The following is a 69499-nucleotide window of genomic DNA, read 5'->3' as shown; positions in this document are numbered from 1 at the left end:
AAGTTGATTAGTCTTTAGCCGAGGAATGACAACAGAGAGCACGGGCATAGTTGGCCTGTACTTTGCTATCAATCTGCATATACAGGAAGATGTTTAAGATGATGCTAAAATCATTAACTTGAGATGCATCTTACGAGTCGAACAATACCTTGCAGCTCTTCCAGATGATGTAAAGCATATGATGACAGAGGCCTTCACTTTAAGGGCCGCACGGACCTAAGATGAAGCACAGAGTAGAGTGACTTAATATCACGATCTAAGCAAAAACTAAAATACAGATACAGGCAACTGAAGTTTCGATCAAAATTCTTTTGCACTTTAAATTTTGGTCCTGCTATTCTTCTTCAGTTGTTTAGCAACATACCGCAGAGGAAGCAATAGATTCCAAGTGGCTCATTGGTTCACCAACAAACTTCACAGTCCTCTTGAAGTACTGATCTTGATTGAAGACCTTCTCTGCCTGTGATGGAAAGGGGAAACTGGAGTTAGATATAAGAATTTGCCGGTGTTTTTGTCAATAACGATATTTAGGCTAGCAAGAATTCTTCATATTAGGTAATCAAATTAGGCAATGGTATATATTGATATTAATGGCAATTTAAGCATCAAATCTGTAGTGCTTTGCACAGTGAAAATAAAACGTATTGTGATTAACATATTGCACGAAAACTGAAGCTTCAAATCAAGAAATCTCAACAGTAGAAATAGTTTCTACAAGGGGTAAAAGACGATTTACCTCAGAACAGATTTTCCCAACGGTAGAAATAGTTTCTACGGGATACAACCCACGCAAGGTCTCAGCACCAAGAAGAATTGCATCACATCCTGAAAAAAATACATTATCAGCATCGTTCAGCCAGCTGATATTTGACCAACAATTAAAGACGACCAAATGATAAACTCAGATAGTAACCAGATGCAAAGAAATCCCTTGAAGTATTAACAGAGAAGAAACGCAAATGAGAAAAAGAGCTTTAAGAAAATTTATCCAAGCATTTGATCTTATCCAAAAACGATTTTAGCCAGTCGCTTACCATCCAAAACAGCATTAGCAACATCAGTTGCCTCAGCACGAGTAGGCCTCAAATTGTCAGTCATGCTATCAACAACACGGGTTACCACTGCAGGCTTCCCAGCCATGTTACATTTATAAACAGCAGACTTCTGAAACAAGAACACCTGCAGATACAGAGAAAAGAAATTATTCCAAAAATTATAGAGCAGATGAAAGAAATTACATTATATGCAAGTAATATGCAAGAAACAGACCATAAATATCATACTATCATCTTTGCAAGGTTTAAAAGTGAAATCAGCCTGGTATATAAAGACTAAAGGGGACACTTGAAATTGCAAATGAAAAAGATAACAACTATAGAAGCAGAGCCTTGAAATTTGAGACACCGACTAGATAAAAACAAACAGGTGGGGAATACAAATATAACGAACTGCTAACCTTCTCAGGTGGGAGGTCAATGCCAAGATTTCCACGAGAGAGGATGATGCCATCAGCCTCCTGTAGGATCTCGTCAAAATGGGTTAAACCCTGCAGACATCAATAGGCCAAAGTAGTCAGTTAAAGTTTGTTGTAAAAGTGTAATTCAAACCCGCAATTATAGAGTGAAGCCTCAGCTTACCTCTACATTTTCAATTTTAGCAAATATTTGAGTCTGACTCAGATCACCATGCTTTTTCAGAAATTCACGGGCCTGCAAAGCAAAACTATGAGATTCCAGGCATCCAGATAGTTGAAAAGGATTATACGTGGAATTCACATTAATAAGAAATCAAAATCAGTTTTTCCTCAGCCACTATACCTCACGGACATCCGATGCATGGCGCGTGTATGATAGCGAAAGAAAATCTATTTTATTCTTAACACCCCAAGTACTGATAACCTGAAACAAAAGCAATGTCTTGAATATTAAAACCCTAGCAGAACAAATAGGATAAGACAGAAATACAGGAATGTAAGGAAACAGCATAAAGTTTAGGTTTCAAGGTGGTCACTTTTTCAGCTTTCTTTGTAATCTTAACAAGTATTATTGCTATAATCAAAGTTTAAAAACCTTGAGAAAGTGCGGAAGTGGTAAAGTTCATCAATATGTCTTTCAGAATATCCTCCTTTTATGATGAGAGAGAAACAGATAAGTTAAAAGAGTTATTGCACGGCACCACTCACCTCCTTATCCTTTTCAGATAGAGTAGGCAGATCAATTCGAATTTGTGAAGCATGCAATGTAAATAGCGATCCTGCCAAGGTTGCAGAATTCTTGATAACACAAACCACATCATCACCCTTTACTTCATCAACCTGCCAGCCAAACCACAAATTTCAGGAAACAAATCTCACTGAAATAGTTGATTATATATCCGGCATTAAGGCAAATAGATTCAGGGGAAGATGAACAAGCTCATGAGCTAAGTATGCATAGGTAATATAGGAGTGAACTAGGTATGTGAGAGTTATTGACAATACAACTAGGAGAACTGATTTTTTTTTTAAAAAAGATATAAATAACTACACATCTTACCTCAAGCCAAACAGAAGTAGTCTCACTTCCCGTGAATAGGTACTGACCGACAAAAATGGTGTCTCCCTTGTTCATCGCCTGCAAACAACGACCTTGATAAGGAATTGCAACAAGGAAAAGGCCTAAAGCAAATTAACAATGTCAAAAGAATGTAGCAGTACTCTAAGAAGCAATATCAACAGTGATAGTGATAGCTAGAAACATATTAGTAGCAGCTAAGGCAACAATAACAGTTGCAAATAATGCTGATCATACATATAGAAATTTTCAACTAAAATCGCAAATCGACAACAACAGATTGGAAAAACACCAAACAAATTTCACAAGGTGATTAGTTAGTGAACCTTGGCCAATCCAGCGAAGTTGATCGGCAGAACATCAGATGTTGCTTCTTGACCTTGATCAGGAGTCAAAATAACCTTGTCTTCGGCTTTGAGCGTTATAGACGTCTCGCGTTTGTTAACAACTTGCATTTCAGCACCCACCGTGTCTAACATAACCTGAAAAATTTTTACAAACCAACACCATTTACATTGATACAACCTACTAATTGTTTCCTGTTCAAACTAATTCCATTAAACATAACTCGAAATCAAATAAAAAAACAAACCCAATAGCTCAAGACACTTACAGCACAGAGCTTCTTAGTGCTCTTGATAGCAGTCTTCAGATTCTCCAAAGTCTCCTGGTGAGAATCCGCGTCGCCCCATGAAAAATCAAATCTTGCAACTGCAAATAAACCAAAAAAACAATAACGAATAGTAAAATTAGATCAAAACCCGGAAAAAAAATACAAAAACAAAATACTCCCATATCCTAATTGAATCAGTTACCGGACATTCCAGTCTTGAGGCAAGAGGAAATAACTTGGACGGATTTAGAGCGCGGGCCCAGCGTCCCGACGATCTTCGTCATAGCAGGGAAGAAACTCTGCACACACACACGCACATGAGATGAGTCGCAAAAATCCAAATCGACTAAAATTGGATCCGTGAGAGATGAAAATAGGAGAAATTCAGACCGCTTTGGATGGCTCGAGGATGGTGGCCATCCGGATTGGCTCCTCGAGCAGCAAGTGAGTTGAATGCATCTTGCTCCTTGGGTTCGAATTCGTGCGAGTAAACAGGAATTCGAGCAGGAAAAAAAAAATTGAAATTGAGTAGTGTTTATTTACTCTATATATTCCTGGTTGTAGCTCTACGCTTTTGAATGGGAGAGAGAAGCTAAATACGAGGCAGTGGAGTTTTAGGTTTGTGTAGATTTCTTTTTCCCAAAGAAACCTCTGAATTTTTCAATGGTTTTTCAACCCTTTCTCCGGTTCGGCGCAGCCCCCGGTTTTAGCTCTCCACTTTTCAGAGGACTCGTTTGGTTTGCATGATTTCATAAGATCAAATTAGATATTCTTTAGATTATATACTACACTTGAAATTATAAACAAAAAAAAAAAAATTTAAAACAAAGCTAAAAAACCAAACAAGCCCTAACATATTTTTTCCAATTTAATTTACTGATATTTCCCGTAATATCCTTGGACAGAGACTCAATTATGGTGATTTTTTTTATTACTATATTTTAGATTTACCTATTTTATTCAGTAGATAGCAATTCGTACTTAAAGTAAAATAATAATAATATTAGTAATAAAAATAATAATATCGCAAAGATGAAACAACAGCGTTATGCACTCATACAATGAACCTTTATTTAAATAGGAAATTAATAGTAATTGTGAAGGACGACGTAACGAAACTAAAAATAAAAAAATCACACAAAAAAAGTAAATAAAAATATAAAATAAATTAAAATAGAAATAGTGAAGGTAAAGAGTCAAAATTGGATTTAGTTCTAAGGTAATACGAGAAAAAAAGTTAATTACTATATTAACTGAAATTAGTTTAGACAGAAAATTATGTAAATGGATGTAAGGGAGAGTGAGGAGTAACAAAAGGGACATTAATTAAAACATCAATAATTGATGATGATTTGCTGGGTTAAGCATCAATAAAGGTTGCAATGGCTTGTTGGAAAATCTGCGAGATTTTTATCAGTTAATTATATTTTCTTCATATCATTGTTCGGTCATCAGCATTTATTCCTCTTTCTACTCATATTATTTATGAAAAAAATTCCACGCTTTGGTAAATTTACTTTTCGTTTGCAACACAACTTAGTGAACAAGGTATATCAAAGTACTATGGGTCAATGACAAAAAAAAAATAAAGACATGTCCCTTGCGTACCTAAAAGAACTGTTAAATACAGTAGTTTTTCTAAAATCAAAACCAACTAGGATTTGTTTACTAGTGCTTTTATGACAAATAGTATATATCATTGATAGATTTACCTTCTCTCTATTTTATTACTCTTTGCTCTGTATTAATAGATTTATTCTATTTTTTTCCAGTTATATTTTAGTTTTATTATAAATGATAAGTAGATATCTTTCACTAGTTTATTTTATTCACATTTTATTATAAAACTAATATATTAAATGAGACTCACATTCCACTAATTTATTCAAAGGCTGAGATCCTCTGCTGTGAAGGGGTGCAAGCTGGGGGTGTTGTCCCCCACAATCATTATTTTATTATTTTAAAATAAAATTATGTTAAATGAATAAAATATTGAGGGACAACACCCCCTATTGTACACTCCTCCACAGTAAGGGATTCCATCCCCTAATTAATAAGACTCTTATTGTGGAATGGGGGGAGTGGTTTTTTTTAAATGTTTCAACATACTAACAAAGTACTCTCACTGTCTCACAAAAGATGTCACACTTTCCTTTTGTCCCATAAAAGATGTCACATATCCATTTTTGGAAAAAAGTTCTCTTTCACCTGAATATAAAAATAATATTTTCTCTCTTCATTTAACACACAAAATAAAATCTTCTAAAATCTCGTGTCATCGCTGACATCTTTTATGAGACGGGGGGAGTATATTTTTGTTGGTTTTCCTATCTTATCATCACTTTATTTCGCTTATTTTAGTATTTCTTATACTTTATCATCTCTTTACTGAAAACACTTCATTTTCGTTTCTTAATTTATGTGAAAAAAAAATATCTCCATTTTTTGGTACACGGTTTAAGAAAATTGTAGTTAGTAGTGAGTGAAGAGAAGATATATAAAAAGAATGAGAACAAGAGCAGCCTCTCCCTAGGCCAAGACTGGAGGCATTATATCATTCTCTTATTTTTCTGTCTCAGGCCACAATCCCCTCAATGGCACATTTTCCCACATTAGAATATTAATTTGCTCTATAGACAATATAAAAACTGAAACGAGTTCATAGATAATAATAAAACTGAACTATGACACCATATATAATTTAATAAAATCAAACAAAATTTTCAATTGCACTTGGCACTCTGCCCGACGTATGTCCAACTTCTTGAGTAATCCCACACATGTGCCCAATTTATGGAGTAACCTGAGTCATGCGTCCAACTTCTTGAGCGGTTCATGTTAATGGCCTGACAGAGAAGAGAATCTTTGTTTAGCGCCAGATTCATATTTTGTGGAGAGGGAAACAAAAGATAAATGCGTGAAATGAGGAGTGAACTTCGATGTATGCGAGGGAAGTATTTATAGAATTTGAAATTTATAAAAAATCAAAAATTCTAACACACCACCCCGTTCTGGCGCGCAAGCCACAACGGTCATCGCGAGCGGACGCGCCTCTCCTGCGGCCTCACGCCCCTCCCCACGCTCGGCCTTGCCCCTATTTTCTCCATTGTATGTGCACTAAAGGAGAGAGATAAATCCCTTAGTCCATAAAAAATATGACACATTTATCATTTTTTGTTGTCCACAAAAATAGAGCACGTTCATTTATGGAAAGTTTTTAACGAATAATAACCCTATATATCATTCCACTAATACTACTTCTCACTTTTCTTACTTTCTTTTTCTTCTTCTCTCTTACTTTACCTATTTTACCTTAAAACCCGTGTCATACACCAATTACTCTATTTTTATTGGACAGAGGTGTATATTGTTTTGCATTAAAAAGTAAATTAATTGTGATAGGCATTACATAACTAAAACAAAATACGGCTCAACTAAACATGAGGGAGAAAATCATGTGTACATTACATATTTTTCTAAAGTACTCCTATATTTTTATGAACTGAAGAAGAGGCAAAGATGGCCCGAAAATAAGAGCTATATGTACGGTTTCAATCACAATAGAGCCGCATTTTAGAATGTTACTCCCTCCATTCTGTCTTATAATAAATGTCATACTTTCTTTTTTATTGTGTTTCGTAAAAAATGTTATATATTATTTTTTCAAAAAATTTCTCACATTAATATGAATATGTTATTTTCTCTTTCCCCTTAACATAATACTACCTCCGTCCACGAAAATTCGTCCCGGTTTGACCGGGCACGGGTGATAAGGCTTGTTTCATGCATTGGTTTAGGGTTAAAATTCTGTGCATTTGGGGCGCTAATGTGCGTTTATGAGTTCAGGTGCGTAGTAAATCTGTTGGGCCTAGGAGTTGCTGTTACCTGACCTGACAGATGCAAAAGAGATGATATTGAAGCAAAAATCAGAAGTCGTCGTTCGGACCTGGGAGAATCAAAAGTTGGCGACAGGAGCAGAATGGAGCGAGAGCAGATTATTTTAAAGAGTCTTACTCAAGGGCAAGAGCGTAAAATCACCAGAGGGATACCATAGGGATCAAAGCCTCACATATATAAAGAGCTCAACCTTGAAGAACAAGACAGACACTTACACACTTTCTTAGCTCTAGCTTTCGTTCCATGCTTTAGTTCCACACTTCAAATTTCTCATTTCGACTGCTGCGCACTTGGACATGGAGGATTCTGGCCACCGTGGTTCTCATCGTTATCGTTATTTTGCTGCTGTGTAACACCGCCTTGTGAAGGCGAAGAAACAATCTTTACTTGCTTTCATTTAGAACTTGTTGGTTTTTAGTTTCTGGCTTTGATCTACTGGATTCAGACCTATTTCTAGTTATTATGGAAGTTTATGTTGGCTTTTGTTAGATATCGCTGAGTTGACCCTTATTTCTTGCTTTTACTTTCGTTCTTTGTTTGTTGTTGGAGGTTGGGGATGTGCATATGGAGATGTCTGGAATTGTTGAATCATGGTGTATCTGAGTTGGAGTTTCGAGTATTTGGTGTTTACTGTTTACGTTGTGCATGATTATGGCTGTTCATTCTCTGTTTCTGCATTCTTTAGGTCCAGTAGCGTGGATCTGTTAGTTTAGGCTTTAATTTCTCGTTTTAAGTTTAGATCTGAAGTTTGCTCTGTTTACATAGTGTTCAATACTCTGTTTTATCTGTTATTCTCGTTTGATTCCCGAAGAAGATGAAGTTGTTGGTAGTTAGAACCAGATCTGATTTATGTCAGTACTTTTCAGCATGTACTTTGCTTTTTCTGTATGTCCCCTAGACCCTGTCAGTACGATCTGCTTTGTCCTTTTACTATTCTGCATGCTTTTCCAGACCCTGGTAGTTTAAGGAAATTTGTCTTTACTTTTCGCTTTATGCTTGTCTGTACAAATTAGGAAAGTCCGTCTAGTTAAGTTTACTCCAGTTGTCTTAGAACTTTAAAATATCTCAGTTTCTCTAAGTCATGTATGTTCCGTACGCTCTCGTTTCTTAGACCCAGTAGGTAGAGTAAATTTTTTCTTATCTCTCAGACCCAGTAGTTTAAGTTCTCGACCCATAAAAATTGTGTGGCAGCAGCCAACCCCTTTTCCCAAAACATCCTCAAATGCAGTTTCGTAACACCTTCGTTCTCGTGGGATCGATCCTTTACTTCCCTATGCTAAGTTGTAGTATAGTGGGTTGAGGTTTTTGAAGGAATAGAGTGCACCCAACGACCCATTTCTGATAGTTTCATGATCTTCTAGCCTCTGAAGTCTAGTCGAATCCTCTGGACCTGTTAGATCGAGTGATATCACACCGCACACAAACCGCACGTCTACTCTAGTCCTGTCAACGGGTTTTAAGAAATGTAATGGAAAGTGAGTTGAAAAGGTTAGTGGATAGTGGGTCCTACTTTTATATACTAGTTTTATAATAAAATGTGAGTAAGAATGTGTTAGTGGAATATGGGTTCACTACCAAAAATGGTAAAAGTAAAATGAGACAAATTTTGGGGACGGACGGAAATGAAAAAATGGGACAAATTTTTATAGATGGAGATAATAGACAATTCCTAAAATCTCATGGCAATCTTCAAGTGTCAAATCTACCTTGGGACGGGGAGAGTATTTAGTAGATTAGAAAATGGACGGCCGGGAAAGGAGCACGTGTTTCGATTCCAACATTAGTTTGCATCTCCTGGGCCACACTGCGCACTTGGTATTTTGACTCCTGTTTCACATTCAAACAACATACACGAATCACTTTTCACGCTACACACAGCACCTTTTCTCTTTCGCTAGGCCCCACCCAACTTTACTTTTTAAGTCAAACTTATTCAATCAGTTGTCCAATTAGTTTGATTCGAGTTAATTTGTAGATTTATTTTAACAATAACATTATAATCCAAATTTATTATTTCCTCTCTTTCATAAAAATAAGGCTTCACATGATCATCGGGTTGCTTCCCTGAACTATTATACTATTGTTGGTTTCTGGATTATAAGAGATAAAAAGTCGGGCATAATACAACCCAAAAGGAATACAAGAGAAGTAATTGAAACTGAATTACAAGTAGATCAAAACTATAAGCCGTAGGAAAAAGGAAATAGCCGAGTCGAGGAGGCCTCTTTCCGCAAGACGAGATACGCCCCGGTAATGCTCTTCGGATTGGCGTTTCGTCCCCAAAGATAAAACGGCTAGTGTCTCTGATGAAGCAGCACCGCTATCAACAGAGCTCCGGCGAATTGGATGGAGGAGAGGGCAGAGTTTCGACATAAAAACAATCCAGAGGGAGGAGAGAGTGTATAATGCAGAGTGTGGATTCTAGTTTATGTGTCTAGAATGCTAGAATGACTCAGTCCACTGCAGGGTCAACATGCCTTGATGGCTGTCATCAATGCTAGACCGTAACGGTCGTCGGTTACAAGGCGTTACAGAGCTGAGAGGTTGAATCTAGAAGCTTCTAGATTCGATCATGATGGTAGTCTAAAAAGAACTAGACTCACTAGCCTTGGGCCAAGCCCAAAGACCAATTGCCAAGATCCAAGGACACGGGCGCGGGGCTCGCGGCGCGCGCATGTGCGCGCGTGTGGGCTCTTACAGCCCATCTTAGTCCACTATAATTATTACATGTAAGGTTGTAACTTCCAATTTCCTAAGCTTCTCTCATAGCGCATTTAAGTTTGCAATTTTGCACAACTTTAATCCATTATTTCCCACTCACTGGGAATCGGATTTGAGAAAATGAATATACCACGGTCTTTTAATCCGAACGTAGATCGACGCTATATCATTTAATTTCATAAAATTAAATGTCTCATTGAAATTATAATTAGTCAAAGTCCATTGACCGACATAGATTCCAACGACTACTACTGTAATTGTTGTTGTTCTATTTTTCAGACACCTAAACAAAAAGGAACATACTGATAGTGATATACTATAACTGCGTGACATCTCTCATGTCCCTCTCAAATTATCAATCAATAATATCACTATCAATACAAAGGCATAAAAGCATATGCCCATTTAAGATCCAAAGGGCCATCGACCAATATGGCTTTAACAATGGGTGTTCTGATACGTGAATCATTTAAATTTATTTTTATTGAATTTGATTGACTTAAATTCAGTTTTTTTGTGCTACTATATTTTCATTTTGTCGACTTAGTATATTATGAAAATCTTGAGATATTTTCAGGTCAATTGTCACATCTCAACTATAAGTTGCCTTGCGTAATGGTTTTGTACATATAGTTAACAAAAGTATCTAATTTGTTTTTTTTTTCTTTATACCCATTTCGTTCGATAGTAGTTGAGACGTTTTTTTTGGTATGAAAATTTTAAAAAAATTATGTTAAGTGAGTTAAATAAAGGAAGAATAAAGTAGAAAATGAAAAAGGTAGAAAAATGAAGAGAGAGTAAAGCAAGTGAGAAGAAATGTGTTAATTTTACTAAAAAGAGAAATGACTCCACTATTACAGAACGTATCAAAATGGCAAAGAGACTGACTATTATGGAACGGAGGGAGTATAATGCTAGCATTGTAACTCTACACTAATGTGTATGATAAGGCTCGTTTCATACATCGGTTTAAGGTTAAAATTCTGTGCATTTGGGGCGCTAATGTGCGTTATTGAGTTCAGGTGCGTAGTAAATCTGATGGGCCTAGGAGTTGCTGTTACCTGACCTGGCAGATGCAAAAGAGATGAATTTGAAGCAAAAATTAGAAGTCGTCGTTCGGACCTGGGAGAATCAAAAGTTGGCGACAGGAATAGAATGGAGCGAGAGCAGATTATTTTAAAAGAGTCTTACTCAAGGGCAAGAGCGTAAAATCGCCAGGGGATACCCTAGGGATCAGAGCCTCGCATATATAAAGAACTCAACCTTGAAGAACAAGAGATCTGTGAACAGCTACTTCTGCACTTTCCTAGCTCTAGTTCTAGTTCCATACCTCAAAATTTTCATTTCGTGCTGCTGCGCACTTGGACATGGAGGATTCTGGCCACCGTGGTTCTCATCATCATCGTTATTTTGCTGTGTAACACCGCCTTGTGAAGGCGAAGAAACAATCTTACTTGCTTTCGTTTAGTACTTTGTGGTTTTTTTAGTTCGCAACTCTAGTTTCTAACTTTGATCTACTGGATTCAGACATATTTCTAGTTATTATGGAAGTTTATATTTGCTTTTGGTTGGATATCTCTGAGTTTATGTTTATCTCTTGCTTTTAGCTTTTGTTCTTTGTTTATTGTTGGATGTTTGGAGCTGAGATCTGTTGTTGTTGCAGGTTGGGGATTTGCGTGTGAAGATGTCTGGATTTGTTAAATTGTGGTGTCTTAGAGTTGAAGTTTCGCATATTTGGTGCTTGATGTTTACGTTGTGCATGATTATGGCTATTTACTTTCTGTTTCTGCATCCTTTAGGTCCAGTAGCGTAGATCTGTTAGTTTAGGCTTTAATTTCTCGTTTTAAGTATAGATCTAAAGTTTGTTCGGTTTTCATGGTGTTTAATACTCTGTTTTCTCTGCTATTCTCGTTTGATTCCCGAAGAAGATGAAGTTGTTGGTAGTTAGAACCAGATCTGTTTTATGTCAGTACTTTTCTGTATGTACTTTACTTTTTCTGCATATCCTCCAGACCCTGTCAGTACGATCCACTTTGTCTCTTTTACTTTTCTGCATGCTTTTCCAGACGCTGGTAGTTTAAGGAAACTTGTCTTGCTTTTTGCTTTATGCCTGTCTGTCCAAATTAGGAAAGCCTTTCTAGTTAAGTTTACTCCAGCTGTTTTAGAACTTTAAGATATCTCAGTTTCTCTAAGTCATGTATGTTCCGTACGTTCTCAGTTCTTAGACCCAGTAGATAGAGTTAAGTTTTTTCCTATGTCTCAGACCCAGTAGTTTTAAGTTCTCGACCCACAAAAATTGCGTGGCAGCAGCCAAACCCCTTTTCCCAAAACATCCGCAAATGCAGTTTCGTGACACCTTCTTCCTCGTGTGATCGATCCTTTACTTCCATGTGCTAAGTTGTAGTATAGTGGGTTGAGGTTTTTGAAGGAATAGAGTACACCCAACGACCCCTTTCTGATAGTTTCATGATCTTCTAGCCTCTGAAGTCTAGTCGAATCCTCTGGACCTGTTAGATCGAGTGACACGTATCACACCGCTCCGCACTGCACTTCTAGTCCCTGTCAGTATACCTTGAATGAATTCTCATGAATGATAGTACGAGTATTTGATACGAAATTGGTGGAATAAAGTGGTTATATAATTTTAAAACGAAATTATTCGCGAGTCGTGAATCTATAATTATTTGATCGTAAAAATCATAAATTTTGTTGGTGGAGTTCTATATATATCTTGTCTCTTTGCCACTGATGGCCACCAAACATCTAGTCATTAGCGCGGAAGGATCAAACGATGCAAACATAAAATAGTAAGTAAACATTTTTACATCATGTTTTTGTGTTCGAAAATTCAACATCAAACCATTTGATTTTGGGCTTTCAAGTCGCAACCATAGTATCATACAGTTATATTTTCAAGTTATTGCATAGCTCCTACAATGAAAATTTAGGCAAAATCGGCTCATGAAATCGTTTCTATTTTGTTCTAGATTTTGTTTTCTTGCTTGCCAACAATCCGAGGAATGCCTCAAATAATTCTCTTAAATTTAGCAAAACGCTTGCTCGCTTTTTGATGAATTCTTTATGGACGATGATTTACATTCAATAATGTTTTCAAAGCCGAATTGTGGAATGTTTGTTGGAAAATGGAGTATTAAGATTCGAAATTTGGAAGTTTTCCTACTATCCCCATTCCAACCATTATTAGGTCATTTTTTCATTTTCAAAAGTTTTTTTATAGTCGACTCATTTCGGGGAGTAATAAATTACTCACTTTTCATTTCCTATCTTATTTTCTCTTTTACTTTATTTTCTCTACTTTTATCATATTTAACACAATTAACATTTTTACTTAAATTTTGTGTCATAAAAAAACGTCTCAGCTATGGCAGAGCAGTAGAAGTACTTTTTTTTCCGAAAACTTAGTGGTAGCAGTTGGCAAGGTAAACAAGATGGAGAAGCTGCCAGCGGTGGAAAAGGAAATGGAGGAGGTGGACATTTTGCTTTGTCAAAAATCGTTTGGGACCATCCAACTTGTGCAATAAACCTTGTCAAAATCGATTTTGCCAGAATCATCAACAGTGAAAATTCTAATCACCAACAAAGTTCATAATGTTTACAATCACGTTTTAATTTATAGGAAATGCAAAATTCAGCCAAAATTTATGTCATTATCAATCAACTTTCACCTTTTTAAAAATCACTATAAATTTAGTTATTAGTCACACTTGTAGTTACAAAAATAAAAGGCTAATAATTAAAGATATTATTAATATGATAGTATAAGGTACTAGTATGGATCAAAGCTAACCACCTGGCATCATGTCCTATACTATAATTTATATACATTTTTAGGTAGAAGAGGCAACTTGTCCTCAAACTTTTTGTTAGAACATCTATAATGGGGCGAAGGACGTTGCATACTCCGCCCTTTAATCCGCCACTGCAGCACCACGGACTAAGCGCATATTATTTTCCGCAGAGGATAGATTGTCCGCGGACTATGGCACGGAGGATGCATCTTTCGGCCTATCCTTCGCTCCATTGTGGGGGGTACGGAGGACAGACCGGACGATGCACACATTATCTTTTTTTTTTTATATATTTTCTTCTATATATATCACCATTTTTTACTTCATTTTACACCTTTCACTCCACTCTCTTCCCCATCTCAATTTCTATCTAAATTCAATAATGAATTCCGAAGATTTTCATATTTGCAAGCATAAAATATAAAAAATAAAAAGTAAATACTGACTATATAGGATATACCTTTAATTTGTGGTGTTTTATATTTTTATTCTTGCTAATTGATATATTTGCAAACATAAAAAATAGGATTAATGAATTTGCAAACATAAAAAATATATTTTTATTCTTGCTAATTAATTGATATACTGTAATTTGAACTTTCAATGAAATGAAGTTTTTTTCAATTTTTGTAGTGTTTAAATATTTAAATAATAAATAAAATGCTTAGGGCGGGCTATTGCAGGTGAAAGGGGCGGAGGATAAAATGCTGATGTGGCGGAGCATAGGGCGGGGCTTAGGACGTCGCATCCTCCACCCTATTGTGGATGCCCTTAGATAGTTTTATATTAGTAATATGAAATTATACTAGTTAACACCGTTAAATCATAAAATTGAAATAAATTCGTTTTGTAATAATAAGTTGAAAAATTATAAAGTTGTTGTTTATAATTATTAATAATGATTTTTTATATTGAAAAATATGGTTGTCAATAAATCACACATAACCATTACCACCGATGATTAAAACGATGTCAACAATATCACATATTGAGTGACCGAATTTTTCACTGCAAAAAATTAACAAACCAAAATTTATACTCCCTCCATCCACCAATACAAGACCAATTTGATCGGACACAAATTTTCATACACATAGTAGAAAATGAGTGGAAAAGGTTACTGCAATGTGAGTCATACTTTTATAGGGAAATATGAGTGAAATAAAGTTATGGAATGTGTCCATTACCAAAAGCAATAAAAACATAAAGGAAATATTTATTGGTGTACGGACTAAAATGATAAAATCAGACGTGAAGAGAGAAAATATTATTCCCACAATTTACCCTATATTTTATTTAATATTGCCTTTTCCTAGTAAAGAAAAAAATATTGTAGTGTCAGACAAAATAAGAGAGCAAGACGAGGGACTAAATAAATATTAAGGATATTTACCATTTGGCCCTTCACGTCTCACCTAACGGCCTCGTCACGAATGTAACGCCTGCAACATTTCCCAAACCGCCCTATCCTCTAACGGCGCCAGCCCTAACCGTCTCGTTTTCACGTCCGTCTCCGTCACCCTTAACGCCGTCCATGGCCTCCTGTGACGACGACTTCTCCCTCCTCGACGACCCCCAAAACCCTAATTCCGCCCCTCCCTCCGCCTCCCACACGCCGCCGCCCTACCAGATCAACCCCTACGACCACGATTCCGACCCTTTCGACTCCGATCCGACCTCTCTATCGGCGAAGCGCCTCGCCGATCGGGATGACATCCACAGCGGCACCTCGAAGAGGACCAGACTGCCCTCCTCCGCCGGAGACTACCGGAAGGACAGGGAGGAGTGGAGCGACACGGCGATTGCGTGTTTGCTTGAGGCGTACAGCGAGAAATTCGTGCAGCTGAACCGGGGGAATCTGAGGGGGAGGGATTGGGAGGAGGTGGCGGCGATGGTGAGCGAGAGGTGCGAGAATCAGTCGAAGAGCGTGGAGCAGTGTAAGAATAAGGTTGATAATTTGAAGAAGCGGTATAAGCTGGAGAGGCACCGCCTTAGCAACGGCGGCGTGGCGACGAGCCACTGGCCGTGGTTTAAGCAGATGGAGCAGATCGTCGGCAATTCTATCGCCGCCAAATCTGCGGCCGCTGAGGAGGAGAAATCGTCCGGCATTGGTGCGGATTCGTACTCGAATAGGCAGACCAAGAGGTATACATTTCAATGCTCAGAATTTGGGGGATTTTGATTTAATTTGTGTTAGCTATATTGATTGCAGTTTTGAAGAGTGTAATTATGTCAAAACTATGCTTAATGTGTGGGAAAGAAGCAAATCTATTGCTCGTTTTAGCTTCGTGTCGTGTGGCAAATATATATATATATATATATATATATATATATATATATATATATATCGCTCGTTATAGCTTGCGTCGAGTGGCAAAAGTATATGTTGTTCAATAAGCTTTATTCACTGAGCCTAGAGCTTGATCTGAAACTGCTATTGAATTTCTTTTTGTTAGTTGCTTTAAGCACAGATCGTACATAAGCTGCTTTCTTTCGGTGGTGCTTGGTGGTTTTCGTGGGTTATTTTGCTTTATCCTCATTTTGAATTGTTCTTTGGCAGACTAGGAACAGTAGTTAATAGTCCTGGTAGTCAGATTAACAGCATGAAGTTGAAACCATCGAATAACCTCAGATGGCGAAGAGTCGTGTTGAAAATCAGTGGAGCTGCTCTAGCTGGAAGTGCTCCTAATAATATTGAGCCAAAGGTTTATTCCTAACCTAATTTTGTTTGACGGGTTTTGCCTCTGGAGAGTCTATGCATATTTTGCTCCATCACATGCCATGAAACTGATATCTAAAGATGTGTACTTAATTGAGACAGTGAAAGAATACCTTCCTGGCTAGCTGGAAATGCTGTATCCACTAAAATCTATATCCTTTTTCTCCGTCAGAGTGAATTGCTATGTGTTGATGCCTATAAACGAAACGCCCATTAACTTGATTCATAGCTGAATTGGGACATTACATGTAAATGGATTTGACCTTGAATATTACATTTAAGTTAGACTGGGGAAGAATAATCTGGGATAAATAGATTTTGACTCCATGTTCGGGATTGTGATTATACAGAATTTTGATACGTCTTGCTCAATAACCCCGTCCCTCTTTGTTGTTGAAAGTTGAAACGTTGATTTCCTGCCATCTCTGTTCCTGATTCGGAGCTTGATTTCTCGTAACGTATTGTAGGTGGCCATGCTGATTGCAAGAGAAGTTTCAATAGCCTGCAATGTTGGTGTCGAGGTACGAGTTTAATGCTTCTATTTGCAGCTTGGAGGTTGTCTTTCTTTTTCCTTTATCTAAAAAGTAATCTTAGGTAGCGATAGTTGTTGGCGGTCGCAACTTCTTTTGTGGGGACGCGTGGGTTGAGCAAACTGGTTTGGATAGGTGTACTGCATATCAGATCGGGTAAGTTTCCAATTTACTTTTGAATGGGTTAATTTGTAATCTTCCATCGCATTCATATTCGTCAGATCTTGAAGGCTCGGTTAGAACATATCCATGTGTACTGGCAGCTGTGTATGGTTATTATTTCAATTCTTCCACTGATTCAGCAATGCAATCTACAATCAGAATGATGGCAACCGTGATGAATTCCGTACTACTGCAGTCTGCTTTGGAGAAACTAGGCGTGCAGACGCGCGTGCAGAGTGCATTCTCCATGCCAGAGGTCGCGGAGCCTTACAGCAGGCAAAGAGCGATTCGGCATCTTGAAAAGGGAAGAGTTGTAATTTTTGGTGGTATCGGCGCTGGCACAGGGAATCCCCTCTTCTCCACTGATACAGCTGCAGCCCTTCGAGCATCAGAGAGTATGTTCATGTCATTTTCCTTTATTACACGATTTCCTCCGTATTTCCATTAAATCACACAACACATCAATTCTGTGCAGTACATGCTGATGCAGTGCTGAAAGGTACGAACATGGAAGGCGTATATGTTTGCGATGCTAGAAATAACAGCATAGCAGCAGAGCATATCTCCTTCCGGGAATTGGCTTCGAGAGGGGCATCACCAATGGACATGATGGCCGTGACATTCTGCGAGGAAAATGGGATCCCAGGTTCGACATACACATTTTCACCATTTTTGGAGTGGTGATAGCTGTCTCTCACCTCGATTGGTATCTGTATATATCTGCAGTTGGCATCTTCAATCTTCACGAGCCTGGAAATATATCGAGGGCGTTGTGTGGAGAACAGGTTGGCACGCTAATTGATCAAACGGGTCCAGTTGCATAACGTTACGAGGTATATCGAATGTGGCTGCATCATCAATAATTTAACCTTCTTGTTGTATGTTTATTTGGTATAAGGGTTTAATTATAAATACTACTTAGTCTAAAAGATTGTCTGTGCAATAGTGTAGGATTATGAATCAATTTCATGTTAGATTGACAAATATTCTAAGAAAATAGAAGATGAAATATCAATTGTGAAATGCAGATATTTATATTTGATTGTAGTAGTATTATTTTTATTTGGTTTGAATTTTGATACTCCAATACTAGGTGTTCATTTTATCTTTGGACAGATTTAATTTCATAATTTACTTTTTTTTGTCATCAATTCTATTTATCATTCATGTTTAACTCTTTATCTACGCCTAATTAGGAGAATCGAGTTATTGGCCAACGAAAGTTAGACTGCTCCAAAATTTAAAATATTGAAAGTTTTTTTTGCCAAACAATAATGCTAGTTAGATAGTAGTAGTTACTAAAATTTAAAAACAATTTATGTATTTACGAGAAATTAAACTTATTTTTGTTAAAACAAGAGACAAATTTTCGGATTTTCTAATATGACTAATTCAATTAATAGTAACAATTTTCTAAATTTTATTAGATTTTAATTTAGGGATATGCTAAGGATATTAATTTACCTTTAATGAATACTCCCTCTGTCCCTTTGTAGGTATTTTTTTTTTGATATTGGAATTGAGAAAAGAAAATGTTTTGAGTTAAGTAAGGATAATAAAGTAGGAAAGAAAAATGGTAAAGAGATGAAAAAAGAATAAAGTAAGAGAGAGTAAAATAAGAGAGAAAGGTATTTTTTTTTCTAAAACAGAAAATGACTCATTTACAGTGGAACAATAAAAAAAAAGAGTTAAGACTCGGCTAAGGGGTAGAGGGAGTATTAAATAGAAGTAAAATAAAAAGACTAGTGACCTGTAGATTTAAAGGTTTAACTTTATAGTCTAACTTTAAAGAGTTAAAATTCAGCTCTAAGTCATTTTTTCATGTGACTTTTTGTCTTTATTTTATATTAACTTCTCAACTTGTTAATTAATATTATAAATCTATAATTATTTCGATTATACATATTTTATTCATTACTTAAATTTTAATATTCATAAAAATTGTATTCTTAAATTAATATCAAGTATTCTTTCTTCTTTCTTTCTTATAAAGATATGGACATTTAAAATAACTATAAGAAATGGACATTTGAAATAACACGAGAATTAATGCACCTTCAAAATTTTAGACTAACAATGGTTCATTTATGTTGCTTGTTAGGATTGGTGGAGGAATGGCTACGACGAGCTTCTCCTAATCTAATACTCCCTCCGTCCCATGTTACTTGAGTCGTATTCCTTTTTGGGTTGTCCCAAGTTACTTGAGGCAAAAAAGGAAAAATTAGGGAATATTAATAAACAATTAACTCTAATTAATCTATCTCTTATTGTAATTAACAAATTAACCTCTCTGACACCCACTCACCCACCACTCACCCGTAACATTCATTTTACACATTCTTCTTTCTCACTCTTCAATCATCCTCTCCAGTTTCTCTCTCTATTCAATTATTGAATCCCTAAATTCCGCCTCATCTATGCAAAAAATCTCTACATTCCAGAGGTGAACTCCTATTTTTCACCTCCATCTTCGCGACTCTCTATATCTGAGAGGTGAAACCCTAAATTTTCATTGGGTTCTCTCTTTCGTCTCTCTCTTCCGCCTACTTTGTCCTCTTGGTTCTCTCGGATCTACCATGCCCGGCTAGAGGATTTGTCAGGGTGGATGGATTAATTCATGTCTCCCACGCACGCCGATTATAAAAAATTGCATCTAGACGTTTGGTGATATTTTTGGTGAGATTCTAAAAATTTGCATCTAGATCTTTGGTGAGATCTTTAAAATCCAGAATAGATTGACATAATTGTTGGGATGGATAGAGTGTTAGATTTTGTTTGTTATGTTCTTGTGTTGTTTGTGCTTGGATTGGATTATGTTATAAGCTTGGGTAGAATTGTGTTGTGAGCTTGGATGAGATTGTTAACAAAATGCATTCTTTAAAAAAAAAAAAACATTCTTATCAGCATATGCATTCCTTACAAAAAGACCATCAAACGTCTTTACGAAAACCAATATGCATTCATCACAAATCTGCATCTTTGCAAAGTATCATATGCATGTTTGATAAGGCTAATTTCATGCATCGGTAATGTGCAAAAAAATGTTATAAATTGCTGGGTCTAACACGTTTCCTAAGCCAGGTGTGTGAAGAAAATCGCTAGATCAAGGAAGTAATGAAGGAGATGGTCTAGCGAGAGAAAAGGACGAAATGAGCAGGATTTACAAGGAAAATTGGCGTGACGGGGGAGTCTACAGCTGAGGGCAACAAAGTCATTATCAATACCTCGCTGGACCCACTAAAGCGCCTATAAATAGAGAGGAGCATGCAGCGTAATGGATATAGTTTTTCACTCTTCTTAGCTCATACATTTTACACACACACTTGGGAAATATTCGGGGGATAATCGTGATAGGGGGGTACTTTCTAAAGATCTCGAGTTTGGTAACACCGTCCCAGTGAGGGCGAAGATACATTTGTTTTAATTTCAGCTGTTTTTGCTAGTTTCCACCGTCGAACTTCACTTTTGGGAGTCGACTTTGATGTTGATGATGTTTAACTGCTTATCGCTCATGGATCTGAGTTTAGTTGTTTAATTTCAAGTTACTTTTGCTTAGATCTCTCTACTGTTAGCGTAATTCTTAAATTGCTATGTCGATCTCTGTTTATTTCGTTATTGAGGTGTTTGATGTGGAATTGGGTGACAGATTTGTGGTTGATTGAGTGTTCGGAGCTTAAATTTGTAAATCTGACGTGATGGAGAATTTCTTCTGTTTGGAGTCCGTGTCGGACGCTTGGATCCGGAGTGGATTTAGCGTCTGAAGTTGGTTTTGGCGTGTGAAAGAAACAGTAATAGATAGACTTGTTTTATTTCCTTTGTTTTCTATTTCCCTTCGTCTAGGTATGCAGATCTGTAAGTTCTTCGTTATTTATGCATAGATTTAATTCCAAGTTAGTAGCTCTGTTTTTGATTTGCTTATGTGTTTTCTCAAGAAGTTTTATGCGAACTTGGTTGTAGAAGACGATGTCACTGTCAGTTAGTACTAGAGTTAGTTATTCTGCCACTTTCCAGTCGTACTCTACTTTTTCTTAGATGTGGTTCCATCGTAGAATTATTTCCTAGGTCTAACTGTTAGGTTAAGTTTCTTTCTAATATTCCCAAGTCAAGTTAATTTTAATTTTTCCTCAACCCAAGAAAATGCGTGGCAGCAGCCAACACCAAAAATACTCCCAAATCCTTGATTACGATTCTTACGCATCCTTCTCTGTGGGATCGATCCCTACTTCCCTATACTAGGTTTAGTAAAGTGGTTGAGGGTTTTTGAAGCGGGGAAGTACTTGTGTGTCCGACGACCGGGATTCCGCACAACCTACGAGTTCCTAGACCAAGTGATCTAGTGGACTTGCTGGATCTGGGGAACCTGGCTTATTTGAATATCGCAACACTGCACACACACCACACTTGTACTGTCACATCCACGCGTAGCTTCAATGTTTACAAAAAACATTATGTCTCCTTTCTAAAACAACTCCATAAAGCTCCTCTGCCTTGTTAAACTTCCATACCCAAAGCTCTGGCAATCATTTCAAGTCCATCAATGCATCCCTGGTCTTTCAAATATAAAATGCATTCAATGGCAAGCTCCTTTGGAACTTCTAAGTTATGAGGGAGTTGTGCTACTCTTCTTAAAGCTTCCTTTCCCATATGGGGAAGTTTGTAGCTGTTATGTCCTCTAGCCTTCATGATCTCAACCATGCAACCTTGCAGTGATAGGAACACATTGTCTAATGTTACAGCAGATAGGTCCTCAAATGATTTCTCAACCGCCTTAACCAAATCATCAAGTGTCTTGCATGCAGTCTGCAATTGTAGTGATTGTATTGCTTTAAACCATCCTAAATCATTCACATTAGTGTCGGGTGAGTTTGGAGGTTGCTGCACAAGTTTCATAGTGAAACCATTTTGATTTGCAGCAGCCCTAAAATCAGGATCATCGTCCAAAATGTGTGGCTTTGCATTGTCTTGTTGGATATATATGCACTTACTTGCACCTTCTGGCCATTTTTCAATTATTGCTGGTATGATCTGAATGCATGCATCACATTAGTCTATCATTAAGATATTGATCAAATACATGTATGTAGTGCAAAAATTAAAGGCATAAAAGTAATGCACATAGTATTACCTTATTGATCAAGAATTCCTTCGTCACAGCCTTTGTTATGCTTTCGATAGGCTTAGTCTCCATAGTTCCTGCACTTCTATTTTTGCTTTTTCTCTTGGCTGGAACTTGCTTTGTGAAAGGAAAAATTCCAATCTTTCCGTCAAACAAAACCTCTCCATTTTCTGAAATTAGAGGTCTAGTAACAACACACATGAACATAATTTTTGAAATGAACCTTTTGTTTTGACATGTCCTATGTGGCTCAACCTCTCCCGGTGCCAAGTAATATCGTTGAGCTCCTTTCGTAATATAGAACCACTTTTCATCTATGTGGACAGTGTTGTGCATGTTCCTAAACTTGATATTGTTTAAAAACCTGTCTAGTTCTAAAGCTTCTAGGGAGAACCTTAATCTTAGCAGCTTGTTAGGGGCGGTTAAATCAGGGCGTATAGCTGAAGTGTGAGATCTGATCAGCCCTGCCTTCAACCATCTCCAAACTGTTGATTTACTGCATCCTAGTCCAATAGCTATACTTCTAATATTGCATCTTTTAGAAAGTTTCAGACCTTGAAATAAAGTAAGATCAAAGTGAATGATTTTTTAGTATTGTCTAGACTTCTTACCACTTACTAACTGGATTGCTTTTCCACTTTGTTGTTGCTTCTTTGCAGCATTCCAATATCTTGTGCATGTCTGCCTTGATATCGAGAACTTAAGTTGAGCTTCCTTGAGTGTACCTCGTGGTGGTTTTCCTTTGATGCAACGTTCAAGGATGAATTGAACCACTTGGTTTCGTTGTTCCGAGGAGTATTCACGAGGCCTCATTCTCTCTTTTGTTTCTGTTTTGATCTTTCTAGTTTGATAGGATGTGTGAATATCAGATTATGTATTTATAGCAATAAATGCTTAAATTAGGCGCCAAGTCAGTAATTGTTTTGCTCTTTTGGTTTTGCCGCCATTTACAGAATTTTGGAGGTGGATTTGTAATCTATTTTTGGTTCTACCGCTAATTAATGATATTTATTACACTTGATTTGGCTTTTGGTTCAAATAATTATGGATATGAAGTAAATTGAGTTGTATTTGCAAATTTCAAAAACGGCGCATAAATTAAATCAATATTTTAATTGGAGCATCTAATCAACTAATCTACTTAATTAGACAACCCACTTAAAACACTAATTATCAATTTCTTAATCTCCGTGCCCAAAAGATATGCCTCAAGTAACTTGGGACGGAGGGAGTAGATATCTTTAAGAAAAATTGAAGGAACCGAATACACCCCCTTCATTTCAAGGTAGATGATTCATTTCTTTTTCACACATATTTCTAAAAAATAATATTTAAATAATTAAAATGGATAGAGGATAAAGTAAGAAAAATAATAAAATAGTATGATGCTATTGAGTTTGTTCTTGTTAATTATTACTCTCTACCTATCACTACAAGTGATTGATATCTTTTTTTGTCCTACTTTAAGTTATCAATTTTTATTTTTAGCTAAAAATAACTCATTTAATCTTTCCTGCTATATTCTCATTGTACTTCTCTACTTTATTCTCTCCTCTATTTATTTTCTTTCCACCAAACTCAATAAATATCAAGTTCTTAAATAGTGTGCCCAAAAGAAATTTATCACTTAAAATGGAACAAATAAAGATATTTATAGGTTAAATAGAAATGCATTCAAATGATACATACTCCCTCCCTTCGCAAATAGGAATCTCATTTTTCCATTTTAGTTCGTTCGCGAATAGGAGTCCCAGTTCATTATTACTATAAATAGTAAAGAGACTCACATTCCACTAATTGATTACACTCACATATCATTTTAAACTAAGGGTGTCCACTATACATGGCCGGGCCAAGCCATAAAGTGTGGCCAGGCCACAAAATCGTGGCCGGGCCACCAATGCCCATGTTTCCCACTATAGTGGACATGGCCAAGCCACCAAAAATTTTATTTTTTCCATTTTATTTATATTTTAATTAAAAACGGGTATATTTATAGAATTTGTGTAGGAAAGAGGTAAAAAAATGTGTATACTTATAGAATTTTAAAAAAAAATCAAAAAATATGGAGAGCCGCGGCTCGTGGCCAATACAATAGGAGGGCCACGGCTCCCGCTCAAGAGCCGCGGCCGGGCCACGATCGTGGCGCGCCCACGTCCACCCCACCCCCCGCCGCGGCTGCCCACCTCAGTCACTATAGGAATACCAATTTTTTGTCCACTCTATACTTTCTTAGATGGGCAATCATCTTTCTTTATTAAAAGATCGAACTCCTCATTAATAGTAGCTATCAAATTATGTTGCTTAATTAATGCGTCCTAATTTCGTTTTCATAAGATAATATTGATATTGAAGTGAGCGTGAACGTGAATCACATAATCTCTGTCTTTGTCAATATTACTTTCATTTTCTAGCCAAGTCGTGGTTTTATATTTGCATTTTCTAGCAAATTCATTGTCAATATTTTACATAATCTTCAATTTATTTATTAGACGAAAAACATCTTATCAACTGAGTTAAGCTAACATCATTGTTTTAGATATTTTCTAGCCAAACTGTGTCAATATTTACTTGCATTTTATCATCTGTCGCTTTCCTTCATAACTATTGGCTTCTGCAAATAACGTGAATCACAAAATCTAAGATAATGATGGATATCTGCCGCACATTTCAAGTAAAATTACCTCACACTTTGTAAGAAGATAACCTGCTCCACCTTGAATGCTCAAAAATGGCGTGGCTCGGTTCGCTAACCTGGCTCGCTATCTCGTTCTTTGCAGCTCTTTTCCTCTGGTCCAAGCTCAGGAACCGGTCCTCGAAACTACGGCTGCCGCCCGGGCCGCCCGGGTGGCCGATCATCGGCAACATGTTCGATCTTCGAACACAGCCACACCACGATTTCCACGGGCTTAAATCCAGGTACGGGCCTGTTCTTTGGCTGAAACTTGGCAATCTCAACACTGTAGTGATACAGTCGGCTGCTGCTGCGGCTGAGCTTTTCAAGAAACACGACATCGCCTTAGCTGACAGGAAAGCTCCTGATTCGATGAGTGCCTGTGATTACATCAAAGGAACTGTGGCGTTTGCTCCCTATAACGAGTACTGGCGTATCTCGCGCCGCCTCTTTTCGTCCGAGCTCATGGTTCAGAAAAGAATCGAATCTTCTGCACAACTCAGGCAGAAATGCATTGACAAAATGATCCAGTGGATAAAGAAGGATGCATCCGAATTCTGCGAGATCCAACTTGATGAGTACCTGATGATCATGAGCTTTAATCTAGTCAGCAATTTCATGCTCACGAGAGATATAACGGACTACAAGTCCGAGACGGGGAACGAGTTCTTGGAGGCCATGAGAAACTTCATTTGCTGGCAGGGGAAGCCTAATGTGGTAGATGCATTCGAGTTCTTGAAATGGCTTGATCCTCAGGGAATCAGGAGACGCACAGGGACGTACCTGGAACAGATGTTGAAGATAGTTTCAGTATTTGTGCAAGAAAGAATTCGCAAAAGGAATTTGCAGAGACGTGACCATACGAGAGATTTCCTCGATGCGTTACTGGATTACGAAGGTGATGGCAAAGGATCGGTTGACAAGCTCTCAGAGAAGAATATCAACATCATAATACTGGTAATAATGCATTTTGATAACATAAAAAAGATATATAGAATTAAGAGCTTCACATGTACCTTGTTCTGCTGCAGGAAATGTTCTTTGGTGGAACCGAGACTACAAGCAATACCACTGTCTGGGCGATGGCAGAGCTATTACGAAGTCCTGATTCCATGAGGAAGCTCAGAGCAGAGATTGATCGGGTCACGGGTTCCTCAAAAGCTGTAGAAGAGGATGACTTACCTGAGCTGACATACTTACGAGCAGTGGTTGACGAAACTATGCGGCTGCACCCTGCTCTTCCTATTCTGCTACCAAGAAGAGCAAGAGAAGATACCGAGTTCATGGGCTACGATATACCCAAGGGCACAACGGTGATTGTGAACGCATGGTCTATCCATAGGGACCCTGAGTCATGGGAGGATCCATTATCTTTTAAGCCAGAGAGGTTCCTGAACTCAAACATCAATCACAAGGGACAAAACTATGAGATGATTCCATTTGGTTCCGGCAGAAGATCCTGCATTGGCATGTTGATGGGAGAGAGAACAATAAGCCTCACTTTAGCAAGGCTGATACAGTCTTTTGACTGGGAGCTCCCTGCAAATATCTCCCCAGAAACTCTCGATATGAGTGAGACGACAGGGCTTTCTCTTCGCATGAGCACACCTCTGAAAGCAGTTCCAAGAGAAAGAGGCACCTAATGCTATAATGAAATAAAAACTCCCCACCGGTGCTGATTATGATTTGAATTGCCTTCAATTCTGTGTTACATTTAGTATCTTTTGAAAATAACCATGTTTAAGTTTATATTTAGAATAATGGTATGCATGTAACCCATTGCTAAGATTTGATGGAATGCCAAATCTCTGTTGCACAAACAATCCACCCTAGCATCAATGAGCTTTAAATTAAATAGATTCATATATCTTTATTGACATGTAGTTTGCTTTTTTTAACTAATGAATCAAAATCTTCTAAGTTCTAACCTTTAAATTCAAGACTTGAAAATTATGACCAACCTTATGGCCTGGTTGAATAAGTTCAACAATAGCCTAACTAATTAACACTGGATATACAACCTGGCAGCGTGGCATCTTTATTTCACCTCCGCTTGTTAGAATACAAAACATGGTTATCAAATCTAGATCTAACAATTCATTAACTTGGATAAACAAAATGATCAGACTGATTATCTAAATGAAAGAGTGACAATTACAGATTATCTTGAAAGAAAAGCTAATTACAACAGAGAAAGACCACACCTATTTGAGAGAGAACAAATATAGCAGCGTATAAGTTCTGCTCTTTCACAAACAAGCAGCATCAGATATTATATAAACCAGCACAAGAATACCTTTTCATTTCTGGGAGGGGAGGAGACTTTGAAGAAAACATTGTGCTCGGCATGCGTGGAAAAAACACAATGTCAGACTAAGCCACATGAAAGTTTTTCGCCCGTGGGTTGTGTGTAGGAACATCACATTTCTGTCATGATGAATCGTCAATAATCTTGTAGTACATGTTATCAGTGGGAAATGCATAACCATCATATGCCTGACTACACGAAGACTCTTGAAATGGTTTCAGACTAACACTTCCAAATCTAGAGAGGTAATTTAAGCCCATCAGGAGTTCTACAATTGCTGCCTCAGTCTCCCTTTGATTTGCAAAGTAAAGTGTCTGGACAAGATGAATATTAGACCCACACACCAATCTCTGCCTTTCAACATTCCGCTCAGATTGCCATCTTACCATGTTATGAGCAAGTGGAGACAGCCAGTCCAATATTGTTGTAATCGCTAAGCTCCACTGAGCTGCAAATGCAGCATCGTAGAAACATGAAGCCGAAGTTCTTGAAAATGTTTTCAGCTTTGCCCTCAGAGAACTTTTGATAGTTGCAGGCAACATATAGTAAAGATCATCTCTTGCATCAAGGCTAATTAAATGAGGCGCGGAAGCTAACTTTTCAATCAATATGATGACATTGGCATAGTGCAGGGCCAATGCAGCATAACCAAGAGTAGATGGCGAAGCTTCCAGCAGATGCCGTTTGGAATTAAAGAGAGAAATTTTTGTAGAGGTTATGCCACCATAAGCGACTGCCAATTCTCTGAAGTTTTTCACTTCAATTGCATGTTTTAGAGAAACATCATATGGCCTGGCTGAGCTGCCACATGAAGGTGTGCAACTATCTACAACGGGAGATTCACTTCCCCGGGTCATGCATCCTGTCAATCCAGCAGGGGCAAATATTCGAGTTTTTGCTGGATGTTGTTTCCCAGAGGAGAGAGATGATTCAGACCGACGATGGTTTTTTATGTCTTTTGACTTGCTCTTGCCACCTCCTCCAAGGCCCAAATTTGAAAACGACCTCCCTAAAGGAACTGTAAATCTGGAAGAGTTGGATTGTGATTGATGAAATGACATTTGCCGCCCAGTGGACATGGAATTACTACACACAAGGTAGTCAATGTTTGTATGTTCGTTACCAATGCAACCTTCTACATTTCCACTCTGTTTAGTCCCGTAAACAGTTTTGATCCTCTCAACAATGGTGAGAATAGATCTCAAAAGAAGCCGAACAATGTAATCATATGTTTTAACCCAAGGAGACATCTCCCGCAGATTCTTCACTTCCTGGCGTTGCCACACAACCTTCTGCTGGAACTCAAGTAATTTCACCCCACCTGAATCTGCACCAGCTCGCATACGCCTCAGGCTCTGCTCAAGCTCCGCTAACACTTCAAGCTCTTGAAATAGCTGTTCTGTTGCCGCCACAAAGCTCTCCATTTTCTTCACTTTCTTCTCCATCTTCTTCGGCTTAAACTGCCAACTATGCCACTTGGGATCAATCTCAACTACATCATCAAAAATTCTTTCCAGATTGTGGTATTCCGAATCTGTGCACTTCTTTCCAAACACAACCACCGACTTCGCCACACTTCTCAAATTCTCAACTATCTCAGCAAGAACAAGCTCCATAAGATAATCTACATCTTCAGAAACAAGCTTCTGTATACCGACTGAGTTACCAATTTCTTCCCGTAACCTCACAACTCGTCCCTCAGTGAGACTCTGCCATATACTAACCAACTTCGACATCAACCTTGATATTTCAAAAGCCAAAATTCCAACCACCGGTCTCTCAGGCTCCCACGATATGCTCTTACGCGAACTCTTCCATATATTACCAAACCACGTCTCTCCAGCCGTTTCTCTGACCATCTTCAAATGTATGTATACCAACAAATCCAAGCAACGATCTCAATCAACTGCAAAATCATTGATTCAATAACCTATTGGGCTCGACATCTAGAAAATCACATTAAATAACTCCATATTTGCTACTGCACAAGCCTATTGAGCACGACATCTAGAAAAATCACATTAAATCAGGATAAATGAACAACAGATTCCCCAATTACTACACTATGACGCTAGATTTCACAATTGTCTTGCACTACGAACCAAAATAGACAAATTAATCTCAAGCAATTACTGCTAACAAACAAAATGCAGCTAAAAATGGCAAATGTCGCAGCAAAAATTGAAAACGCACCGTGCATTTGAACTATAGCTGACATCATTTGAGCTCCAAAGCAGCATTTGACGTTGAGGATCCAGCTGATTGCGCAGAGAGAGAAGATGAATGGCAGAATTTGGATACTAATTGTTGAAGCAACATTTTGAAGATTAAAAAGAAAGAGAGAAAAATGAGGTCGAGGAGGAGGAGACGAAATTATTTTTGGGAAAGGTGTGGGGTGCGCACTTTTGGTAACTAGCGCACTGCCAGCGTAAGATAGGGAGGACATGTTGACAACAGCACTTGGACAAAATTAAAGTGCGCTTATTCGAAACCATACGACGTCGTATCTATGGTTGTCAACATCTGGTCAATCTTTTAAATGGTGAAAATATAGCTTAGTTAATGGAGTGTTAATGGAGTATAAGTGAAACTTTAAAATTTAGATATTCAGAACTTGATAAAATATGATATTATTTTGTGGTCAGATAAAATAGCATATTTATAAAATAACAACAAATGAGCAAGAGTAAATATGACTTCAAAGTTTAAATTCAAAATCGCATTCAAACAAATGTTGATAAGTAATTAAGGACATGTACAATGACAGATGAGGGGGAGCCACGCCTCTTTAAGGAGACGCAGTGCACGGCTCCCCCATTGTGAAGGTTGGGGTTGAGTGTGGGAAGAGGCGGTGGCCGGCGTGAGGCCGCTGGAGGGGCATCGGGAGAGGCGCGGCCGCTCATGACGCCTATTATGGCCAACGAGGGGGAGCCATGCCGCTTCATTCAACACATTATCTTACAAAATTTTTATTTTGTATTTTTAAGTTTTTTAAAATTTTACTATAATTTTGTGGTTTGGGATTGAAATTGATGAGAATTATGTGACACGACAAAAGTTTCGAACTGAGGAGAAGCATTATATTCTAGATGCCCTAAACAGATAATGTTATCAACATATATAGTCAACGAAACATATTAAACACTTTTGTCACAATCGAAAGTAGTTTAAATGTCGCACTCAGTTCTAATTATATTTGACTAATCATGAACAATGTATACATATAAATATAAACCACAGTTTTAAACACCAAAAGTTAGTCTCAAGCTTTCTAACTACTCGTTAAAATATAAGAGAGCAAATAGCTAATTACATGTTAGGAGAATGATCAATTGCTAACTAATCATTTAATTGTTAACTATAATTAATTTAAGATCATAGGATTTTAGAAAACTTTGGTCTACAATTTGCCACGTATAATTTTCATTTTTATTAATTAAATAAAAAAAGATTAAAAAAACTACCAAATTAGGGTTTTGGATGAAAATGTCAATATAGTGTTTCGAAAATATCAACACAATGATTTGAGAATGTTAACATATTGCTTATATTGACATTGGACATGTATCATATTAACATATTTTATATACTATATTGACATTTGAGTTGTACGAAAAAATTAAAAAATTTTTTTTTTTTTTAAATTTTGACGTCGGAACATATGCAAGTAAGATCTCGTTAGAATCCTCGTGAAATTATCTTTAATTTGATATATGTTGTGCGAAAAAATAATTTAAACCGAGAAAGTTATATATGTTTTAAATTTATGGGATATTTTTTAAAAGTTAGTTACAGCTAATTTGTTGTAAATTGACCTTAATACCCTTATTCACGTTTTTTATAGATCGTATTGATATTTCGGAGTTAATGATCTAAACTCTTAATTTGAATATCTAATGGCTATTATTTAGTTTTAGTTATCAATTAAGTTGAGTTAGCAATATAACACTCTCCTTATGTAAATTGACGGAAGAGAAGGTTAATTCAATTTATGTAATTTTACTTATTTACTTTGTCTTTAAAATATTGTCATATATATTGTTTTTGTAAAACGCAATAAGTTTCATAACATGATTTTGACATTTTGTAGTAATTAATACTCGATTTGAGACCCAATGGGCTACTTGCACATAATTTGGATACTTGTATTTTTAATTAAAATTTTATATTGGGTACCAATATAAAATAAACAAAGGTACAAGTATATTTTATGTTTATAATGATACCGGTCAAGCGGCTTTATACCATTTCTATGTAACAAAGCCCCAAAAAACTAATTTCTATATTTTAAAGTTGTATGAGTAAGATTATGGCAATACTTCATCGATCCCATTTAAGATCACTCTTTCATTTTTTGTTTGTCTCATTTAAGATGTCCAATTTTCATATTTGAAAAAAGTTTTTCTCTTCTTTCTTCTTATTAAGATATTCAATTAACTTTTCATTTTATTTTATTATATTTAACTACTTCATCTAAAATTACATACTACTTCATCATTTAAAAATGTGGATATCTTGAATAAAATAAATGGAATATTAATTTTTGCCTACTTTTGTCATTCAAATTAAAGTAGCCCAAAAATAACACCAGAACAATCCTAATATTTTAATAAAACACCCAAAGCCCAACAACTAATATCTAGTAGCCTATCTATAGAACAAAATATACGAAACAAACACCAACAAAGTCATGTCGAATAAAACTCCTCAATTATTAAAAATAAAAATTAGGGATGTCAATGTAGCTCGCGATCCGTGAATCGGTCTAAATAGGCCCGTCAAATTTAGGGTTAGGGCTGAAAATTTTTAGCCCGATAAAATTACCGCCCGATTAGCCCGCATCCGATTAACCCGCAACCCGTTAGGGTCAGACCCGAAAACCCAATGGACTGACCCGAAAACCCGATAAAGTTTCTATCGTTCTATTTGTTTGACTCCAATTCGACATTTCATTGGTTATTTTATAATATAGATTGCTAAAAAAATAACTTTAAATTTCATATATTAAATATATAAATTATATATTGAATTTTTATTAATATAATAACAAATATATAAATTAAAAACTTCAAATTCACTAAAAAATATATTTAAATTTCTAAAACATGCTTTAAAATTTCTTGATGTTTACGTTTTATTTTGCATTAATCTCAAATATTAGTATTTGATCATGTTTACTACTATGTTTTAGTTAAGCATATATCTCAAATTTATAATAATTAAATATTTTACATTTTATAACTATAACTAGTTTTCACCAATTTTTATTAGATTGATCACATGTTAATTTTATCGGTAGCAACCCGATTAGCCGCTGGGCTAGTCCGAAACCCGAGCTTCTAGGGTTAGAGTTGAACTTTTATAACTCGAAAAAATACAACCCGATTAACCTGCACCCGATTGACCCGTAACCCGAATAGGATTGGTCCGAAACCCGATAGAGGAGGAATAACTAGCAGAACTCCCCACTCAATCTTAGATACCCAAATTGATTTTCTCTTAATATTTTTTTATCTTTTTGTATACTCATTATTTTTTATCTTTTTGTATACTCATTATTGTTGAACACTCTCAGATGTTACTCAATTTATTGTGTGTTGGTAAAGGGAGAATTCGGATATCAACAACTAATCCAAACTCTGAGGTGCCAAAATATAAGCTCCTTCTCGACAACCCAGTTAGTCTCAAGATCTTGGAAAGTAGTCTTGTTTCGAATATTCTAAAGCACAAGGTGTCTTAAAAAGAGGGACATCAAAATATTCTTTTGATGTTTACTTACTTTATTGGGCTTTAAATGTTTACAGAAATGGACTTAAAGAAAACGGGCTAAGGCCCATTTCTTAGGCTACGTGGCGGCCTATCTAAGCTTTAACCAACACAACCTATATTTGATAGGTTTAATTTAAACAAAAAAAAATAGATGATGATAATAAATTTAATAGCTATATGTAAAATAAAAAGTAAAGTCTTCGGCGTGTTAATTAAAGAATCTAATCACATGGGATGGAATACGGTTAGGGGAAAAGTGATTTATCATTCTTAATTATAACACTTTAATTATCACAACGCAGCTTTAATTGGAATTCATTAACTAATTGTAATTTTAAATTAAAAAATTGATTATCTTCCAGGTCGCCGCTTGAGTAATTTGAGATATTTTATAAAAAAAAAATGCAAAATAACATAGTGTAGTTTAAACATGTGATACCATCTTTGATTATGAGATGAAATTAGGGAACATCAAAGTGATAATGGGCTTTCTCTAGAAAAAGGGAATTAGTAATAATTATTTAAGAAACCATGCTTTTGAATAAGGCCGACAAATAGCGTGGAGTAAGGTTGACATGGAAATGGAATTAATCTTATAATAATTCAACACGTAAAGGTTAAATTCGAACACGATTTGCTATGGAAATGAAACTAATCTTATAATAATCCAACACGTAAAGGTCAAATTTGAACCCGATTTGCTAAGAACACTATTACTTAACATGAATTTAACTTCCTGGATTTAAACACTACACCATCCGCACATAACACGAAATCATTAGTGGCACGATTTTATTGTTGCTGGCATGACGCTCGACAACACACGAGAACATTACAACATGCAACGAAGGCAAGGGGTGGAGGGAAACAAACTTGCGGAATTGGTGATGAAGGCAAAAATGGAGTAAAAACGGCATGTGAAGTGAGAAAATAAAAACATAGTCCTAGTTTTAATGAAAAAATGAAAATAAAAAATACGGACTATGAAATTATAATTTCATTTGAAATTGCAAAAAAGCATAATCCTTAATTTAACCGAATAATTACCAGATTGTTATAAGTTTTGTTTCTATTAAGAGCATCTCCAATGGCGGACTTCCCGTCGCCCTTCGGATAGGCTTCCGGAAAGACCGTCGGGGAAGGGCGTCATTGTGGCTCGGAGAGGAGGACGCAGACGTCCCGTGAGGACACGGGAAGGGTGGGCGGACGTCTGCCATTGAGGCGACACGCGGACGTCCGCCGCGGACTTCCCAATTATTTCATTTTTTTAATATAAAGAACTAAATATACATATCCGTATTCGTGTTTTTTAATTACGTAACGTAAATTATATATTTGTGAATTTTTTTTATTGGGGAAGTCCGCACGGGAAGGGCGATAAAAAGGGCGGGTTGTGCAATAGAAAGTCCTTATGACGTGACATGAGGTGTTTTTGGAGAGGGTGTCGGGAAAGTCCGCCGATTAAAGATGCTCTAATATTAGATTTGATCCCATGGCATATAATTTGCCCCAATTTTTCATTTGTGGATAACAAGATACAAAAATATTGAATGTGGCATTGAACTAATAATAATATAGTAATAAAATAGGGTTAGAGTTTATTTTATTTGAAGATTTGTTCTAATTTATTTGTTGGAACTGTTGAATGGATTACATTTATTTATATGCTTCAACTTTATCAATGCATGCTTTGGAAGTCTCAATTAGCTGAATTTAGCGTTGAAACTGTCAAACAAATATATAATATTTGAGAAATAAAATACAGATATTACTGAGATTATTAAGACCCACATGCTAATCACTTGGAGAGTACCCCAATAAATATTAGTATTATTTCCTTTCCTTAATTAATTAAATAAAATATCAACTATATTAAAAAATAAAATATCTTGGAGACATAATTAATCCCAAGCAATATCCATCGGAAGGACAATATTGTCCTCCTCTCCATAATTATATACTATTAACCCTTTTGTATCTTATATATGTGGGCATTATAGAGTTAATTATAAAAAACGGCTAATCGGTTATACATCCTTATAATTTATGAAATTGATTTCAAAATACATAAATTATATTATAAATATTTTCTGAATTTTGCCAATTCAAATTTTGCTCAAATAAAGCCGACTTGATACGTTTAGATCTGCATTTGACTTTTGAACAATATATGTTGTATGAATATAATTTTAAGTAATTCTATATTAGCATCTGAATATTTGAAGTCGTATGATGTATTAAAATTTAGTTGGTGTTAATCAAATTCTAATTCGGGCGAAATTTGAATTCGGAAATTAATGACGAAAATAGCAAAGTTTGAATAATTTTATTGTGTATGACAACGACTAAAATTAAAATTTACAACTGAATTTACAGCTAATTACCTCGTAAGTTTACGTCTAACATTATATACTTATGATATTCAATGGCATTTATTTAAGGAATTGTATTCTGACAACTATTGAAATTTAATATTTCATCGGTTTTATCTACTTCTTCGCTGGGTTGTTAAATTCACATTTTAAAATTTAGGAAAAATATTTTGAATTTTTATATGAAATGTTTAATTCATCAATACCGTTGGTTGCCCAAGATAAAAACTTGATGTAATTCAGTGCAAAAATAGTGGTATTGATGTTCATCTTAATTTTGAACAAAAGGGTCCTCTAGCAAAATATAAATCCCACGAGAAATTGGTAAATAGGACTTACTATTACTAGTATATAGTAAAAATAAGCTCATAAATTAATAAATCTACTATTGCAATAAATAAGATGTTAGTGGATGCTGTTAGGTGAATAATCAATTTCCAAAGTTTCCGTTTGAAATTATTGCTCTAATTTTTCGTAGGCCTTAAGTAAGTTGAACATATGTTAGTGTACATCACAAATTTAATTATTTAAATATAAACAAAACAATGTTCGTATTATATCAATTATATTATAATGATTTTCTATGATGACAATTGACAAACAAAGCCCCACGTCTTAACCAAATATACATCTATTGTTGTCTAATTTGAAAGTGGAAAAAAAAACAATATACACAATTAAAGGGTTATGATAAATATTTTGTATATCTTATATATTTGAAGTTTATATTAAATCTATTTTTGAAAGTCTTATTAATCAACAATAACATCGCCTATTCAAATTGTACTCCTATGCTAATAATGTTAATATTAATACGTTATGGTAATAAAGCTACATATGCAATTAATATTAATAACGTTATGCTATTTATTATGTGCTAAACTGATAGAGGAATATACTATTATGAGCAGTCAAAACTGCAGCTGATTTAGTCATTTGTCTTAAAATTATTTGTTTGTCCCTAATTATGATTTATGACTATGTAATTAGAATAATCAATTAATCGTGTTAAAAATGCAAAATTCAAAATATTTAATTCCGGGAAATCTAAAATATGAGTATTAAATTAGCATAGGTAATTCATTATACTCCTAATATGTATCTTAATTAATATTATCCCAAACTGGCTCATTAAAAAATCGAAAATAAAAGTATACCTATACGCTTTAAATGTCACGTGTGAGAACAGAAATGTACGTGCTGCTCCAACGATTGTACATGACATGTTGCAGTTGTCTAACAAAAATAAGAACATCTGATTTTGAACACACAGACATTTGACCACTACTTTTTGAACACATTCTATTTCATTGTTTTGTACTCCATGTTTTAATTTCCCCCCTATATATCTCTCCTTTTGATTCAGGGATATTCATGTCTTGTGTCTTACGATCATTATTCCATATTTTTTACTCGAAAATAACGAGCAACTAAGTCGCAGTTCATAACAGAAACATGGGTAAAAAAAAATGAAATTGGTGTAATCAACATTTGTATTGTTTTTGGTTAGAACTTTCGTTGTCATTACTCCACACCCCTATTCTTTATTAGATGATTGAAACTTAGTAGTAGTAAGATTATAATTGCTTCTTAATTTATTCTAGTAAATTGAAGTATGTATCCTGTTTTGATGGCCATATAACATTGTTATTGTTTGGTAGTATGAAACAAGTATCAATAAAAAATAAGAGTATGTATTTAGTTTTGATTTGTACAATGATGTATGCATTTTTAGGTTGATTTTACTTTTAATATGTAATTAGTTTGGCTCGATATTTTATCGCAGTGTACATATTTAAATATTAATTCTTTACAATTCAAGTTATTTATATTTTCAAAACGTTTCCATTGAATAATTCGATGACTCAGTAATCCTATGAATTGACGATTTGATATTCATTTAATAATATTACTTCAACGAACTATAGTGTTGCTCGGTTTGACTTTTACAATTTGTGATAAAAAAAAAAAAGTTAAAAGGGATAAAATTTAATAGGAAAAATAAAAATCGAAATTGGAAAAGTACAAGGCGATCCAGCTGGACTATACATTTTGAATATAAAATATAATTATAAAAAAAAGAATAGAGGGACATAAAAATTGGATTTGTGTGCACATATTTTATTATATGAAATTAAAAATATAAAATCTTGTTTACATATAAAGAGTAAGTTTGACTTGATTCCTTTATGTAAATTTTAATTTTCTTTTAGATGATGGTATCACGTGATTCATTCAAAAGGAGGCCAAAAAACAAATACTTTTATTTAATGATTCTACCTTTGCGTAACAATATGGAAATTTCAAATTTAGTTGCATTTCATTTTCAAAACCCATTATCATCCCTATATCAAGGCTAAATATATTTGAATCAGTAAATAAATAAAAATAGTAACCCTTTTTTTTTATCGTGTCATCAAAAGGTCCTGACATATATCCTGTGAATAATTTAATGCTAGTGATAAGCTCTCTTCAAACCAAAATATCAATTACTACTATCTTATGAATTTTAATTTAATTAATTTCCACATCTCGATTATTGGCAAAAATGGGTATATTTGGATGATTAATTTTGGTACAATAGTATTTATAAATTGTGCATTTTCTTTGTGTCAAAATAGAGGTATTAATTTTTAAAAACAAATAAATCATATTTAACGATGAAGCATAATTTAATTGTAACACTTTTCTTCTAATTAATAGGATTTAGATGCATGCAATTAATTTCGGATGCCTGTATATATATAAAAAAGAAAACCTACAAAGTCGCAGTTATCTTTAACTTTTTATTTAGAATAATAATAGTAAATCCCAGGACTAGTTCAAATTTGACTAAGGAGATTAAACTGCAATTTCCTCAATTTTGAATACATTTAAATTTCTTAGTAAGTACCTAAGTCTATAATTGATTAATTGCAAAACATGCAATAAACAGTGATCTGTAACGTAGTCTATTTATGACGTGTTTATGAATCATATCTTTAAAGATTATTTCTCACCCTAAAATTCTAAATTTTAAATAATTAAAAAGAGACAAGATTATTATAAGATTGATTGATGTTACATTAGGCCATTATATGATGAATCAATTACTCAACCCATTCATTGCTATTAATTACATTCCCAACGGAGTAGTTCTCGTCGCCCATTATAATATTATGATCCATCGAATTAATGACATTAAATAAAATACTAAAATTATGTAAAATTTGAAAAAACATGCATCTTTAATTCTATGGACAATAAAACGGTTGTCTAGCATATTTAATCGATTTAAAAAAATACAGAGTATACTTGTTAATTAATATATTATGCACTCATATAGATGAATGACTAGACATGATGTGCGACAAAATAAATTATTCATACATTTATGATACAAAATATAGATCAAAATCGATACAAATATTTTTTTGTTTTAATGTCGTGCAAATCTATTTTTTCTCGTGACTATACGATTAGGGATACGGAAAATGACTTTTTTTTTTTATTATCATTAAAAGAATTTATATATTTATAAATAATACTCATGGCACTTTTGTCTTTCAGTATAATCGAAATGAACCAAAAGAAACCGATTAAGATTTTTCCTTCATTGATTTCTCAGATTTGCGAGCATTATTATATTTCACAAACCGGAAGTAATTTAATTTATATAGGATAAGAATACGAATAAATATCAATATATATATACTTTCATATAAATATATATTTAACTTATACTCAAAATACATTAACTAATTCATATAGTTTATAATTAGGATGATTTGGCACTCAAATTCGTTATTAGGTATTTAAAAGTATTTTGATCCATTCTTTCGAAATCTCTCTTTAGTTTACATCAATATTTACTATTTTTCTTTATTGAATTATTTAATAATCCAACTACTTAGATGTGTCACAAAATATTTAAAAAAAAAACAAGTCGAGTAACCAATATCATTGGCGTGAAAGGGTCCGCACATGTCTTTAAGTATAAATTCAGAGATTCTTTCCATGCACATATGAATTGAGCAATCATTTTGCTACTCCGGAGACAAAAAAAGGCAAGCAAAAGGTATATGAACAATTCAAATGATATGTTTATCAAACTTAAAATTTAGAGTATTAAACATTAGGGTATTTACCTTTTATCCTTCAAAATAGAAGAATGTTATAAAAAGATAAATTAGAGCATACGGTTGTGTGTGTAATTAGTGGAGAAATTGAGGGTAAAAAGGTCTTTATCACTGTGTGGACTGCATATAATATAGATTTACGATTTATTTAACTGATAAAAAAACATTTATTACTTTAGTTAAAGTAATTTATTGAACCAATATCAGTTTTAAATATTCAAACTTGAAACGGCATTTTCAATTATCTCTGCAAGATTTGAATATATGAACATAACACATAAATTCAAATTCCATAAATTATTAAAGATGAAAACAATAGAGCTTTGGGAATAATGTTGTACTATGGAATAGTACTGTAGTGGATACTTATTATAATTATGATTGATAGGAATATTACTACTTTGGAAAAGTAGGAAAATTTAGACACACTTAAATTCAAAACAAAGCAATATAATCTTTAGATCTTATTCTTTTCCTCTCCACCAAACCATAAATCACTAGCGCTGTCTCATTTTTTGTAATTACATCTTATATTGGTAAGAACACAGTCTAGTCTCGTTAGGTTTGAAAATTTGAACAAGAAAATTATAAAAAAAAAATATTGAAATGCCATCTAGAGAAAATGTCTTTTCAAGAATAGCATCCTTAATTATGATACTAAGATTCAATTTGTTATCCTGAATATAATTTTATACACAAATTCGCAAAAAATCTTAGAAACGGCCAGTTAGTAGAAACGGATCGGTTTTATAGTAAAAAAGCCACCTTTTAAAACACACAGAAAAGTGTTAATATATCAAACCAATTTTTCTTACGGTTTTTTTCCAAAATAAAAGCTACAAATCAACCAATTTATAACTGAAAATTTTCAAAATTGTGAGTTATAGCTAAAAATAATAATTTAAACCTGCATGTATGTTAAGTTATAGTAGACTATTGCAGAAATAAGACACCACAATGTTTAAATTATCGCGAAAAAAAAGAACACTAATTCACAACTGAGAGTATTATAATTATGAATTATAGCGAAAAATACTAATTACAAACGAGAGCATTTTTTAGTTGTGAAATTTCACAACTTCCGATGTATTCGAGAGTATGAATTCTTTTTACAACTCAGAGTATTCACATCTTTCATCACATTCTATTATATGTTTCCAACTTTCATCATTTTCAATAAAATGTCCAACTACACAAGATTCGGTCACGAGAAGTTCGCTCATCTCAGTTGTATACAAACAAATGTCATTTTTCGCCAAGAAAACATGAAGAATTAATGAGTACTACTTGAGTAGTATTATATGTCCCCAATTTCTAACGTGCAAATATCCTAATTGCATAGGAATTTATTTGATTCTCTATTTTTTTCTAGCAACTTTACACAAGTGCACGAGAAAAAATCGAACAAAAACTTGTTTTGAATATTACTACTATTAAGGAGTATGAAGATATAAATGATCGATGTTGTTTGTTTCTTAAAAAGTACTAGTAATATTTATTTAAACATTAGTGAAAATGTCAAATGCGTACATCAAAATACTTACGTAATTTATTTGTTCTTTGAAATGAAAACCATATATTCATATCACCTATGTCAATATCGCACATTAATTTTATATTTTATTTCGTCACCCATATACACTTGTCACACATAAAAGAAGTAAAAATATTCGGATATTATATTTTCACATTGAACGTCAAAGAAAAAAATATATGAATCTACTTACTAAAATATTAATTTGATTGTGTATTTGAAAGATTATTATCATCGAAAAAATGTATAAAAAATTGTATATTTGCCTAAATAATAATCCAAGAAAGGAGAATACCAATTAAATTAGGTACTATTAGGTATAATACTATGCCGATTATACGCCGAATAAAATAAAAAAAAGATCTGATAATTATACCCACCCATAACACATTAATGAATTTGTACCTTTTTAAAAATAAATGAATCCATTACAATTAAACAAAAATTACTAAAAGCATATCACAAGGGATTTCGATTTCAATTTCAAAAAATAAATTTGAAAAATAAACTTGAAATAAACTCAAGAATATGTTCCCAAAAAATGGATCTCCGAATTAATTTAATTCCTTATCTTTATTGTAAAATGAAATTACCAACCATGAGTTAGGTAAAACAAAATTAAACATAATTTAGTGTATCGTAATCTCCACATTAGCAAACAAATCACTCAAATTATTTATATATAAATATGTGAAAAAGAAAAAAAAGAATAATAGCTTCTACTTTTACAGAGCAAAGTTGCAGACAAAAGACAAATATTGGTTTTAATCTCTCTCTTTCCTCAAAGCTTTCAACCCCATTAATGGAGGGAACACTTCACTTTACAAAATTTCTCCAAAGCTGTAAAAAAAATTGAAAGCAGCAATTGAAATCTTTGTGGCGCCATTTGTTTCCACCAACCAATCTTTCAAAAAAAAATCAAATCTTTCTCTTCATTTCTGTAGTTTGCTTGCTTAATTCGTTAAAAAGATTTGATTTTGATGGAGGTTGAAGACAGGGAGAGCACGGATTCCGGCTCCTTCAGCGGCAATCACGACTCCGATTCGCCGCCGCTGAGTGCGGCGGAGTATGTGGCGCACGGAGGCGCCGGCGGTGGGATGTTGCCGGAGGTGGTGAGCATGGATTTGGGGGTGGGGGTGGAGAAGGCTCCGGCTGCGGCGGCGGAGGCTGTGGGCGGCGGCGGAGTGGTGGTTGAGGGCGGCGGAGGGGGGGGAATTGGGGCGCGTGGGAGTGGTGGGAATGGGGATTTGGGGAAGAAGAAGAGAGGGAGGCCGAGGAAGTATGACGCTGATGGGAACTTGAATCCGGCGTATATCAGGTCGCCGACGGCGATGAACGCCGCCGCGGGTTTCACTCTCTCGACGCCGCGGTCGTTTGACAGCTCCGGCCCCAAAAGGGGCCGCGGGAAACACTCTGCCGCCGCCGGAAACTGGCAAATTCTTGCCTCTTTAGGTGAGTTTTTATATATATATATATATATATTTTTTTTGTTAATTTCTATATTTTGATGGTTTTTTCCCCTCAAAGATATGAGCTTTTTTCAGGTGGGTTCTTGGGTTAATCTTTACTTTGATTTCCTATTTTTTTTGTTGATGTTTCCTTGAAATGGGGAAAATTTATCCCTAATCTTTTTTTCTATTTGATTGCAGATTAAATATCTCTAGATATCTACTCTTGTTATTCTAGACTGGTTTTTACTCCACAACCGGAAAAGATGCAATTTTTAAATTAGGGTTCTTACATTGACTAGCATTAGCAAATGCTTTGATTTCCTTTTTTCATGTTTCTCCTAATCTCTATCCATTTCTATTATGGCTCGTTTGATTTGCTTATCTTGACTAAACAAGGAAACCAAACAAGCCCCTAGCAATAGCATATGTTCTGATTGCAGATTATTAAATATTTAGGGTTTTTACTCTTTCTTGTTATTCTGACTGGTTTTCTCTCTTTAAAACTGGGAAAGAAGCAATTTTTAAACTAGGGTTCTTGCTAATTGCAGGTGAATTGTTTGCAAACACAGCAGGAGGGGATTTCACGCCGCATGTTGTGACTGTACACACAGGAGAGGTAAAGAAATCGATGTCGAATCTCGGAAAATCTATGTTACAGTTTGAACTAAGTACATTAGTTATATGTTGCAGGATGTTGCTGGGAAGATACTCACCTTTGCTCAGAAGGGTCATCGAGGGATCTGTGTTCTCTCTGCCAATGGATCTGTCTCGAACGTCACACTACGCCAGCCCGGCACGTCCGGTGGCCTACTCACATACGAGGTATATATAACGCTCCTCATCCGCGAATCATTTCATGTAGTTTTTGTATGCTTTTACTGTGATCAGATGTCATGTTTCTTGCTTGCTTGAAGCAAAGTGAAACATTCTTTGTCTTCTAAAAGTCGACAATGTTATCCAATTTTATGCTGATTTGAGAATCGAATGTCGTTGATAAGTTTTGCTTGTGCTTGTCATATGATTGTTGGGATCTTCTTGTTCTTATGTTTTTGGTCTTCTTGATGTTGGTGATGTGCATTTTGTGTACGATCAATCTAGTATCCGGACTTGTTCGTTGTTGAGAAACGTACTTGTGCAAAGTTACCTTTCTGCAATTAGAAGCATACATATTGTTTTGTGATTCATCTGATTTTTGGATGTGGGGATGATGATCTTGTTGTATTTTTCTGGTTATGAATTATAAGTGAGCCTTCAAGATTCGCTTGTAACCTTTGTCCCCCAATTGGTGTGTTTATTGCTTCTCAACTGAAACCTTGAACTGATGCAGGGGCGTTTCGAGATTTTAACACTAACCGGATCATATACCGTTTCTGACAACGGTGGCATAAAAAGCCGATCCGGCGGATTAAGCGTTTCACTAGCTAGCCCCGATGGTCGCGTGATAGGTGGTGGCGTCGCCGGTCTGCTCATGGCAGCCAATCCAATCCAGGTCACCACTTTCCCGTTTAACCGCTTAAATCAGTATTTTTTTTGTCTTTGTTCTTGAAACGGCGTGCTGATATCGAAACACCTCAGATTGTGGTCGGGAGCTTCGTGCCAAACGGCTTCAAGATGCAGAAAAGGAAGCCGCAGAGCGAGCCAAGGATGGCCCCAGCCGCCCACTGCCCTCCCGCCACCGTGACTGCAGCAACGCCAATCTCACAGGCGCCACCAGAGACGAACATCTACCCCAACCCGGCATCACAGTACCCGGGAGAGGCCGACAACAGCTTAAGCAATAAAGACCAGCCAAACTCCGCGTCTACTGACAACACTGCTGATTGGAACGGCGCTGATCACCACAGAGCCTACCCAGACATTAACATCTCCGTGTCCGTGGACGAGCACTGATCGCAGGTTTCGGATGTCGAAAACGAACTGCTTAAGTTAGCTCTAGCCTTTTATATTTAGAAATCAGAGACGTTCTTCTATCTTTGCTCTTTTGTTGATGACTCTATTTCTCTTTGAACTTTGATTACTCTTCCTTGCTGAAAATGATCAAGTATCTCAGCTTATTAGTCTCATCTTGGATTTTCATTTTGTTAGAGCCATGTTTAATTGAGAGGGAAGTTGGTGTGACTTATTATTTGCTACTTTTATTCAAATCTAAACAAGTTATTGTATCGAAAATGATAAATTGTTAGAAAAATTATTAAGTTGAATTAATTTCTTGTCAATTTTGCAATTTTAAAAACATTTTTCTCAATTGTGTCATGGTGCAAAATGTTGGTGTCATATGTGTTTAGTTTATGGACATGGTTCGCACTTATATATTTATAGACTTGGGCCTAACTAAGCTTATTAAATGTTGTTAGCTCTAATTTATAAAATAAAAAACATGGCATTGACACAATTGTATCATTTTCCCCAAATATGTGATCATAAAATTTTGGAAAAATATCAAAATTATGATATATTGGAGTAATTTATTTTTTAAAACAATGTTGAATTTTTTGCTAGTAAAACTTGAATCATTTTTTTTTTCTTTTTATATCTTTCTTCTTTTATTAATTATTTTATGTCGTTCCGAAATTGCTATTTTTAATGGATAAGAGAGTAATTGGGGCTTCATTTTTTACACTATGTGCTCCGACAAAATAGCACAACACTCCAAAACAGAAATGGCATATTTTTCAATTCTTTCACAAAACAGGAGTGGCGGCTGCTGCTACTATTATTATGTGTAATTATTAGTGCTTTTATTATCTTTATTATTATTAAAAATAAATGAAATAGTTTGTTGCATGGAAATAGTCTAGACATTTCCCATTTGGACCTAACCAGTTTTCAAACGAAATAATTCATAGCATGGAAAAAGTGATTTTGAGTTCATTTTATAGAGACTCGTGTCGTGTTACACATATATTATGATTTGCTTTGCTAAATATCTTTGTATAATAATTTACCCCACCAGGAAAATAATGAATTTATACATACAGTTTAGTACTAGTAGTCTAGTACTATTATATCATTATAAAGCGTGCATTAAAATATAATTATGTTACATATATCATAGCCCAACCGTTTTGGACTAGTTATGAATCATTGCTGGACCACAAGGAATTGTCCATTTATACATAGATACAATTTTAAGAACATGGAGTTTTGCATATAACATTTACATATATATACACCTGTCAAATGGGCTGGGCCGACTCATATTCTCACCCACAGTCAAATGATACAGCCCATAAAAACTCAACGCAGCCCAGCCAAGATGCAACTGAGCCCATGCCAGGACGGCCCTCATAAGTTCCACTATTATTAACCTCGATTTTATATATTTCTAAATTACTCTCCCCGTCCACAAGAATATGCACTTTGGGTTCGGCATGAATTTTAATATAAAATTATTAAAGTAAGAGAGAGGTAGAGAGAAAAAATAATTAAAGTATTCTTAATGGAGAATGAGTCTCATCTCATCAGAGAAAAAAAACTTTCCGAAATTTTTGTGGGACAGACTAAAAAGTAAAAAGTGCATATTCTTGTGGGACGGAGAGAGTATTATTTCTTCAATTCAATTTTCTATTTAAATAATTGCAATAAGATAAGCTAAAATATGCATATTTATTTATTAAATATAAATACAATATTTTATATAAGTCTAAAATCATCCAACAGTTATATAGTACAAAACTAAATTTAAATATAAAAGTTACAAATAATAAGGCCTCCAATTATTAATAGTATATTTTTATTTTTAATATTTAATTAAAATACATGGTGTAAAATAAAACATGCATGAAAAAAGAATTTTTATGCAGTTTAGTCGAGTCCATTGAGCTTTGTCAGATCCAGATTAATTAAACAAATCCAACTTAGGCCAATCCGATTTAATTAATTGAATTCTACGTACTTAATTTTGTTTCATATACGTACATATATCATAGCCGACAACCATCGTTGGGCCACAAGAGCACTAATTAAAGCCTCACTCTATTGGGAAAACTAATTAATGAGACTTTTTATAATCATAAAAACAATACCTTTGTATCATAAATCTCACCATGATTCATTTGATCACAAGGATTTTCCAAACTATAGAGCACAATCAAATGGCCCAATAAAAAAAAAAAACTACTAACTATTGTCTCTAAAAAAACAAAAAAAATAATGAAAAACAAATCAACTAACCATATTTCCATTGGCTGTTGATTTAATCTGCCCATTAAAAAGGCATCAAAAAGGTCTAAACCAGAATACATCCATCTTTGGGCTGTTTTTCATTTATCCAGCCACATAGATAAACACTTCGATTTCAATACATAATATATACAATTTCATTTCTTTTTTTCTTTTGTAAAAAGTTAAAGATAATAATCATCCTATTAAATTCTAGTATGAGTTGTGAAATCATGAAGTAAGAGTGCATGTTGTGGGCTTGTTCTTGTCCAAAATAGACCACATGACTTGCACATCCTCATAAGCACAAGCCATCACTTCCCCTTGCAAATCCATGATGCACTTCTCTTGTCTCCCTACACATTATCATCAATTCAATATTGTGAGAACACTAAATCTTGGATTTTGTGTCATACAAATGATATCTGGCTAAGGAATCTGATCTAATATGTGGCTAAGGGGTGAGCATCCTAATCCGATCTGATCCAAAATTCAATGAAAAATGAAAAATGAAAATGGATTGAATCTTATTAGTTCGAATCAAATACTCAGATTTCAAATATTTTTGCTCACCCTAAATTAAAATATCCAAAATTTTATAAAAATGAATCCAAAATCGAATTATATGAAATCTGATCCAAACTGAAAAATCCAAAATTGCATAAAGAATCCAAAAAACTCGAAAAACGAAAAATCCTAGTCTCATTTTTATCCACGTGCTTTTTGTGAACATATATAATCCGCAATCTAAAATCAAGTTTGGTTAGAATCGGATATTCAGATTCGATGCCACGACCCTAGAACAATCCTCTAGGCCTTGTCGGGCGAGATCCGAACAGTGTCTAGCATAAAACAACAAGAAGAACGAGACGAAAGCGGTTGTACCTTGTTGGGACTTCTTGTCTCGAGGTTGGTTGAAGAAAGTACAAGCTTTTCTGAATGGAGAAGTGATTGTTCTAACCCAAGAAGCCATTTTGTGGATCCTAATTTGTCTGATGAGTAGAGTGGTTATATAGGAATGTGAGCATGTAGTAATGTAGGTGGAAGCCAAGGCAAGATCCGTAACATAAGCTGTGGGTTAATCATCATGTAATAATGAAGCAATATATATAGAATATGAGAAGTTATATACAATGGATATGTGTGTTGGGGGTATGTGTGCCACACTGCAGGTTTTGCACATGCGCACGCTTCCCAAATGGGCCAAGATGCCATGTGAACTGCCCCATACCTTGCTTTCTCTATGTATGTCACGTCCTGTCATGTCTTAATTGTATATGTACTTCCCTCTGCGTTTCATGTTCACTGCAATTGTTCAATAATTAGTACAAGATTTTGTGCAGTGTTGTTGTGCTTCAGACGGTTTGGTGATTAAATAAACCAATATTTTACTAAGACCGAAGTTTTAGAGAGACGCGATAAATGAAAGCTTATGAGGTCGCTATTGCAACTTGATAACCAATACTGGATATCGTCGTTACATTGGATGGTATCCGTGAGCCTTATTGACTGCAACTTTTGTGGAGTATTTATTTTTGCCTATGCTCTAGTAGATATTGATGGTATTCTGTTTTCGGATCTTAGCTTTGCAGAGACAATATTATTTTAGGTGTCATTATTCATGCTTTATAACTTAAGTGGGTAGAGAATAAAATAGATAAAGTGATGTTTCCATTTCAGGAAACATGTCACATCAAATGGAAAGTCCGAGAAAGAAAAACGAGTCACGTGATGGCGAAAGACTATGGGGTCGCTTCTACAACTAGATAACTAGTACCTGAAACCGTCTTTACATTGATTGATATGGTGTTTTGACGATCCCTACTATAGACAACCACTTCGGTGTATATTATTGCCTTCATTGTTGCTCCTCCCTTAGATATTGATGGTATTCGTAAACTTGCGTTTCTGAATCTTTATTTTACGGAAACAATATTATTTTAGGTGCCATTATTTATGTTTTGTAATTTAAGTGGGGAGAGAATGAAGTGGGGCAAGGAATAAAGTAGATAAAAGTGATGTTTCCATTTTGGGGAAGCTTGTCACCTTGAACGTTCGAGAAAGGATAACGAGTCACTTTAAGTAGGACTGAGGACTGAGGATAATCAAGAAGTGCAGTTCTTATTCTTTTATTTATTACTTCTACTGTTTTCCCAAAGATATGTGGGATTTTCAGTTGCTTTGATGAGTCAATCTTGACTTTGAGTTCCTTGTTTTCAAGTTACTCCATTAGTATTTCTTGTGGTTTGAAAAGGGAAAAACTAATGGCTAATCATTTCTATTAATATATATTAATCCAAGTCAATGCTTGAGGATTTTCTTGTTATTTAAGATTGGTTTCTCCCAAAACTGGGAAAGATGCATTTTTCTATTATTATTTTTTTTCTTCTAAATATGTTACTATGTGATAGAGATCTGCGTGTGTGCGTGTGTTCTATGTTACTTGGTTAAAGCAAAAGGGAAACATTATTTGTGTTGCAAGTAAGAAACAAGAGAGCCATCCAAATGTGTTTGTGTTGTCATATGATTGTAGGGATCTTGAAGTTGTTATCTATAAACATTTTTGGTGTTGTTGATGTTATATCTGTGCATTTTGTGAATCATGAAACTAGTATCCATTCATGTTTGTTATGGAGAAGAGCAAGAAAAATACATAAATATTGTGTTTAATTTGATACTACTAAGTATCACATTCTTCAAGATTTGTTTTTGGTGGATTTGATGTCCGAGATGTGCGTTCTTACCATCTCTCTCCGCTCCTCAATACGTGTCTCATTTGAGATCAACACGAGTTTTAAGGCCTGATCGTAGCAGTCCACTCGGTTTTGTGGCTTTATTTTTCGGTCTTATTGCAGTTCGTTTTCCACTGTGTAACGAGGCGTTTTCAATTTATACATCTATATTCACACCTCATTTCATCATCCATTCATTCCAATCTTATTCTACATTTTCTCTACACTCCATAGTAGTATCATGAATCATTGTAGCCCACCAATAAATCCTGACAGTCCTCCAATGTTTACCGGTGGTCCCCTCATCAAATGCCATGATCCAGGGGCGGATCCACCTTATGTCAAGGTGGGGCGAATGCCCCTCCTCAAATATTTTTAACATATGCTATTTTGCCAATTTTACATTTTTGAAATTTCTTTATATTTGTCCCTTCTCAAATTCTCAAATTTCCTTTATATATAATTTGCCTCCGTTCATTTATATTCCTGGATCCGCCCCTACCATGATCCATAGCTCAAAATGCCTTCTACACCTTCAACCAGTTAGCGGGATGAGATCCCAACGTTTACAACTCGTAATAATTAACAAGAAAGGTATCGACCAAGACGTCGATGTCCATAATGAGACTCCTTTTACTCTCATACCTAATCATTAAACAAATTTTCTTAAATTTTTGTTCAAAATAAACAAGGCAACTAACTAACATCAACATGGGAAGACCGGCCGACCGAGACATGTAATTAGTTATTACAAGTAGTACTAGTATTAAATTAGATGATTAATTAGGTGAACTACATAATCGTGCGTTGGGCCAAGCTAGGCGGCCCAATGAAATTACAACAGGGCCCAATACGTAATGGATTGGTGCACAGTGACCATGACACTCACTAACATAATTATGTTACACATATCAAAGCCCAACTTGCAAAATAATTTTTTTTTCAGTCGCTAGAGCATCTCGTTCCACGAGAAAAGGTAAATAGAGAGATAAAATCCTATAATTATCATATTTATATTTTTTTTTATGAAAAATCATTCTTTATAGGGAGATGTATTTGAGAAGATTTTATATTTTTTTCTATTTTAAAAAAGTATTTTTATTTTTTTATTAATAGAGATGTCTTAAAACTACCATATTTACTTTTTATTTTCATAAAAAACTATTTTCTACTTATATTTTTTAATACATTTTATACTATTATTTTATTTTAGAAAAAATAATTTATCTTTTTATATATCTTTGTTTTTGAAATATATATTATTTCATGGAAGATTATATTTCACTTTAATAAGATAATATACTTTTGGTGGAGATCATAAATCTCTTATTAAAAAAGAGTGATAGATCCTCAGACTATATAATTAAAAATGGAGGAATCATCTAGCATTCCACACCACCCTTGAATTTAATTATAAAATTAATTTTGCACTCACAATCTTTACACAATTAGTATTCATAGTTGTATATGAAAATGATGATGATGATGATAGTCATGGACAACAATTCGTCAGCCTCCACGTGGCAAACAGCCCTGAGTTGGTGAAGCGAGAGACCGCCACGTTGCACTTGTCCGCCGCTTCCAAACCACGACCATTCTCCTTCATATATTCTTCCAACGCAGGGGAGACTTGTACCGAAGCATGCAGGAAACGGCGGCGTTTCGGGCGAAGAGCGGAGACGAGACGGGGGCTCAGCGCGTGGAGCAGGTGGAGGTGCGGAACAAGCACGCCGAGAAGAAGCTCTTGGACAAGGGGCTCCACCGCATGGACCGGCGCCCCGTGGACGGGCAGCCGATCGGGCGGCAGAGGAAGGCCGGGCACGGCGGGAAGTACACGTGGGAGGGGCCCGTGGCGAAGGAGGACGAGGACGAGGAGGATATTGAGGCGGCGGAGGTGATGGACGAGAAGGATCCGAACTACGTGGACGAGGAGGCGGAGGGGAGGATTTTGAGGGGGGAGGTGAGCGGGGTGGAGGGGATGGTGGTGGGGGAGGTGGAGGTGGCGAAGATGGCGGAGGAAGGGGTGTCGAGGGTTCAAGTTGAACCTAGGCTAAGGACTAATGTTTGAATTAGGGTTGGTTTGTGAATTTGCTTTCTTAATTTGCATAATCTTACTTCCTACTATGTCTTTCATTACGACTCTGTTTTCTTATTTTGGTAGTCTGCCAATAAATGTTATGATTCGCTTTTATCATAAGCAATCATAGCTTTCATTGTAACTGCTTCCACTTTGTAAAATGTTACTTCCTTTGCTTGTGATTATGAGGCTTATATATTTATTTCAGCTCCGCTACAAGCATTCCAATTAATTACTTTTATAATTTTAATTTGTTAAATACTCCCTCTGTCCTTTTTAAACTGAGTTAAAAAATTCTGGTATGAAAATTAAAAAAATTGTATTAAAAATAGGAGAGAGGAAAGAAATGAGAAAGTTAAAATCTTTCGGTACGAAAATTAAAAAAAATTGTATTAAAAATAGGAGAGGAAAGAGATGAGAAAGTAAAATATGTGATGAGATAATAAAATAGAAGAAATTGGATATTTTGTTTTTATAAAATGAGAAAATGATTCGAATTTAGGTGAAATAATCTAAAAAGATTACTTAGGACGGAGGAACTACTAAGCAGATCCAACGTTTCTTTAACCAACTCTGTTTACATATCATTATTACAGTAAGTGAGGTCTATACATACTTTCATTTTTACTCATTATTTTATATTTTGAAAATTCTGCATCTAAGTGAATTGGGATTTTCAGTCACGGACTCTAAATCGAAGTCTACTCTGGGATTTCCAACCATGGACTGAGGAATCGATATCGTATAAAAATTTAGTGGTCTGGATATTTCGAGGGAATGTATAAAAATTCAGTGATTTGCAGGGACGGAGCTAGAAATTTGTAGGAAAGGGGGCAAATAGGGACAGAGCTAGAAATTTGTAGGAAAGAGGGCAAATTTACGTAAGAAGGAATTTTAAAATTTTGAGAATGAGCATTTAGTAAAAGATTAAAAGAAATTAATTTAAAATAGGTATATAAATACATGGGATGAAAAATATGAGGTGGAGCAATTGCCCTTCTTTTGTTCCATGTAAATCCGCCCCTGGTGATTTGAATATATTGAGGTGGTATGTATGGTATGTTCAATTAATTATAATAGCAGAATATTTAAATTAGTGTTTGTTCATTTTGCTCGACTCTCGAATGTTTAAACTTTAAACGCATAAATTTTAATGGCCTGAATATAACATAAAGTATATCCAATCAACTAATGGCGGCTAGCAGACCGGCTAGCTGCTCCGCGCGCGCTCGTCGGTCCGCTAGCCGACCATTGGGACTGGCTAGCGACAAATCGGCGAGCGAATCGGCTAGCGCTCGCCGATTCGCGGGTGCTAGCCCATCCGCTGGCCGGCATTGTGGCGTCCCGATCGGCTAGCGATCGGCGAGCGCCCCCCCTCCCCCTTTTTTTTAAATTTTCGATACTCTATATATACGCAATTTTAATGTCATTTTTATTCAAGAGCAATATCGCTAAATGGAGAACAACAACGACTCCACTCCAACTACTCTAGTGACGTCCGGGTCGCAAACTCCCACGGTACCCGTGGGAAGTGGATGGAACCCGATGGGCGGGTTCTACAACATGTACCCTTGGCCACAGATGATGTCGGGGATGGCAGCCGGGGGTAGTAGTATGCCGGTGTGGCAGGGCGGGCAGGGGATGCCGGGGGTACCAGTGATGCAGGGGTGGCAGCCCGGGATGATGGGGATGCAGCCCGGGATTCAGGGGATGTCGGGTGTGCAGCCGGTGGTGCAGCCGGGGTAGATAATGTCTATCGCCCCAGTCTCGACTTTTTGACTGCGTCTTCCCACACATCGACCCCAGTGGAGACTCAATTCACTGGAGATGACACTTTCTCCCTAGAGGAGTTGTTGGAACAAGTCGATCGATACGACGACACTCCCATTCAGACAAGGGGAGTAGGTTGGGGTCAGGGTCGGGGCGCATCGAAGAAGAAGAATGGCAAGGGAAAAAGGTGGTAGGCGAGTCGTCGCAGCCGGCTGATGACGACAATGTATGGAGGAAGTGGACGGATGAGGAGAATGTTGCGATGTCCAAGGCTTGGGTGACTGTTTGCGATGATCCCCTCGTTTCGAACAATCAGAGGATCGTCAACTTGTGGGCTAAAATTGCAGTAGCCTACAAGAGGCATTGCCCGCATGGAAAGCCATACAGCGGGGAGGAGTGTCGGAAGGGTTGAGACCGAATCAGGGCTACGGTCTCCCGATTTGCGGGGTTGTACGCCAACAACCTCCGCATGAAGACCAGCGGCCAAACTGACGACGATGTCAGGAGGATGGCGGAGGCGCAGTTCCCCTTGAAGAATGTTTATAAGGAGTTCACCTACTGGAACTACTATGTGGTGCTGATGGATTCTGAGAAGTTCCGGGCGGGTGTCGCTGCTGGCTGGCTGAAGAAGCAGCGGTTGAACCTCGCCGGTGACTACATCAGCAGCGGTGGTTCCCACGAGCTCCCCAACGATGCTCAGGATTTCCCGTCCCCTCCATCATTTATTCGCCGCACCCGCCCGTTTGGTCAAAGGACGGCGCAACGGGCCCGTTCTAGGGGAGTCGCCCAGGGGTCCCAGGAGGTCCAGTCGGCGTCCCCCCTACTGGCAAGTCGACAGCCGAGCTCGCCGAACTCGGGCATCAACAAACGACGATGAACATGTGGAAAATCGTCAATTAATGGAAGGCGGCAGAGGATCCTGTGGAGAAGGGGTTTCTTTTTGAGATCCTTCAGAGTATGCAGGCCGATTTGGCCCGCGCACGTAAGGCCAGGGGAGACGAGGGGGAGGGGGGCTCAGCTGCGCCAGATTTGGGGATCCCGGGTAGCGGCGACGAGGAGTGAGCCGGGGATCGTGTGTGGAAGCAGGATGGTGTTTTTTTTTTTTTAATTATGTAATTTTTTTTGTACTTTTTTTTAATTTATAAATAAAATTATCGCATTTTCCCGTATCTATGTGGTAAATTTTAATTCCGTAATTTGCGTGATTGTAATTTATTTATTTTTTATAATTTGGCTGACTTATTTCTTGTCCTGATAATGTGACAGGAGAAGTTTCTTGTCATGATGATATGGCAGGAGGAGTTTTTGGCTATGCTATGGCTGACCTAAAGCAACTGGAGATGCTCTTGTAGCATTGAGCTCACATTAAATTTTACAAAAAATTACTGTCGAGATTAGATAGTGAGATTAGTTCGGTAATTGAATTTTGGCCAGTTAACAGTTTCATTTATTAGAATCGTTATCATAGTTTCAAATAATTTATATATAGGTGGGGAAATGAAATTTTATAGGGAACCACCTATTCTTTATAGAATGTGGGCTTAAGTTATTGACCAATTTTAAAAAAAAATTAGTGTTGAAATTAGATAGTGATGAAAATCAAGTGACTTTAGTTTGGTTATCGTGTAATTTTGGCCAGTTAACAATTTCATCTACTATCAGAGCATCTCCGGTAGGAAAGGTAAGTTGAGAAGGTATATTTCTCATTTACCTTCTCAAAAAGGTAATTATACCTTATTAAAAAGTAATGAACTCCAAAAGAAGAAGATAAATTAAAAAGACAAATAAAAATAACTAACTATTTACCTTCTCTTCTAAAAAGAGATAAATATTGTACCTTCCAAGAAGAGGTATTATACCTTCTCAAAATAAAAGAAGGTATAATATCTCCCCAAATACCTTTTCCTTTGAAATATGAAATTTTATCAAGAAGATATAAATATTGTAGTTATTTCTCTTTACCTCTCCATTTACCTTTTCATTGGAGATGCTCTTAGAAGCGTTATCATAGTAATTAAGTTTTCAAATAATTTATATTTAGGTGGGAAAATAAATTTTATAGGGAACCACCTATTCTTTATAGAATTTGGGGTTAAGTTATAGGTCAATATTGCCCATTCAATGCAGTAGCCCCAGTCGGCTGAACTAAATTTAAGACAAATTTATAAAGTTCCAATGTTTCCAAAACTAATTTTAAATGCACAAATTTAATATACTAGTAGTAGTACAATTTGGATTTGTTTGCTAATCAATCCATGGTTGTCATGAAATTGAATTTGACTTGGAATTAAAAAAAAGAGATGTGTTTGCCAATTAATTCATGATTGAAGTTTTGTCATGAAATTGTATTTGACCTGGTATTAAAAAAATTACTATTACATATGAAAGTTATGAGTGATGAGTTTGACGACAATATCATTTCATTCATAACGAAAACAATTTCTTTTAGTTAACGCTATCTTTTGGTTATCAACAATAATTTATATATAATCGCTGGAACTTTTTTGGGTATGAAATACTTTGCTAATATATCTAAATTCATGATTAGATTATCAAAATACAGTATTCAATCTCTCTTGTTTTGGTTGCAACTTACAATGTCAAACTTGGTAATGCTAGCTGCCACCAATTTTAGGAATTGTTGTTTAGCGCCACATTTATGAAAATTACAATGAAAATTGGAAGTTTGTGATAAAAATAAATAAATATTGATGGCAGCATGAAATACGTTTAGAAATTTGAAAAATGTGAAGATATTTTATTCCGCCTCTGTCACACATTATATAACTCCAAGTCTCCAACTCCGTGAATAAACACTCGTTTATATCCGCCCAAATCTCAACACCAACAATGGCGGCAGCCACCGCTTCCACCGCCTCATTCTCCTCCGCCCACCTCCTCCGCTCCTCCTCCCTTAGCCTCAAACAGCCTCGCTCCCTCTCCTTCCCAATCCCCCGCCGCCGATTTCAATCTCAGCCCCTCCGCTTCTCCGCCGCCCCCAAAATCTCCGCCATCATCTCCGTCGGCGATAAGCTCCCCGACGCCACGCTATCCTACCTCGACGCCTCCGACGAGCTCCAGACAGTCTCAATTGCCGACCTCACCGCGAATAAGAAGGCAATTTTGGTGGCCGTGCCGGGGGCCTTCACCCCGACGTGCTCGCAGAAGCACCTCCCCGGATTCGTCGAGAAGGCGGCGGAGTTCAGGGCGAAGGGCGTCGACACCATCGCCTGCGTCTCCGTGAACGACGCCTTCGTGATGAAGGCGTGGAAGGCGGATCTGGGGATTGGGGAGGAGGTGCTGCTGCTCAGCGACGGCAACGGTGATTTCACGAGGGCGATTGGGTGTGAGCTCGATTTGAGCGACAAGCCGATTGGGCTCGGCGTGAGGTCGCGCCGCTACGCTATGTTTGTGGAGGATGGCGTTGTGAAGGTCCTCAATTTGGAGGATGGCGGCGCGTTTAATGTTAGCAGCGCTGAGGATTTGCTCAAGGTGGTTTGAAATTGAGATTGAGATTTCGTTTTTTTCTGAGTTTTTTTGATGTTTAGGTTATGGAATTGAGATGAATTGTGTTTTTTTTCTCTGTTTTTGAGGAAATGTGTTTGGAATTTCAATAAATTGGTTTCAATTTCTCGTTCAGTTAGCAATGTCAGTTTTAGGGTTCTTGAATTTGATGTATTTTTCACTAATTGGATGATCAAATTGGGTGCAAAATGCAATCTTGTGTTGAACTTTGCTACCAACATTGGATGAAATTGGCCCCAAGTCTTTGGTGGCACGCGCACAGTGATCGTGTGGATTTTGCAGAAGAAGGGGTAGGAGGCGGACGAGGAGGGGAAGAAAGCATCAATGGAGGAGACGATGGTCGAGTATGTTAAGTCATTGGTTTGGTTATTTGCTTGATGATGTTGAAGCAGAACACTTGAAAGTTGCTACAATCTGTTAACAAAGTGACTCCAAGAATTGCTGATTTAGGGTATAAAAACAGCACTGCATTCTAACAAAAGGGAAACAGTTTGATTTCACCAAAAACCCACACAATCTTGGATTTGCTATAGATAGTGACTAGGGTCATGTTTGGATTGGATGAGAGGGACACCATCTTCTCTCCAGATGATTCGCTCCTCGCATAATGCTGAGCATACCTCCACATATAATTTATGCTCCTGATTCAAATCAGACTTGTGTATCAACAAAACACTAATACAGAATCAGGATAAACAAGAACGATGAATTATATATATGGAAACCTCAACAAGGACTCTTGCAGCTAGCTCCTCGGCTGTGTCGCTTGCGAGCACAGGCACTACCCTTTGAGCAAGGATGCGGCCTGTGTCATACTCCTCGTCAACATAGTGAACTGTAGGACCTGAATACCTGTGTAGATACGAGGAGAATACATAATGTCAGCATATATCTTCACAAGCTAATCTATGCAATCCATAGAAGCTTAATAACCAACAAACTGCCATCATCATCGACCATATTGAAGAACTAACAGGAACCCAAATCAACAAAAATAGTGACAAAAAAAGGGTATATAGTAACTGTAGTGGATAAAAAGTTGGATCTTGGTAAAATCAATTAATTTCCTAGGAAATACGTAAAGAGGGGACATCTCATCTCCCTAGGTGGGAAGCACCTATTCTCCATTTAATCACTTCCAACCACATTATCAAGGGTATTGGTAATTCACCATTTTAATTTTTTTGCAAAGTAAACGTCTTTAACTTTTGTAATACACCCTCATCCACCAAAGCAAGCAAGGCCAGAAAATTGTTGCAGAATCATATTGAGAATTTGCAGACTGTCAGTTGAGAGTGGAGAGTAGTATATGCAGGTTCATTAAATAGTAAATACATCAGAGGGAAAGCGGAAGGGGCTTTGTCGATACCTTGCTCCAGATGCAATTACTGCTTTATGCACCTTCATACCATAATACCCTTTTCCACCGAATGCTGGAAGGAGTGAAGGATGAATATTCAGTATGGCCTTTTGATAAGCTTTGATCAACTCAGTAGGAATAAGCTTTAGATAACCAGCTAAAAGTACAAAATCAACATTGTAGGATCTGCGCAACAAAAAAAAGCACACAGCTGAAATTTGCAGAAATGTAACTCATTACTCATAGTATCACACAAAAGACAAGGCTGAAAGAGTAGAAACAAAAGCTTATCAATATAAGCAATTGACATGGAAGAAAGTGTGAGTAAAGAAGACAATTCCCAAACAAGACTAGATCAATTGCAGGTCTTAACACCTTTTTCTCTCAATCTTGAAACTATAAGTGCAAGAACAGTACCATGTGATGGAAATAACTTGCTCCGTAACTCTGTTTCTCCACAAAACTTGGAATTCAGAAGGAATGTAAAGAAAATCATCAAACCATTCATAACAACAATAGGCATACAATTTCAATCTATTTCATTTACAAGCTTGAATCATCATTCAACTACAAAGCATTGTAAATTAACTCAGCCAAACCTTAATGCATTTACAAGATCATCTGCAGAAAGCACCTCTTCTGCCCCTTTCCTTGGAGGAAAAAGGATAACAGGAATACCCTTACCACGGGCATATTCCGCACCTCCACAATCTGCCAACATTATTCAAGAATTAAGTGTAATCGATACTTGAAAGTTCATCAAGTTTGCTAAACAGCATGAAAAAGCATTTTTTTTTTTTGCCCTAATTTGAGAATGCAAAAGAACACAATACCATGTTTGTTGGTGACCATAGCAACAATATCACCGTGTACGGAGCCATTAAGCGTGGCCTCATAAATTGACCTGAAATTGGAGCCTCCGCCGGAAACGAACACCGCCAATTTTTTCAAGCTAACTTTGGATTTAGGGTTATTCTTTTCTGCATCAAAAACCCCTTTGTATTCAACTTTCTCGACGCTGCTTCTGCAGCGCAGAGTTCTATTGGTGCTCGAGCGAATTGATTGGAATGAGCAACGAATTTCCGAAGAAAATAGCTTGGGGAACTTCGTCGACACATCGGTTTTGCGGGATTGAAGGGAAGAGAGAGCTCCATGAATATAACCTCGAAGGGCTACACTTTGGGCTTCCATTGAAATTAATAAAGGAGGAGTTTTGATTCAGGAATAATGAAATTGAAATAGATTGCAAACTCGGCGAGTGGAAGAAGTGGTCTAGGTTGCTGAAACCGGTGGCGGAAGGGGGAAGGCGGAGCAGCGGCGGAAGAAATTGGTTTGAGGAGTATACTGTCAGGACTGCGGGAAATTTTAGAAAAAGATTTGAAGGTAATCTATTATACTACTATGAACTATAATAAACATGTTATTTTAATTTATTACTTACATTAACTTTTTAGGATAGTTATATATTGTTAACTTATTATTTAATTGCTAATTATAAGAACTCGTTTGATAAAAAAAGATGAGATATGAGAAGATATATAAAACAAGATAAGAAATACGAGCCTTATGTCAAGATATGCAAATATATGATTTTTTTCCATTGTTGTTTGATAGAAAAGAAATTATCTAAATTTGTATTGTATATTAAACAACATGGCTTAACTTGACAAATTGGTGGAATACATAAATATGGTTAATGTTATAATTTAAGTAAGATTGGATAGTGCCCTTGTCTTATATTGGATTTTTAGTTGATATCAAACAATTAGAAATGTCCATATATAATTCTCTATCTTGGTATTACTAACTTATCAAACACACATTAGTATTCAAATTAAGGGCCTAGATCATCAACCCCGAAATGTCAACATAATAAAAAAAAATGTCAATAATGGTATTAAGGTTAATTTACAATAAATTAGTTGTAACTAACTTTTGAAAAATATCCCATAACTTTAAAACACATATAACTTTCTCGATTTAAATTATTTTTTTGCACAACATATATCAAATTAAAGATAATTTCATAAGGATTCTAACGAGATCGTACTTACATATGTTCCGACGTCAAAATTTGAAAAAAAAATTCAAATTTTTTTAATTTTTTCGTACAGCAAAAATGTCAACATGGTATATAAAAAATGTCAATATAATACATGTAGAATGTCAATATAATACATGTACAATGTCAATATAAGCAATGTGTTAACATTCTCAAAGCATTGTGTTGACATTATCAAAGCATTGTGTTGATATTTTCGAAACACTATATTGACATTTTCATCCAAAACCCTAATTTGGTACTAGTTTTTTTTATCTTTTTCGATTTAATTAATAAAAACGAAAATTACACGTGGCAAATTATAGACCACAAGTTTTCTAAAATCCTATGGTCTTAATTTAGTTGTAGTTAGCAATTAAATGACGAGTTAACAATTGATCACTCCTCTTAACTTTTATTTACTACTCCTACTACTATAATTTTATAGTACATAATTGTATGTACATAATCGAACTTTCTTTTAACATTTTACATTGAAAAATCGATTTATAGCATTAATGGATTTAAAATAAATTTTATACTAATCATTTTGCAATACTTCAAAAAAAATGTGAAATTTTAACTTAAATATTTGCATATTTAAAAAAAACTTATTTTTTATTAAATATTGTATACTTAATTCAAATCACGCTCGAAATCATGTTACAATTTGACATAAAATTTCTATATTATTTTTTTCTTATTGTTACATACTACAAATAACATAATAATTTTTAAGTAAATTCAATTAAATTTAAAAATCTAAGGATATTACGTATTTGTATAGTTTATTTACATTTATCTTTTTTCTATTGTAAATTTTATGTGATACTATATTTTAAATTTTATGTACTACTACTGTATTTTTAGTAGTAGTTGATTTATTGATACTCTTTTTCTTCGCCCGATTTCATAAGTTTAATATTCTCCACCCGGTATCCATAAGTCCAAATTATTCTAAAAAATTAACAAAATAGTTGAATTAATCAGTTTGACTTAGCCTAAATTGAATGGGTAAAAGAGTTATCAAGTTTGATTGGTCAACTTGACCAGTCTCCTACCTCTACTGTATCACACATTGACTCGTCTAATTCTTTCCCTATATATACATGGCATATTCATTGCAGTTAGAAACGTAATCCAAATACATATTCAGACATCAAAGCCTTCAGACATAAACAACAAATATTTCATTCTTGTTTTGTCTTGATTGACTCCATTTCCACAAACAGAAAGATGGAAAGATCAGGTGAAGTTATCATGTGTTCAAGCCCACACCAATTCCATCATCAGTTCTTACACACTCCACAAGAAAACTGGTGGAGAAGCCAAGAATCAGAAGAAGAGAGCAGCTCCATGAACGAGGAAGAAGATGCTTGGGAAAGATTCTTGAAAGAAGTTGATGCAAAGGGCCATGGAATCATCCACAAACTAGTCTCCAAGGTCGAAAATAATGTCCAATTTGAACAAGTGTTGAGAGAAAAGTCCCACCATTTTAGAGGAGAATTTTCTTCACACATGCTGGAAAAGATTGCAAGAAAGATGGGTGGAGAGAGAAATGGGGGTTTTGTGAGGAGAGATAGGGGTTTGGGTGATGATGTTTTGTTGAGGAATGAGAGGTTCAAGGTTAAGAACGTCAACGGTGTTGGTTCAATTGTTAAGGAAGAAGGGAGGCGGTAGAAATTATTTAGAAATGTTTAGGCTTGCTTTAACGTGTTAGATTGTATTCAGATCGATTCAATAACGATCTACTAATTCATATAATTTGTCAGCCCTACTCAGTACTTACAGTAATCACAAAATTAATAAGAAAATATAAGAATAATTCTGAACTGAACATCTATTTCACTTCTCTATTTTGATAATGTCAGACTAAATTTGATAACATCGTATACATATTCGTTTCTTACGAAAATCTAGTGACGATTTTACTTAGACACGAAACAATGATGATTTTATCCAATAATGGGCCGGAAATGTGTCTGGTCTTGATAATACGACAAGCCCATAAATTTCAAAGTTGGATCATGGTTTAATTATGTCTAACTAAGGAATGGGCTTTCTTTTCTCTCTCTCTCTCTTACATGAATACATAGTACTAACATAATTTATATCAAGAGTATTTGTTTAAAAAAGGAATTTATATCATGAACATTTTGCCATCGTTCATTTCAACGATTGTTTATGGAAAGTCGTTTCAAGGTATACTAGGAGTAGTAGTTTGATGTATAGATTTGTAAAAAAAAAGGTTATTGTGATGCGTATAATCAAAACAATTTTATTCACAAGACCACGCAAGATCTTTGTAAATGTCGATAATGAACTGCAATATAAACTATAGATGATAATAATATTATTTAATTGAATTATTCTAAAATATATTCTAGATTTAAATTTGAAATTTGAGATAAAATGAGTAAAATAAGATCTACTAGATTTTTTTTTGAGTTACAATATTAATTATGTCGCCCAAAACATTACACATTTTCATTTTCTATATAACTACCCAACTGCTACCTTTTATATATATTTTTTTACCTTATCAATTTATTTATATTAAAAACTAAGTGTGACACACACTTATGACTTATGCAACATTTACAATTAAATACACTATATACAATAAATATACATTTCCATATAATATACATGTTTTCATAATATATAGTAGTACTTAATTAAAATTTGTGCCAGTAGAGAGTGCTTTAAGGTCGGAGAGGTTAGTAAATTTTGGGTGTTTCCAGAGCAATGCCGACAGTTAATATTTTTTGGAAATATAATACAATATTACATATAATTATGTTTTCTTATGTCACCCTTTAATATTACAACCCTGGGGGCACTAAGCTACTAGATAATAAATTATAGGTTTATCTCCACTATTAGAATGGTTACAACAGTTTTTTCTAGGTAAAAACTGTAGTGGAAGTAAACATATTTAAAAATGTATGCATAATGTACGATGTACTATAATTTATAAGCACGCATAAGGCACAACGAAAATGCTATTTAAAATTGGGAAAATATAATGTTAGTATACCTGAATCTGTATAGTTTGCCGTCTAGCCCATCGTCTGTGTGCTTATTTATATAAAAGTAGGACACATAACCCTGTAATCTGAAAACACTCTGAATACAATCTGTTTTCTGTTTCCTGCTTGCGGACGTGTCAACACAACGTTGGTGAACCACGTAGATTCTGTGTCTCTTTACGTTTCTGTTTGTCTCAATCACACAATTGCTCTATTATGTCACAACATAGACAATATTTTTGGTATGTAGAAAACTCTTCCGAATGTGGCTTCTTATTAATTTGGTAGTTAGCAGTATAACTGTATAAATTAATGTCACTAGTTTATCTAGCAATTAAGAAAATTGATAGAGTATCTGTTATCGCAACTTATTTAATTAGTTAGTTAATATAGTTTTTTTACTTTCAAGATTAATTATCCTTATCTACATGTGACATAAATACCGATAAAAATTTGCATCAATCTTTGTTTTCAGAAATAATTTGTTTCTTTAAGAACATTTAGATTGTTTATACTTTTATTTAATTGATATAATTAAAGGGGACTTTAAGATCGTGCCAGTTAACATCAAGAGATTAATTTGTTATAGCCAACCCAGACAGAAAAATATTATATATAAATTTCGTGAATTAAAAGGCCCCAAACAGATCACAATTGTCTACGAAAAGGTAAACCCTAATTATATGTTTATATTAATTTCTATTAGGGGGAAAGCCCTAATTAACACTGATAATTAGTAAGTATTTTATTAGAGTGTCAAAATCAGTAATAATTACGTTAACCCAATATACTTGATCTTCAATTATCACTAATCTTGACTGCGCTACGATTATTGGCCCTTAACCACTGTTTACTTTTTTTTTTTGTTTATATTAAGTACTGTGTTTTGTGTGTGCATGTAGAGTTGTAGACCAATAATTTCATTCTCGAAGCTAGTTTATTCATTTATATAATAAAAGTTTTTCAGCTTGTTGGAGCTTAAGCATGATCTTATTTTAATCAAGTCGAATTCGAATAGTTTATAATGTGTTCATTTTTAATTTGTTGAGCTCAAGTCTAAGTTTAAGATAGATTTTTAAATTATTTCAAATAATAGTCTCAAGGTTATTATATGAAATACATAAATGATAAATTAACAAAGTTATGTAGCTATGCCAAATCAGAAATCCGGCAAAGCCAAGATCAAAATCAATAACAAAACACCAACCCAATACACAATAACAAAACTGAAAACAAAATAAAAAACACAAGCAAGCACAACATTGAAATCGATCCGAGCTAGGAAATGAGTTCAACCAAACAAAGAATAGCAAAAAGAGAGAGAAACAACGGACGACGACCACCAAGAACCTACAACTCACATCGTACTGAAAACTTACTCACCGTCAAACACACGAACACGATCAACAAGCTGCCTTTAAAAAGAACCTTAACTTGTGAGCAAACCAAACAATACCCAACTATAAGGTAAGGTGGCATACCGCACATATATATTCACTTCTTGTCAATAAATAGGCATACAATTAAGAATATAGTAATATTGGTAGTCAAGGTTATATTTACATCCAAATTACTAAGTTCTAAAATACCTAGTTCTATTATTCTAGGCCTAGGAAATCAGGGGTGATATGATATGATATGTTATGTTATGTCATGTCAGTAATCTATCTCAATTTAATCACCACTAGCTATAACAAAACGCGAAAGTGTGTTGATATAAATTTCAACCAACATAAAAAATTCATCTAAAAAGGGTTGAAAGAGCTTTTGCAGCTGGGTGATTTACGACTCAATTGAGTGATTAAACTTCAAACTATCATTAGTGAAACTTGAATTAACAATTTTTAGTCTATTGTTGCGGCCTAGAGAGTACGATTGTTTTGGGTCAATCTCTCACCTACGTGGAGAATCTAATTCTTGAAAATTGTCTTTGAAAAATATTTCACCAAATGGGTGCATGTCATAGACTTGTTTGTGTCGGCAAAGAATAATAGCATTGCTAATGAATTGTGTCTCAAGAATGTTTTTTTGCCAAATTAAAAGGAATAAATAGAACATTAAAATTAAAGTGTTAAGTAGCTTCATCTCTACGCAATTCACTAGATGTTTGAATCATAACATAGATAAATGAAAAATTATTTTTTTTTGATAAAAAGAAAATTACTTCAACAAATCTATCCCGTATCAGTACTAAGACTAGTTTTATCACGTTTGTTCATGTAGGAGAGTGTTATATTGCTAACTCATAACTTAATTGCTAACTACAACTAAATAATAGTCATTAGATATTCAAATTAAGGACTTAGATCATCAATCCCTAAATGTCAATACGATCAAGGAAAAACGTCAATAAGACCATATGATTAATTCAAAAAATATCAATAGGGGTATTAATGTCAATTAACTACATGTTTAGTTATAACTAACTTTTAAAAGAAATCCCAAAACTTTAAATTCATATAACATATATCAAATTAAAGATAATTTCATAAGGATTCCAACGATATCCTACATGCATATGTTCCGACGTCAAAATTTGAAAAAAAATCGAAAATTTTTAATTTTTTTGTACGTCAACATACTTTATAAAATATGTCAATATAATATATGTAGAATGTCAATATAAGCAATGGGTTAACATTCTTAAAGCATTATGTTGATATTCTCAAAGCATTGTGTTGATATTTTCGAAACACTATATTGACATTTTCATCCAAAGCCGTGATTTAGAGTTTTTTTTTATCTTTTTTTATTTTATTAATAAAAGCAAAAATTACACGTTGCAAATTGTAGACCACACGTTTTCTAAAATCCTATGTCCTTAAATTAGTTGTAGTTAGCAATTAAATGATAAGTTAGCAATTGATCACTCCCCCTATATAGATCTCCCAATTCTCTCTCTCCTTTATACTACATTGCTCTTGTTAAATAATTTTAAATAGACTAGAATAAAAAATTGCTACATTCTAAAAGTCACAAAATTTAGTGACATGTCTTTCAATTAGATACACAAAATACAGTGACATGTCTTTTATTTAGTGATATTTATAAGTGTCATAATTCTTCAAAAATTATGTTATGACTTGAACATTTTATTGTACTATTATGTACTCGTAAATGCATAAAACTAGATGCTATCTCTCTTTTGGATATGTCACAGGTTGCCAGTAAGACAAACAAGTAATGACTAATGACCCTTTTGCTAAGACAAAATAACTCCAAAATAAATAAACAAAAGTTATCTAATTTAAAATGTGTGTTTTTAATACTTTTAATATAGATTTGTTAAAGAGATCACCAAAATTATGTGTAGAGAACTCGCTACCACTTCACTTTAACTGCGAATTTTTAAGAATGAAGTTGCATCATTTCGTCAAACGTAATTAAATTCAGCCTGATTATAAATACTTTGTTTTAATACTAAATTTTTTTAACCTAGAAAAGATCACAAGCCGAGTCAGCAATTCATTTTTATCCTCTTAATCATTAATTTTTTGTTTAGATGACGAGCCCAATGATATCACCATTGGACTATATACCAATGTAACAGTGCATAAAGCCCTAGCTAAATTCAACGACTAAATGATTTCGTTTAAAAACTCTCTATGCATCAACTTGGTAGCGCGCGTTAATGCACCAACCGATCAAATCCATCACCCATCTGTTCATATATACAACACCACAATATTCTTAATTATCACATATAAAATATTTAGCCCCACCACTTTCAATCTACACCCCAATTTGTATGTATCATCTTCTTCTTTTTTTACTTCGACCGCCATCACAGAGACACTCAGCTTTATGCATATTTAGGAGAGAGAGAGAGATAGAAATGTGAATTTTTACCTAAATTAATTTTTATTAAAGATAAAAGCCGCAAATACCTTTGTTGGATAATTTTTAAAAATTACCAAAATTGAGTGTGCAAAGAAAACGTCGTTGATGACACGATTATCCACCTTAATCTTTTGCTTTTCCAAGAAGTTTTCGTATGCATCCCTTAATTTTATTGAAGATCTAGATGTTTTTTTAAAGCGTATAAAATGTATTCCTTAGAAACACAAATTAATGTACTCAATTACTTCCTCCGTCCCAATTACTTCCTCTGTCCCTCTTAGTAGAGACATTTCTTTTTGACACGAGATTTAAGAAAAATAGTTTTGAATGAGTTAAGTAAAAGGAGAATAAAGTAGAAAGGAAAAAAGTAGAGATATGAAGAGATAGTAAAATACTTTTTGCCAAAAAACTAACTCAATTACAGTGGGACAATCCAAAAAGGAATACGACTTAGCTACAGAGGGACGGAGGGATTATGATTAACCAAAATGCATATATAATTGAATCGAAAACCCTAAGATTCAAATATTTTTATCCTAAAAATGCTACAAATCACATATGCAACTAGTACCTATGGTTGTTGGAATATTTGTTATCAAGGCATTATATTAGGTAGAACGATGATTATGCAAACACGGATTTTATTCACAAAGCCTTCTACAAAAGTGTAAAAATAGGGTAGAAAATTCCTTTGCAAGCAACACAAAACTAAGAACGTGAAACACACTCTTTCATCCTGCATTTCAATTGCATTTCTACACACAATATATAATTATATTTTACATAGTTCTCACTTACACATAATAACTTATTCAGTTGTGATAATTCCACAGATTCTGATCCTCCCCAAAATACTCATCCTCATCAGCAACGGCGGCGGCGGTGGATTCCATCCGAGGAGGGCTGATCATCATTCCATGAGCCATGTTCACCAAAACATTAGGCATATCAAAGATCAAATCCTCATCCACAAACTCCCCATTCCCCTCAGGGAAATCGGGGGCTGCCCGCGCTGCCTCAGCAGCGTCGCGGGCGGCCCCGGCCGCGGCGGCTGCGGAAGCGGCCGCGGCCTGGATGTCGCGGGGGGAAGTGGAGGCCGGGACGGGGAGGGTCGCGGCCGAGTCCGGGAAATTGAGCTCGGCCTCCCTTCCCTTGAGGGCGAGGGCGGCCACGTCGTAGGCGGCGGCCGCCATCTCGGGGGTGGGGAAGGTGCCGAGCCAGATGCGGTTCGGGGTCCGCGGCTCGCGGATCTCGGAGACCCACTTGCCGCTGCTCTTTCGTCTCCGGACGCCGCGGTAGACGGGGTGGCGGCCGGAGGGAGGGGAATTGGCGGCGGATTGGGACATGGTGGTGGTGGTGTTAATTGGGATGCATGTGCATGGGATGGTGGTGGGATTGGGGGATTTAGGGGTTCCATTTATATGCGCCGGAATTAGGGTTTGAGGGAAGGGCGAATTAGTGGGTGTAAGGCAGTTGTGTGAGAGGGTATGGGGTGTATGGCAGAAAGGGAGAAAAGATGGATTTCTGGGTTGGAGAAACGCTGTGATGTGTTCTCAAATTCACGTCCAAAACAGTGGGGGGATGGATATTCTTAATGGAGATTTATGAGAGAGAGTGTGTGAGAGGAGAGAGAGAGAGAGAGGAAAGAGGGAGAGGATAGGTCATCATCCATATAAGGGAGAAGCTTTGAGAAGCAGACACCTCACTTTTTAATTAATTACCTTTAATCCTTACTTAATCAATTCGTAAAGGATGTGATTATATCTTAGGTATGTATTGGAAAATTGAATACAAAAATAGCAACTCTCTCCGTTCCATTTTAGGAGTCCCGATTTACTATTTTTGGGTGTCCCACTTTAGGAGTCCCGGTTAAAATATTCCATAAATGGTATTAGGCCCCACATTCCACTAATCTTTTTCCCCTCACATTTTATTATAAAACTAATATAAAAAAGTAGGACTCACATTTCACTATCTTTTTTACCAACTATCCTTTACATTTCTTAATACTCGTGTCAAATTCAATCGGGACTCCTAAAGTGGGACGGAGGGAGTAATTTATAAGAGGTAAAACAATATGAAAACAAGATACATAAAAACTAAATCTATGAAATTGAAAATACATAGAAATTAAACAAAATGGAATAAATATAGTCAAGTCGAGAAAGAATAGTACTTTCGATTTAGGCGTGTCGTCTCCAAAGGTAGAACAACTTTGTTCCTTTAGTAGCAGCACATCGCTGACAAAACAAATTCTGAAGACCTGGAAGAGGCGAGTACAGAGCTTTGACAATAAAAGGGTGTCATGCAAAAAGTCGTGTACTGATGAAAAAAACAATGACTTCCAATATATAGATAGAGGTGCCCACGGTTTCGAAACTGATGGTTACGGTTAGGAACCGTCGGTAACGGTTTTGGAAATTGCAGAACCGGAACCGAACCGCGAAGGTGTTTCGCGATTACGGTTCCGGTTCCAAAACCGCCGGTTTTGGTTTTGGTTTCGGTTCCGAACCGGCGGATTTCCGACGATTTTTTACGATTTTTTACGATTTTTCACGGTTCAGAACCGTCGTTTTCTTGCATTTTTTTGCGGTTCCGGCATGGTTTCGGTTCGGA

General features: G+C 35.6%; 11 protein-coding genes across 12 annotated transcripts in view; 5 read left to right on the top strand and 6 right to left on the bottom strand.

Annotated features, from left to right (window-relative positions):
* LOC148930563 (pyruvate kinase 1, cytosolic-like) overlaps positions 1-3853 on the bottom strand; it is a 4514-nt gene extending 661 nt beyond the window's left edge. The window contains exons 1-14 of the mRNA XM_089069149.1: positions 3556-3853; positions 3368-3464; positions 3166-3263; positions 2879-3034; positions 2535-2612; positions 2183-2314; positions 1818-1898; positions 1638-1709; positions 1457-1546; positions 1035-1179; positions 737-825; positions 365-460; positions 149-216; positions 1-73 (exon numbers count right to left, since the gene is read on the bottom strand). The exon at positions 1-73 is cut by the window's left edge and continues 27 nt beyond it. Coding sequence (XP_088925275.1) covers positions 1-73; positions 149-216; positions 365-460; positions 737-825; positions 1035-1179; positions 1457-1546; positions 1638-1709; positions 1818-1898; positions 2183-2314; positions 2535-2612; positions 2879-3034; positions 3166-3263; positions 3368-3464; positions 3556-3624 — 1344 coding nt within the window. The 5' untranslated portion in view covers positions 3625-3853. The remainder of the gene's footprint in view (positions 74-148; positions 217-364; positions 461-736; positions 826-1034; positions 1180-1456; positions 1547-1637; positions 1710-1817; positions 1899-2182; positions 2315-2534; positions 2613-2878; positions 3035-3165; positions 3264-3367; positions 3465-3555) is intronic.
* An 11036-nt stretch (positions 3854-14889) lies between these two features.
* On the top strand, positions 14890-20558 carry LOC148930562 (uncharacterized). 2 transcript variants are annotated; one of them, XR_016137345.1, is made up of 9 exons: positions 14890-15737; positions 16153-16297; positions 16779-16832; positions 16906-16997; positions 17163-17398; positions 17479-17649; positions 17730-17836; positions 19105-19679; positions 20085-20558. XR_016137345.1 is itself a non-coding variant. In XM_089069204.1 (7 exons), the coding sequence occupies exons 1-7, from the start codon at positions 15127-15129 to the stop codon at positions 17825-17827; spliced, it is 1407 nt and encodes a 468-aa protein (XP_088925330.1). In that variant the 5' UTR covers positions 14892-15126; the 3' UTR covers positions 17828-18076. The 2 variants fall into 2 exon arrangements, 1 of the variants encoding a protein (XP_088925330.1); XM_089069204.1 differs by lacking the exons at positions 19105-19679; positions 20085-20558 and having other exon boundaries at positions 14892-15737; positions 17730-18076.
* A 903-nt stretch (positions 20559-21461) lies between these two features.
* On the bottom strand, positions 21462-22341 carry LOC148930561 (uncharacterized). The gene is made up of 2 exons (XM_089066871.1): positions 22129-22341; positions 21462-22028 (listed from the first exon to the last, which is right to left on the bottom strand). Exons 1-2 carry the CDS (start codon positions 22324-22326, stop codon positions 21495-21497), a joined length of 732 nt encoding a protein of 243 aa, XP_088922997.1. The 5' UTR covers positions 22327-22341; the 3' UTR covers positions 21462-21494.
* Positions 22342-24768: 2427 nt separating this feature from the next.
* On the top strand, positions 24769-26616 carry LOC148930560 (iridoid oxidase-like). Its single transcript, XM_089068024.1, has 2 exons — positions 24769-25750; positions 25825-26616. The coding sequence occupies exons 1-2, from the start codon at positions 24851-24853 to the stop codon at positions 26434-26436; spliced, it is 1512 nt and encodes a 503-aa protein (XP_088924150.1). The 5' UTR covers positions 24769-24850; the 3' UTR covers positions 26437-26616.
* Positions 26617-26903: 287 nt separating this feature from the next.
* Positions 26904-29479, bottom strand: LOC148930559 (protein PSK SIMULATOR 1-like). Its single transcript, XM_089068023.1, has 2 exons — positions 29295-29479; positions 26904-29007 (listed from the first exon to the last, which is right to left on the bottom strand). Exon 2 carries the CDS (start codon positions 28958-28960, stop codon positions 27224-27226), a length of 1737 nt encoding a protein of 578 aa, XP_088924149.1. The 5' UTR covers positions 28961-29007; positions 29295-29479; the 3' UTR covers positions 26904-27223.
* Positions 29480-41621: 12142 nt separating this feature from the next.
* LOC148930558 (AT-hook motif nuclear-localized protein 7-like) lies at positions 41622-44467 on the top strand. Its single transcript, XM_089067212.1, has 5 exons — positions 41622-42346; positions 42894-42961; positions 43036-43167; positions 43673-43834; positions 43921-44467. The coding sequence occupies exons 1-5, from the start codon at positions 41875-41877 to the stop codon at positions 44233-44235; spliced, it is 1149 nt and encodes a 382-aa protein (XP_088923338.1). The 5' UTR covers positions 41622-41874; the 3' UTR covers positions 44236-44467.
* A 2031-nt stretch (positions 44468-46498) lies between these two features.
* LOC148930557 (uncharacterized) lies at positions 46499-47601 on the bottom strand. The gene is made up of 2 exons (XM_089067885.1): positions 47392-47601; positions 46499-46862 (listed from the first exon to the last, which is right to left on the bottom strand). Exons 1-2 carry the CDS (start codon positions 47477-47479, stop codon positions 46738-46740), a joined length of 213 nt encoding a protein of 70 aa, XP_088924011.1. The 5' UTR covers positions 47480-47601; the 3' UTR covers positions 46499-46737.
* Positions 47602-50857: 3256 nt separating this feature from the next.
* Positions 50858-51522, top strand: LOC148930556 (uncharacterized). The gene has a single exon (XM_089067853.1). The coding sequence runs from the start codon at positions 50881-50883 to the stop codon at positions 51304-51306; it is 426 nt and encodes a 141-aa protein (XP_088923979.1). The 5' UTR covers positions 50858-50880; the 3' UTR covers positions 51307-51522.
* A 4324-nt stretch (positions 51523-55846) lies between these two features.
* LOC148930555 (peroxiredoxin-2E-1, chloroplastic-like) lies at positions 55847-56724 on the top strand. Its single transcript, XM_089068877.1, has one exon. It carries the CDS (start codon positions 55936-55938, stop codon positions 56584-56586), a length of 651 nt encoding a protein of 216 aa, XP_088925003.1. The 5' UTR covers positions 55847-55935; the 3' UTR covers positions 56587-56724.
* Positions 56725-56955: 231 nt separating this feature from the next.
* LOC148930554 (Formyl transferase) lies at positions 56956-59342 on the bottom strand. Its single transcript, XM_089068876.1, has 5 exons — positions 58804-59342; positions 58570-58681; positions 57980-58156; positions 57336-57462; positions 56956-57251 (listed from the first exon to the last, which is right to left on the bottom strand). Exons 1-5 carry the CDS (start codon positions 59159-59161, stop codon positions 57138-57140), a joined length of 888 nt encoding a protein of 295 aa, XP_088925002.1. The 5' UTR covers positions 59162-59342; the 3' UTR covers positions 56956-57137.
* Positions 59343-67613: 8271 nt separating this feature from the next.
* On the bottom strand, positions 67614-68492 carry HRD (Integrase-type DNA-binding superfamily protein). The gene has a single exon (XM_089069289.1). The coding sequence runs from the start codon at positions 68227-68229 to the stop codon at positions 67696-67698; it is 534 nt and encodes a 177-aa protein (XP_088925415.1). The 5' UTR covers positions 68230-68492; the 3' UTR covers positions 67614-67695.
* Between the last annotated feature and the right edge of the window lie 1007 nt (positions 68493-69499).

The sequence above is a fragment of the Salvia hispanica genome, chromosome 3 (assembly GCF_029641045.1).
Source record: "Salvia hispanica isolate PSC_SH4W2 chromosome 3, Shi_PSC_v1, whole genome shotgun sequence".
Lineage (NCBI taxonomy): Eukaryota > Viridiplantae > Streptophyta > Magnoliopsida > Lamiales > Lamiaceae > Salvia > Salvia hispanica.
This window is presented reverse-complemented; position numbering and strand designations above follow the sequence as displayed.

Excerpts from the sequence above, each read along its gene's own strand:
- LOC148930562 (XM_089069204.1), top strand. The coding sequence starts at position 15,127 with ATGGCCTCCTGTGACGACGACTTCTCCCTCCTCGACGACCCCCAAAAC. Across the intron at positions 15,738-16,152 it reads TCGAATAGGCAGACCAAGAG|ACTAGGAACAGTAGTTAATA; the intron begins GTATACATTTCA and ends GTTCTTTGGCAG. Across the intron at positions 16,833-16,905 it reads CCTGCAATGTTGGTGTCGAG|GTAGCGATAGTTGTTGGCGG; the intron begins GTACGAGTTTAA and ends AAGTAATCTTAG.
- LOC148930561 (XM_089066871.1), bottom strand. The coding sequence starts at position 22,326 with ATGTTCATGTGTGTTGTTACTAGACCTCTAATTTCAGAAAATGGAGAG. Across the intron at positions 22,029-22,128 it reads AGGAATTCTTGATCAATAAG|ATCATACCAGCAATAATTGA; the intron begins GTAATACTATGT and ends GCATGCATTCAG.
- LOC148930560 (XM_089068024.1), top strand. The coding sequence starts at position 24,851 with ATGGCGTGGCTCGGTTCGCTAACCTGGCTCGCTATCTCGTTCTTTGCA. Across the intron at positions 25,751-25,824 it reads ATATCAACATCATAATACTG|GAAATGTTCTTTGGTGGAAC; the intron begins GTAATAATGCAT and ends GTTCTGCTGCAG.
- LOC148930559 (XM_089068023.1), bottom strand. The coding sequence starts at position 28,960 with ATGGTCAGAGAAACGGCTGGAGAGACGTGGTTTGGTAATATATGGAAG.
- LOC148930558 (XM_089067212.1), top strand. The coding sequence starts at position 41,875 with ATGGAGGTTGAAGACAGGGAGAGCACGGATTCCGGCTCCTTCAGCGGC. Across the intron at positions 42,347-42,893 it reads GCAAATTCTTGCCTCTTTAG|GTGAATTGTTTGCAAACACA; the intron begins GTGAGTTTTTAT and ends TGCTAATTGCAG. Across the intron at positions 43,168-43,672 it reads GTGGCCTACTCACATACGAG|GGGCGTTTCGAGATTTTAAC; the intron begins GTATATATAACG and ends GAACTGATGCAG.
- LOC148930557 (XM_089067885.1), bottom strand. The coding sequence starts at position 47,479 with ATGGCTTCTTGGGTTAGAACAATCACTTCTCCATTCAGAAAAGCTTGT. Across the intron at positions 46,863-47,391 it reads AGACAAGAAGTCCCAACAAG|GGAGACAAGAGAAGTGCATC; the intron begins GTACAACCGCTT and ends GATAATGTGTAG.
- LOC148930556 (XM_089067853.1), top strand. The coding sequence starts at position 50,881 with ATGCAGGAAACGGCGGCGTTTCGGGCGAAGAGCGGAGACGAGACGGGG.
- LOC148930555 (XM_089068877.1), top strand. The coding sequence starts at position 55,936 with ATGGCGGCAGCCACCGCTTCCACCGCCTCATTCTCCTCCGCCCACCTC.
- LOC148930554 (XM_089068876.1), bottom strand. The coding sequence starts at position 59,161 with ATGGAAGCCCAAAGTGTAGCCCTTCGAGGTTATATTCATGGAGCTCTC. Across the intron at positions 58,682-58,803 it reads TATGGTCACCAACAAACATG|ATTGTGGAGGTGCGGAATAT; the intron begins GTATTGTGTTCT and ends TAATGTTGGCAG. Across the intron at positions 57,252-57,335 it reads CTGCAAGAGTCCTTGTTGAG|GAGCATAAATTATATGTGGA; the intron begins GTTTCCATATAT and ends GATTTGAATCAG.
- HRD (XM_089069289.1), bottom strand. The coding sequence starts at position 68,229 with ATGTCCCAATCCGCCGCCAATTCCCCTCCCTCCGGCCGCCACCCCGTC.